The 72,089-nt window shown below is 38.3% G+C and overlaps 1 long non-coding RNA gene across 1 annotated transcript; it reads left to right on the forward strand.

Annotated features, from left to right (window-relative positions):
• Window positions 1-37,237: 37,237 nt before the first annotated feature.
• On the forward strand, window positions 37,238-56,939 carry LOC131510003 (uncharacterized). The gene is made up of 3 exons (XR_009260857.1): window positions 37,238-37,325; window positions 43,810-43,914; window positions 56,448-56,939. It is a non-coding gene; the product is annotated as an uncharacterized LOC131510003 (long non-coding RNA).
• Window positions 56,940-72,089: the final 15,150 nt, after the last annotated feature.

Genomic DNA, 72,089 nt, shown 5'->3' on the forward strand with positions numbered 1-72,089 from the left:
ACCCTGAGATCAAGAGCTGCATGCGTTTTCAACTGAGCCAGCCAGGTGCTCCAGTATACATAATCCTTACTATTTACTCTATGCTATTCAGCATGCCACAGAATTTCTGCAAGGTAACTCAATTAATCCTTATTAAAAAGAAAAAAAAAAAAAACATGAGGTAGATACTATTAGTATTCCCATTTTACAGACAAGGAAACTGTGACAGGCCATATAGCCAAAAAGTTCTTGGGCAAAGATAGAAATAGTAAGAAATACTCACTTCATTCTCTTACTCTTAATTCCCATATCTGAAACATGAAATTAATAACATAATCTCAGTAGGATCCTGGGTATTATGAGATCGACAAAATAAATCTATTATATCTGCAGTTTCAAGAAGCTTAAAGCCTAATTTTAGACAGAAGCTTTTCACATGCTAAAAAAATAGATAAAGATAAATTTCACTATAAAATAGAAAGTGAAGTAAAATGTGATTAGAAATCAAAAAGCATGGAAAAGACAAGAGGCACTGACTACTAATTTCCCCTCCTTGAGATATAAGGGCTCTTGAGTCCTATAGTAAAGGAATCTGAGCTTTGCTCCGTTTAGAATTTCCCCCAAGTAATTGATGGATGGGGTTGAGGTGAGGAGCTTTTCTGAATTCCATGTGGGGTAATGGACCCCTAGATAAGAGATAGGAAAACAACCTGCAATAATTAAGCTTCTATTCTTTTTGAAAATTATTTCTGAAGCTAGAAAGAAAGAAAGAAAGAAAGAAAGAAAGAAAGAAAGAAAGAAAAAGAAAGAAAGAAAGAAAGAAAGAAAGAAAGAAAGAAAGAAAGAAAGAAAAGTGGAGGGGGGACAGGGGCAGAGGGGGATGGAAAGGAGAAAGGAAAAAGGAAAAGAAAAGTAAAGAAAAGGGAAAAGAAAAGAAAGTGTGTTTCTGATAAAGTTCAGAAATTCTGATAAAGATCAGGAAGAGAGTGAGTTGACATGGGAGAAGAGATTTGAACTTGACTATGAAGAGTGTGTTTGGGACCAGTAAGGCAGAAAGGGCTGGTGGAGAGCATTCCAGTTATAAAAAAGCACAGATTTCCATTTCTATTTATTCCTTCGGAACATGGTTTGTTCCAACTGGTTGTGCCTTGCTAATGATGCCACATTGCACATGTCTTAATTAACAAGCATATAGAATAATTCCATCACTGCCTCCTGATGAGAGTCCAGAAAATAAGCCGAGGAGATTCAAGAGAGTAAAAGACATAGACTGCCATCTCCTAAACTGATGTTGTCAGCATGTGGCTGAGGGTGACAAAAAGTCATTATTCTCCTATTGCTGGGCTTCTGGGATCAATTAATTCAATATTTCACAGACCTCCTAGACTAGAGACAGGAGGTAAGCTGCAATTAATTATCTATTCTTTTCAAAGATCACTTCTAAAGCTCAATAGCTGAACTAAAAAAAATAAAAGGGAATTGTAATAAAAGAAAGGAAAGGTGCTTCTGATAAAGCTTATGATTGTAGTTAACTGGAAACTGGATCGACAGTAGAAAACTGAAGAGGAGGGCAAAACCTACTCAGAAAAATCAGCCCCCTGTTCCCTCAGCTCTGCATTAGGTGTCCAGGACCAGGATTTCCACTTGGTGCTAACACTAACTCACTGAAATTTTTGAAGGTATTGCACTGCTTCAGTTTGCTTAATTGCAAAGTGAATTCTGTGAGTGTGTTTCCAAACCCTCATGGATTGTTCTGAGGATAAAATGAGATCATGGCTATGGACTTTGAAAGCTTTGGTAGGCTGGTCATACTAATGCAAGAGATAAAAGAACAGCCTGGATATTTCAGGGTATACACTGGAAATGTGCTTTTTAACTAACATTTATTCCTTCAATTACCCTCTTATCATTTGGTTAGTGATTGTCTAGTTTATCCCTTATTTTGTCTATGTCTGTTCAAGCAAAATTAAGTGGAGCCACAGAGATACTCACTACTCAGATTTCTTTTTTCATTCATCACTTATATATAACACCCAGTGCTCATCACAACAGGTGCCCTCCTTAATGCCCATCATCTTCACCACCCCCATCAACCCTGTTTGTTCTCTGTATTTAAGAGTCTCATTGTTTGCCTTCCTCTCTGTTTTTATCTTATTTTTCCTCCCCTTCCCCTATGATCATCTGTTAAGTTGCTCAAGTTCCATATATGAGTGAAATAGTGGGTATCTGTCAATCTCTCAATGGCTTATTTCGCTTAATACCCTCCAATTCCACCCACATTGTTGCAAATGACAAGATTTCATTCTTTTTAATCACCAGCTACTCAGAGATTCTAAGTAGATTCCGGGTTGATAGGTTCGGCAGGCATTGTCAATTTATGGAGAATGTGGAAGCCACATGTAAGTGTAGCCTTCACCTGCTGTCTAATACGGGCACAAAATTGAGGTAGTAAAGGCCTACATGCCAGCTATACATAGCTGCTTTATCTCCATTAAGTAAGTCATACTATTCAGACAATTATATATTTCAAATTAATACCACTTAGGGAATTTGCTGTCTTCTATGAATTCTATCTCCCTTCACCTTCCACCTAAATTTGCAATAATTCTACTTCATGTCTTGTCTTACAAACCACACCAATCTCCTCTACTCTGCCTGTGCTCTGTACTCTCCTAACTGCCTGTGTTTGAGCTCTTCTTTCATTAATATTAACAATTAACATTTACTGAGTGGTTATCGTTTGCCAGGTTTTTTCATAATTGCTTTACATGTACTAACTCATTTAATTCTTATAAATGCAGAATTGACTCCCCATTTTACAAAGAGCTGAGGCTTACACATATTATACAACTTGCTGCAGGAAATACCACTAGTAAGTGTCAGTCCAGAATTCCCTTCCTGCCATGTCCAGTCGTCCAATCCTATTTAACTACCACTTGCTCAATAAAGCCTTTCTTGATGTTCCCAGTCCCAAGAATCCTTTCCTTCTGGTGACCGCTACAGCAATCTATCCGTTCTACTTCCTTGACACTTACCCCACTTAATCTTTAAATGCAGATTAGTTCGAGAATATTCACAAGTAGTGAACTATTCTAGGCACTGGGTATTCAAAGGTGAATAAGACATAGTGTCTGCCACTGAGTAACTTATAGTCAAATAGAATAGATATTCAAAAGATATAAGAATATGATATAGTATTTAATAATTCATACATACACACAATGCAGCTAAAATCCCTGGGAAGAACAGTTGGAAGAATAGGTCATCTGAGCTGAATATCGACCAAAAGGAAATATAGACAATTCCTAGGTTTCTGGCTGGAGCACTTGGGTCAAAGACGGTATCATTCACACATACATGGCATCCAGTAGGATAAGATAGGGCTGGGTTATAAGTTTATTTGGGGATGTGTTAGGTGTTTGGTATTTATGGGACATTTAAATGTGACCATCCATTTGAAATTTGGACATGGTCAGGTAAGAAGTCTAAGGAAGTTCTAGAGGTTTAAGAGTTAACATTTGAGGGACAGAAGTGGGTGGCTTCATCCAATCGCCAGCAGAAGGTAAAAGCAGTATTATTGATTTTTGTTTAACACATTTCTCCTTTTGTTGAGGATATAAACTCCATGACCTAACTCCTTCCACCAGGAGTTTCTTCTCTGCCTCCTCACAAGGGCTTGGCTGTTCCTCTGCTTTACGTGGATGTTGGGACTACAGGGTAAAATCAGTGAAGGATGGCAGTGAAACATTCACTTTTAAGGGTCAGGTAGAGGGAAGTGAACCCCTAAAGGACAGACAAGGCAGGGCCAGTGGAGGATGAAGTAAGCCAGAAGAGAGTGGTCATGGAAACAAAGGCAGAGAGCAACTCAAGAAGAAAAAAGTAGTCGATGAACTACTGTGAAATGGCAAGACTGGTAAGAGTTTACTACTGGATGTTGTGTGGGAATGCAGTAAGTGATGGAAATAGGAAGTAACAATAACAGTAAAAAGAATATAATAATAAATAAAAATAATAAAAATGTCAGAAATCATATTACAGAGTTCAAAGCATGATAGAGTTAAAATATTTATATTTCCCCCTTTTCTGATAATGTGGTAAGTTGCATTAACTGATTTTAAATTTTTAACCAATTTCACTGAAGTTTTTGGGATGTTTGTGCATGAGAGAGAGAGAGAGAGAGAGAGCGCATTTATAGACCGATTCTAAAATGTTATAGAAATTCAAAGATACAAGAAAACCAAAACTATTTAAAAAGAAGAACAAAGTTGGAAGACTTACTAAGTATCATGATTTATTACTAAGTAATAGTAATAATGATCATGCTATATCAGCATAAGGATAGAGATAAAGAGACCAATGTAATTAATAAAATGGAAGAAAAAGAGTTCAGAAACAGACCTTTTATACATATGATATATGTATAGATGATAGATGATATATGTATAGATGGTATATGTATAGATGATAGATGACAAAGAGGACAGATACTACAGTGAAGTAGGGAAACCAGGGTCTTTTCAGTAAATTATGCTAAATAAATTGGATATCCATATGGAAAAAGTATATCTCAAGTCCTATTTCATACTGTATGCAAAAATTAACCTAGGTAGAATGTTCACCTAAACAGAAAAAGTAAAACACTAAGTTTTTATGAGATCATAGGAAATTATCTTTATGATCTTGAGGCAGGTGGGGGTAAGAGTTCTTAAACAAGACTATTTCAGACTTTAAGAACTCCTCTCATCATAAAACGAAACAAAACACCATAGAAAGAGTGAAAAGTCCAACAGTGATGTGGGAGACTATGTCTGCAATACATTTATCTAACAAGAGCTCACAACCAGAATACATAAACTCCTAAACATCAATAGAAAAACAGAAAAATGGCCAAACAGATACTTCCCCAAAGAGGATATTCAAATGGATGAAAAGGAGCTCAAATCCATTATTAAAGAAATGTAAATTAATACTACAATGAGATACCAGAAAGGCTAAAATGAAAAACAAAACAAAGCAAAAAAAAAACAAAAAACAAAAATAGCAAGTATTGGCAGGGGTGTGCAACAGTAGCAACACTCATACAGTGTTCATCCAACATAACCACTTTGGTAATACATACATATATTTAAAGTATAAAGTACATATCCTACTATCCTCCTAAATACATGCTCTACAAAACACCTAACAATGTGCACCAAAGGACACGCGAGATTATTCACAGCAGCATGAATCTTAATAGCCAAAAGTGAAAACAACTCAAATGCCAAATGTCCATCAACAGTAGAATGGATAAACAAAGTATGCTGTATTCATACAATGGGTAATATCCAGAAATAAAAATGAACTATTACTATACCCAGGGATCAATCTCAAATACAATATCAAGCAAAAGAAGCTAGATATGAAAGAACACCTTCTGTGTATTTCCATTTTTTATAAAGTTCAAAAACAGGTAAAACTAAAACCTCATGAAAATTAAAATTGAAATATAGGGATAATGACTCAAATTGGGCTTGAAGTGGGTTTCTGCGAATATTCTGCATTCTGATCTGGTTGCTGGTTTCATGAGTGTATTCATGGTGTACAAATCATGATGATGTCTACTTTTGATCTATGCACTTTTCTGTATGTATATTTCTAATTAGTTAACAGAAAAAAAAAAATCTTGGATTTGATGAACTTGCCTAGGTAAAGGAGAGTGAAGACCTTGACAACCCACAATATTTATAGCCTAAGCAGAGAAGGAGACATTCAGTGAAAGGCATCAGGAAGAGACAAAGATCTACGATCCAGGTCTAATTCATTTTGGCTTTCAGCTACAGAACCCATAGCAGTGTCTTCATTCAATCATTCATGTACCAATTCAACAAACGCTTTGGAGCACTGACCCTGTGCCAATTACTGTGCCAAACTCTAGGCATAGAACAGTTACCAAAAGGAAGTAAATGCTTCTTTTAAGGAGGCATGTGCTTTGTACATTGTACATTAAATTATTTTGAGTGAACAAATTAGTGAATGAATACAAAGCAACATTTGAAGTTGGAAGTCCTGTTAATTGGTAAACTCCTCCTTTTGATTTACAAGCTATGGACATAACCACAGGCTCGCTGAAGCCAGATATAAATGTCTATGTTTCTGCACTGGAATTGGATTTTGTGATTCCTGATTCCCTTATAGGGTTATCAAATGCATGTTTACCCAATTTTTCAAATTCTATCTGGTTTTGTTCTTTATGGCATCTTCAAAATATAAAATATTAAATTTCTCTCTGAAATAAAGTAGAAAAAACAGAATTCAAACTAAATATTATATAGTAGCTCTCTGTATTCCTCTCTCCATAGAAAGCTCAATATCAAGATGAAAGTGAATGAAGTTGTGCTACATGAATACAAATATGGATAATTACAATAAAGTCTGAGACACCCATTTTTTTTACCAGTTATATTTTTACCTATTCATTTGACAAGAAAAACATTTCCCAAGCTTGTGATGACTTAAGAACTCCCTCAAAATGTTTTTCCAGAGTATTCAAGATAGAAATGTGTTAGCATTTGTGTTTGTGTGTTCATACAGGAACAGTAATCTACACAAGTCTTGCTCGGAGGATAAAGAAATACACAATGATGGTTCAGTAATTAGCATCTTCATTATGCTTTGTGCTTTACAAATTATCCTACCACCTTTAGAGCACATCCACCATGATTCTCTCCTTTTTTTCTTAATGTTTATTTATTTATTTTGAAAGGGAGAGTGTGTGTATGCAAACGAAAGAGCACGAGTGGGGGAGGGGCATAAATAGAGGGGGGGAGAGAGAGGATCCCAAGCAGGCTCTATCTCACAGGCTGTGAGATCATGACCTGATCCAAAATCAAGAGTCAGATGCTTAACCAAATGAGCCACTCAGGTGCGCCTCTTTCATTTCTTACATGATGCCATGAGAATGGTTTTTTATCTGTATTTTACACGCACACAAACACAGCACACAAAGGCCCACCATTGAGACACGTGCGGTACCTAGCCCCAGGTTGCTTAAGTGTCACAAACACCACTAGAATCCACAATTTTCAGTCTCTAACTCCAGAGTTTTTTCTACTTACCCCATATAGTACAAAATCTGTCTCAGGTTGGATTTTCTGGAAAGCAAATTCTGAAACAATGAAACGTGCAGTATATTTATTGAGGGAGTACCCTTGCAATTAACACTTGTGAAAGCGAAGGGAAGAAAACAGGTTTCCACAGAGAGAGAAAATGAGCTTGGCCAGCCCACAGGGGAGTCAGGAAATAAAATGGCCCGCATTCTTCCAAAATGGCCAGGCTTTTATATCCCCAGCCTCAGTCATTGGATGTGAGCCACCTAGGAAGGTGGGCCACCTGGGAAGACCATGAGATTGGATGGGGTGACTCTCTACAGCTGATGCAATCCTTGAAGTTGCTGCCAGCTAAAGGCTGTTTACTGACAAGCATTTTTGGCAGCCTGGGTGAACAGCTTCCTTGAAGGGAAAACTGAATAGCACATTTTTCTTTTGTCACCAATCTTACCAATGATCGCTTAAGTCAATCAATATTTTTCTGGTCGTCCTAACTTTCCAACAAGGATATCCTGTTGCTTCCTAAATACTATGGAACTTGTTTGTGGGAACATGTCTCTGGACCACAAATTAACATGGAAATACGGACCTATGGTTATCATTTTTACTCTTCCTTTTAAGCCAAAAGTAGCCAGAGATAGAAAAACTCTCATTTTAATACACAGAAAGTGACCCTTTCTCAATCATACATGGGACAGGCTTCCTGGCTTTTTTTATATTTTGTTAGACAGTGAGTAAGTGTAATGGACATTCAAATATGAAGGCATTTTGGAGAACTTATATCCATGATCATACGACAGAGTAATCTCCCTTAAATTAACTGTGGTACATGTAGTAGTTAGTCTCAATTAATGTCATCGCCCCAAAACCTTATTATAGTTTCAACCTGTAGTACCTCTGTATCCAGCATGCTTTATACATTTCCCTGTGGAGAGGAATAACTTTGTTTTGTCTTAAACGTGTCTGTAACTTCTGCCAGAAAACACTGGCTGCCATCATGATTATCAGCCTCGTCATTATAACAACAGTTATTAAAGTTTTCTATTTTCTAAGACTTCACATGTTTACCTCATCCAGCTTTCACAACAATATTACCACTAAATAAATAGGGTAGAAAGACAACATATATTAGAATGGTCTAGAACCTTTGGAAGTATGGTAGGGGCAACGAGAAGATCTTGACTCACCCCAGGATAGACATTAGTCACACCCTCCCACCCCAACCTGACCATAGAGTTTTTGCTGTGCTTGGGTAAAAACTGCTTAGCGCATGTTACTTAACATCATGTTATTGGTTGGTTGGTAATACAGAAAACATCAACTCTAATAAGTATGTTTAAAAAGAATTTTTAATATGCCATCGGAGAGAAACTGGAAAACAAGAAACAGCAAATCACCTGCTTTTAGAGAAAGGAAAAGATCTTGAGTGATAAAGGTGATAAAGTAGAAAGTGAAACCATAACCTACTGGTGAAATAAAACCATTCAACCAGAAGTGAGCACTAGCACATAGGAAAGCTCCCTCAAATAGTGGTATTTGGTGGAATACTGGTTAGTGTTCTTAAAGAGTGAGACATTTATCTATTAGCTGATTCCTTTACCGCTATTTGGGGCACTGACTTTTCAAAAGTACCTGTGAATTCTAAATATCTACCTTGTTTCTTTTCTCTAAGCATCTGGGTAACTGAATTTACCCAATACCAAATTTACCCAATTTAACCCAATACCAAAGAGGTATTATTGGCAATAAAACTGCTCTATTCTGGAACGTTTTCTTATTCCTTGTTTTGGGGTTCTGCTTGGCAGAAAACCATTGCTACTTTAATAGGAAAATAAGGAACTCTGCACAAAACTCGGAAATAATTTTCATAAGTAATACAGAGGAAAAAAATGGAAAGGGAGCTAACATTAATGGAGGACCTTGAATGTGCCAGGCACTAGGGCAGTTCTTGGCATACATTGCCAGTTATAAAATCTCTGTGAAGAATGCACTGTCATTCCTAGTTTCAAACAAAGGTGCTGGGCTTCAAAGAAGTTGAATGCTACATTAATGACTGAGTGAATAGGAAGTAGGCACTTCCCTAATCCTCTCTCAAAACGCACGTCTAATGGCTGGGCCCCAAATTCTTCTGATCCCCAAACCAGGATCTTCTTGATGCTCTACATATCTGAGGAAGCAAAGACACTGAACCCAAATTTCTTCATCTTTTCCCCCACATTTCTCAGTCTCTCAAACAAATTCCACATCATCAAAGGTCCCTTCTGTTCTCAAAGCACAGTGTCCATAAATCTCCATTTTTCTTCAACTATTACTTCAATGAGTTGCTTGACATTTCCATTATCTCAAAGGTCTCTTCCAGCTATAAAGTAAGGAATAATAACCCCAAGACTATACACTTTCATTAGTAATTTCGTGTCAGAATATATATATATATATATATATATATATATATATATATATATATATGTATATATGTATATATACACATACACATATATAAACAAATATATATCTTCTCCTTGGAAAAGTCTAAGCCATTTTTTCTTAAAGTATTGCTTCTGTTCATTCTTTCTCCCCTCTTCTTCTGGGGCCCCAATTCTACTTATGTTAAGTCTTTTCACTGTGTCTCCATATCCCTTATGTTGTTGTGTTTTGTTTTGTTTTTTGCACTGGCATCCTTTTGTCTGTGTTTCAGGCTAGGTATTTTCTTCTTTCTTGCGCTTCTCTACACTGCTAAATATACAGATAAACTTATCCCCTGAGATACTAATTTGAAATATTGTTGTTTCCATTTATTCTTTTTTGGAGATGTTTATTCCTTTTGTAAATATCAGTTTTCTATGGAAATTTCCCATCTTGTCATTTAATATCTTGAGCATATTAGAGTTATTTGAAATTCATCATTCTTAATATCTGAATTTCTTGTGGTCCTGTTATGTTCTCATAGTCCTTGGTCAATATTTATCTTTTCGACACCCAGTGATTTTTTTTTTATTTGATTGCTACTGCTTTAGTAGCTCTCCAATATCTTTAAGCAGAATTTTTGGGTATAACTTTTCCATTATTCTTAGTGGAAATGTTCATTTCAAACAAGAACACTGCTGGAAGTAGAAATCTCCACATAGAAATCTGAATCTATTTTATACTGGAGGAATAAATCAGTATAACACAGTAGGTGAAAGCTCACACTCCAGAGTCTGATTGCCCCAGGTTTGCATCTGAGTGGCACCATTTATTAACTGTCACTGAGCAAGTAAGTTGGACTTTTTGAGCCATTTTATCTAACTATAAAATGGGAAAATTGAGGCACCTTTCTCAAATGATTATTATGGGGATGAAATGGGACAGTACCCATATAATGTTCAAACTAGTGAATAGCATACAGTTAGTGCTCAATAAATATAAGTTGTTATCACAACCACTTAAATACTACTAATTACTGCCAACATTTCTACCACTTTTACTACCATGAAAAACATAAAAATTCAAGTATATTTACATGCTTCATTTGTATGCTACAGGAACTCTGTAAGATATATAATATGATACTGACTTATACCCATTTTCAATCTCAGAGAGAGTGAGCTTCAGACCATCGAAGTGATTAGTAAAGAGATTACACAACTAAGAAGTAGCCAATCTGACAGTCACACACTGGTTCCTCTGAACCCAAATTTTGAGTTGTTTTTATAAAATCATTTATAGGGTCTCCTGGTGGCTCAATTGGTTGAGTGTCCAACTCTTGATTTCAGCTCAGGTCATGATCTCCTGGTTCCTGACTTTTGATTTCGGCTCAGGTCATGATCTCCTGGTTCATGAATCAAGCCCTGTGTCAGGTTCTGCTTTGTCAGTGCAGAGCCTGCTTGGGATTCTTTCTGCCCCTTTTCTGCGTGTGCTCTCTCTCTCTCTCTCAAAAAATAAATATATATTTTTTTAATAATGAAACAAAATCATTTATAGGACAGTTATAATGTTTAGGGTCTGTCTGGCTAAATGTCCTAGTTTAAGGGACACATATATTTAAATTCAAGACTTAAAGTTTATCTAATCTTGTACCATAATTTTATACATGGGGAAACCAAGTCTCAGAGGGGAAAGGTTTTGGTCTAGTTCATACAGCTAGAAATGGGCAGAGCTGTAGAAAGAACAAAATCCCAGGTTTTTCTCTACTTCAATTCACTCTTTCTGTGTCAAAAATATTTGCCTAGCAATAGCTGTGATTTTGACCCTGAAACATCATTAATAATAGCAATACATTCTCCCTCTCCACAAAGTAGCCAAGTAACAGACAGATGATCTTATTCCTACTGCTAATGCCCCATTATTGTATTATACCACCATTAGCATTGTGTCATAAAATTTAAAAATTTAAGGTAGCATCATCTGCTCAGCCAGAAGGTAAAACCAAGATGGATGTTTATGATGTGTTCAATTTCATTACTGTCTTATTGTGTATGGTTTGGTTTTGTAAATCAATTCAGTAATACCAGTTTCTCATTAGTCTTAGAGGTGTGGTTTTTTTTCCCCAAGTCCATGGAGTATGCAGTAACTATCCATGGAGGAAATAACAACATCAACCTTTTTTAGAAATACCTACTGATTTACAACAATATGTATGGACCTAATGGGTATTATGCTAAGTGAAATAAGTCGGACAGAGAAAGCCAAATACAAGATGATTTCATTTATAGATGGAATCTAAAAAAAAACAAAAAAAAAAAAACAAGAAAATGAAACAGAAACAGATCCATAGATAGAACAAACTAGTGGTTGCCAGAGGGGAAGGGGGAGGGAATGGGTGAAATAGGTTAAGGGGATTAACAGGTACATATTTCCAGTTATAAAATAAATAAGTCACATAGATGTAATGCACAACTTAGGGAATATAGTCAATAATATTGTAATAACTTTGTATGATGACAGATGGTAACTAGACCTATTGCGATCATTTCATAATGTATAAAAATATTATAAATTTTAATGTATAATTATAATATAGAAAAATAATGTAAAAATAACATGTACAGCCTGTATTCTTATATAAAATATATGAATGCATTTTTTAGAATGTATAAAAAATATTTAGTCTTCAATGATTTCTGTCTTGATTCTGCTGCCATCTTACACTTTTTTAAACAATTTCCTTTACTCCCTCTTTTTCCTCTCCTAATCGAGCACATCTTTCTAAGTGTACACACCTGTGGAGTGAATCATGTTAACGAATTCCAACTAAATAGTCCCTTTTCTTCCCAACAGCATTCTTTCCCCAAGTTCAACCTGCAACTTAGTGTGTGAATGAACCAAGGCCACCCTGACCTTTGATTTGTCACCTCTCCTACCTTCAACATTCTTCACGGCTTTAATCCATAGACTATAAATTTAGGAAAGACTATTTTTGGTGCCTCGTATCTTCTCTCTGTTCTCTTCCACTTCCAGTCCCTACCTTACTTTTTAATACTTTCTCCAAGAATTTCAACACTGTTGTAATCATCACATCCAACATCACGTAGGGAAGAGACCGGATCAACCAGCTCACCCTAAATTGAAGATGTGAAGTGTTTCTTTGAAGTAAGATTTGGATTTGCCAAGAGAACCAGAGACTGAAAAGCTTATACCCCAAGACTGAGTAACTGACTTTTTTTGGGTAGAGGTAGGTATTTCAGATAGATGAAATCTGAAATACCTTCTTAGTTTTCCTCAAATCACATTTAATTTGCCTCCACAAAAGTGTGACTAATGTCATATCAAAGAGGAAAGTTTCTATTTTATCAGTTGCAGAAACAGTAAGCCCACTACGTACCCTAGCCCTAAATATTCTGTGGAAAGAATACATTTCCTTTATCTGGGGAGAAATACACTTGGTCCCAAAGGGCACAAATTTCTCAAGGTAAAAACTAACAAAGGATGAACTCAGGAACTGGAAATAAAAGCTAGGTTATTATCTGTAAGACCTCTTAAAAATAAAAATAACAGCTTTTTTGAGATTTAATTCACATACTATACAGTTTACCCATTTAAAATGTATACTCCGATGGCTTTTAGCATATTCACCAGGTTATGCAATCATCATCCTAATCTTATTGGAACATTTTCATCAACCCATAAATATTGTACCCATTAGTAGTCACTCCCCAATTCACAATCCATGAAAAATTAGCTTCTGATGGCAGTTCTAGAGGCGATCCCTGTATGTGTCATATTTGTCGACTTACTTTAAAGGTCCAAAAGCCTGAGAAAGAACTCTTGCAAGTGCTCCGACAATGGCAATCTTGGCCTACCACAGGGCTGTATTGAACACTTGTAGTTGAAACTACAGGCACATCAAATTACCTGCTAGGCGGCATGTGGTCATTCAGTGTGGCTCTCCAAGTCCAGAGAGCAGCTCAGTGTCAAAGCTCAGCCTAGAACCCAAGTGTTTCTGATTCCAGTCCTGAGGCTTTTTCCACTATCATACTGACTTCTTTGGGATAAACTCCAAAAGGTGCTGGAAATAGTTTCTACCCCAGATTCAACATCAAATTCCTCTTGAACATCCTGAACAATGCCTAATATTTCTTTCCCAGAAAACCTCACTTTTGCACATGTAGAAAAGAGGCAGAAATGCACAACAGAGTACAATAAATTACATCCTGGGCCTCCATAGAAAAGTGGAAGGCTTGTGTCCAAGAGGGATAAAGGAACAACTAGAAATCCTGGGGAGGCCCAAACCTCATTTGTGACTTCCCACATTGAGTGAGATCGGCACCTGAGGCAGGTGTGAGCTGAATTATTTCCAGGAGTAATTGCTCTGGGCTTCAGTGACAGTTTTCAGTGCTACAGTGACTTCAACCTGGTAGAAAAAAACAGTCCTTATTGGTCTTTCTTGCTAAAAATTGCTGAGTCAGCTCTCAAATTCTGTCAGTCTGAGACCAACATAGCATAATTTGAAGAGTATAGAAGTAAAAGTTTAGGTCATAGGGCACTGTTAGAGAAAAGTGATGGACCTACAAAGGGAAGTAGGGCAGATGTGCCTTTTCTGTTGTAATAACAGGAAGCTCTGTGGTGACTTTTGCATTTAAAAAAAGTCTGTTTTGTCCAATTCCTTGAAAATATCTCACCTGAGGCAGAGAGTATAGCAGAAAAGGCATAATCATGGGTATATGAAACAACAAACAAAAATCTGTTCCAACCATCGTGACCTTGGAAAAACAATTTCTTCTATATAAGTTAATTTACTCTTCTGATTATATTACGCATTATATAACTGTTTTGAACAGGAGATGGTAAGAGGTATGTAGAGTTGTGTAACAGTACCTAGAACATAGCAAATAGCTATTATTATGAATACTATTCAACTCCCTCCTTCCCTCCACAATTTATCCTCATGTTCTCTCCCCACAATCTTATTGCCAAGGATACTGAAAACTTAGTTTGAGTCAATGACATAGTGATTAAAAGGGAGCTAATATTTACTCCTCCCAATGACATTTAAAAACATCTAAGGGCATTGAAAGATATAATGAAGCTTTTATCCAATGGTAGAATTCTGGCAATAAGTCAATCACTGGAGAAGGTATTTCGGGATGTGTGATGGCCCTTGAAATTACTATACCAAAGAGAATACCTCTTTATTTGATGTGTAAGAGGTACATCAAAGACACATGGTAAAAATGTTTGTTATAGACATCAGCTGTCATGTGGGATACCTCATAATAGGCTTTCATAATGACAGAGTTCTGACCATATCCATGTTGGTCAGGAGTTTTCAGCAGACTCTGGGTAAGTTGTTTAACTTTGTGAGCTTCTGTCTCTCTGTCTGTCACATGGGTTTAACTGGCTCTTTCCCCGAATAAAGGGGGATGTGCAATTCTCTGTCGAGTTCTGGGTGGGAAGACGGGGATTACAGGATGTAGGAGATGGAGTAAAAGAAGAACAGAAAGATATCCAGGGGTGAAGTTGGGATCAGGAAAAATAAACAGTGCTACCACAGAAGGTCTAGAGAAATTCTCAAAGGCTGAAGTGCATTTGATGGGCTCAGGAGGCACTTCCTATATATGGAAAATAAACTGTTATGGACACTAAAGTAACTGTCACAAGAACTCCATCTTGCCTGATCATCTCACAGAGTTGTTCTGCAATCCAAATAAAATAATCTGCATGATGACAATTTGAATGTCAGAAGTATTATTATTGCAACTTTATGATAAAATTGACTTTTTATACCAGAGAAAAAATATGTCCTGACCATTAAAGGATAAATTAGATTTCACAGCTAGTTCAGAATTTAAAGTTAACATAAAGACAAACAAATAAGTTATTATATGGTTACCGGTCAGCAATATGGGCATAGGGAAAGAACACTGTAGTTACAGGTAAGAGTCAGATATTGCAGTTCTGGCCGTGCACTTAGCAACTATGTGACCTCAGGCAAGAAGTGTAACCTTAGTTGCATCATCTGAGGAAAAAATAGGGATAATTATGCCTGTCTTAGTGCATTAATGGATTTTTGTTAGGATATAGAGATTGCAACATGAAAGCACTTCGTAAATGGAAATGTGATACAAAAATTGTAATAATAGGTAAAACTTAACCTTTTCTGAATTTCACCAGCATTAAACTCACCAGAAATTCTTGCCATGGCATTATACATCTTTCTGATAAATCTGTCCCATGGCCACCCCTAAACAGTTAAACACGCAAACATGCACACACACAGAGAGATTTCAAGCTGTCTTTATAAAGTCAGATGTGTCCTCAGAGAACAAGTGGATGAAACACACAAGTGGGCTGGACCTCACCCATTAGAACCATTTCTATGAAATATATACAAGGAGCTTTGTTATCCTCCTGGAAATTAATAGGTTCCTTTGAGCAGAACTGGGATGGGGTACTTTGCCCCCCAGTCAGCAGCAGCCTGACTGGATGACTTCACCTCCTAAGGCTATAATTGCACTGAGAGCAACTCGCATCAAGCCAGTTTCAGAAGGATTGCTTCTTTCTCTATTATCTTTTTTCTTCTTAAGAACAGGCTCTCCTCAGCTGACATTCTGCAGTAGGAGGAAGACAAGTGACATCCAAGGGCTCATAGCCAAGTGTTTGATTGGAACATTGATACTGAATGTGTCTTCTCAGAGCTGCTGGAGCCCAAATTACCCACGCCCCCACCCTTTTGGCATATGGGCATTTTGCAGTGAAAACCAAGTTGGCATCTGGGCTCATCCTTAATGATCTATCTTATAGCAACATTTAGGGCTGTATTTAAATGTCCCAGATATATTAATAATAAAAAAAATGCAGTAAAATTAAACACCAAGTTAAATCAGGTTTTATTTAATTGTTTTTATTAATATGGATAAATTTAGAGTCAGGCAGAAAATACAGGCACTTGGTCCTTTACTGGATTAGGGCTTAATTTTATTTTTATTTTCATTGTGTGTTTTTTAATTTGCACAATTAATGCATGCAAGAGTATAAAACTCAGATAATATAAAAAACAAAGGAAAGGAGGAAGCTTTACTTACTATACTGCTATTTGAGATATAAGAAAACATTTTTTTACAAGAAACATGAATAAACTTACATAAGAAATTACAATTGAAGTTAGAAGCAAAAAATGAAATATAATCAGACTTACAACCAGACAGGGAAAGAACATTCCTTAGTAAATCAGCTCAATTTCAGTACTCTCACTAATTAGTGTAAAGAGAGCTTTCAACAAAATTACTAATTAGATTTTTATGAACAATTAGTAATAGGTAAAGTAGAAAAGTACAAAAGGTATAACCGAATAGAGTTAAAGAGAGGTCTATTATTTTTGCCAGGCATCTACATTAAATGTGTAGATGTAAACTATGATTGGGACGCCTGGGTTGCTCAGTCAGTTAAGCATCTGACTTCGTTTCAGGTTATGATCTCACAGTTTGTGGGTTTGAGCCCCACGTCAGGCTCTGTGCTGACAGCTCAGAGCCTGGAGCCTGCTTCAGAATCTGTGTCTCCCTCTCTCTCTGTCCCTCCCCTGCTCATTCTCTCTCTCTCTCTCTCTCTCTCTCTCTCTCTCCCTCAATAATAAACATTAAAAAAAAAAACTAAAAAAAGTAAACTATGATATTTCCTATTAGATCTATCCAATGTTCATTGCATCATTAGTAAAGTTCATTTCATTTAGGTGTTTATATATACATATTTTATCTTTAGTTTAAATATTAGAAACGTGGGGCGCCTGGGTGGCGCAGTCGGTTAAGCGTCCGACTTCAGCCAGGTCACGATCTCGCGGTCCGTGAGTTCGAGCCCCGCATCAGGCTCTGGGCTGATGGCTCGGAGCCTGGAGCCTGTTTCCGATTCTGTGTCTCCCTCTCTCTCTGCCCCTCCCCCGTTCATGCTCTGTCTCTGTCTGTCCCAAAAATAAATAAAAAACGTTAAAAAAAAATATTAGAAACGTTTTTTTCTTGCAGTATCAGTGTTCAATAAATCGCAGAAAGAATGCCTCTTTTTATTCTTTTTTATTTTTGAGGGGTAGGTTGGCAGGGGATATCAATCACCTTTGCAAACCTAGCCTCAAAATCCATGTTCAAGGTGAATGGTCTATGTGTTCATCCACCTTTATGAACTGATTGATCTGTTATAAATCTATTTTTTTTTCCTACCTGAGACTGATCAGATTTTTACTCCGTTTACATGTCAGGTTTAGACGTACTTTCCTTGTCTTCATTTATATTCTGAAACAAGGATGACAATTAATAAGATCTCTTTGCTCTTTTTAAATTATTGAATGAATTTGACATATATCATTGTGTAAGTTTAAGATGTACATTGTGTGACTTTGATACATTTATATACTATAATATGATGGCCACTTATTATCAGATTGCATATTTATAGTACAATATTGTCTTATTCACTACACTGTGATTAGATACACTGTGATTAGATTACTAATTGTTGCAGGTTGTTCTCTTAAACAACGTCAATTTTTTCCCTTCACTTGCATCCCTTCATAACCACCATTTTACTCTCTATTTTTTACAAGTTTGACTTTTTAAGATTCTACATACAAATGATATCATACAGTATTTGTCTTTCTCTGTCTGAGTTATATCACTTAGCATAATGTGTTTGAGGTATACCCATGGCAGGATATCTTCCTTTCTCGTGGTGGAATAATATTCTATTATGCATACAGATCACATATTTTTTGTCCATTCATCCATTGATGAACATTTCGGTTGTTTCCATGGCTTGCCTATTGTGAACATGCTGCAATAAACATGGGAGGGTATATATCGCTTCAAATTCCTGTTTTCATTTCCTTTCCTTTCACTCTCATTTCCAGAAATGGAATTGATGGATCATACAACAAATCAATTCGTATCTTTTTTTGGAAACTCGATATTGTCTTCCATAAGGGTTGGATCAATTTACATTGCCACCAACACTGTCTTTTCACCACATCCTCCCAGCACCTGCTGTCTTTTGTCTAGTTGATGATAGCCATTCAAACAGGTATGAGGTGATATCTCTATGTGGTTTGAATTTGCATTCCTTTGATGTTTAGTAATGTTGAACTTCTTTTCATGTGTTTGTTGCTGTCTGGTTTCAAACTATACTGCAAAGACATAGTTATGAAAATAGTACCATATGGGCACAAAAAATATATATACATAGACCAATGAAGCAGAATAGAGAGCCCAGAAATAAAACCTAGCAGATACAGTAAACTAATACGTGACAAGAAAGCCAAGAATACACAATGGGGATGGGGTGCCTGGGTGGCTCAACGGATCAAGTGTCGCACTTCAGTTCAGTTCATGATCTCACAGTTCATAGGTTTGAGCCCTGCATGGGGCTTTGTGCTAACAGCTCAGAGCCTGGAGCCTGCTTTGAATTCTGTCCTCTCTCTCTGCACTTCCCCTGCTCATGCTCTGTCTCTCAAAAGTAAATAAACATTAAAAAAAAAAAAAGAATACACAATAGGGAAAGGACAGTCTCTTCAACAAATTGTGCTGGGAACACTGGAGAAATATATGCATAACAATTAAATTATACTTCTAGCTTAACACTATTCACAAAAAATAACTCAAAATGCATCAAAGACTTAAACATAAGACCTGACACCATAAAACTCCTAGAAGAAAGCATACAAAAGAAGATCCTCAATATTGGTCTTGGCAACATTTTTTTTAATGACACCAAGAAATATAAACAAGAAAAGTAAACATCAGCAAATGGGACTACATCAAACTCAAAAGCTTCTGCACAGCAAAAGAAATAATTAGCAAAATGAAAAGGTAATGGAAGAATTTTGTAAACCATATTTCATATAAGGGTAATATCCAAAAAAAGAATTTCCTTGTTTTTACCTAAACCACTTAGCTCAGGATTCAAGGTAGAAGTTCAGTTCCATGGATAGCACCCCAAACAAGGGATGTTGTTAACCCTATAAAGTAAAGAATGATCCACATTCTCAAGGACCTTACAATAAAGTCCTATAAAGTAGAATGATCCACATTCTCAAGGACCTTATAATATTCTTTCAGAGAACACAATGAATCATGAAAAAATAAGAAAAAGAAGAAAGAAAGAAAGAAAGAAAGAAAGAAAGAGAAAATCGACCTATAATTATAATTTTATAAAATAAAAGGGGACACAGGGGAATTGATAATAATCCAATTACTTGGGTCTTATTCAAGCTACTTCCTCTCCCTGAGCAGCAGTTCTCCCATTTTTACATAAAGAAATTAGATTACACCAAAGATTTCCAGGTTGTTATATTCTCAATCTAGTGAAATTTTAAAAATCAAATTTTGATGACCAAGATAGGATTCTTAGCCTTCAGTTTTGACAAGTAAGGGAATTGAAAATAATTTTTACCTATCAGCATTGTTTCCTTAAAAAAAAAGACATTTTAACACCAAAAAAAAAAAAAAACACCCCACAATCACAGAATAAAGAACAGCACTTACCAAAGTAGGAAACTGGATTTATTTATTCAAAAGACATGTATTGAATGCTTGTTGTGTGCTATGCTGTTCTTGGTGGTAAGGTAATACCATGGTGAGGAAGCAGACAAGTCTTAATGGAGATCCCATGCAGGAGACTAGGGAGTGGCAACTTTTGCAATCTACCCATTGTACTGATTTATTTAGTCATTTAACCAGGAACTAATGGAAACATCATGCAAACACTCATTCTTGGACCAGAATTTGGAAAACACTGCTCCAGAAAATCAATAGTTCCAAGATCTTATGGTTAATAAGGTCCAGAGTCTCTATCATAAATAATTAGAACAGGGAGTTACTAATGTTGGTTAGAAAAATTTTAACCCAATAAAAGAATCTAAGAGAACATGGAAAGCATCTTATTGTATTTTGATTTTAGGTTGGTGGGAAATGAGGTAATTAAGAAATCTTCAATTTTCCTTGGGATTCATTATTTCCCACTCACTGTCCAAAACAGTAATACACTTAAGATATCATTATTATCACCATTATGCTCATTATATTGCCCTCTCTGGTAATGCAGAATGGGGGATCACATCCAAACTTCCATAGGATACTGATAGAAAGGGATGACATAGTATTTCCAGGAGATCAGAGAAAATTTAATGTTCTTAATTTGGGTACTTTCTTTGTCTTAGAAGTTGTGATTATAAAACCACTGGAGGGGCACCTGGGTGATTCAGTTGGTTGAGGTTCTGACTCTTAATTTCAGCTCAGGTCATGGTCCCAGGGTTGTGGGATTGAATTCCTCATTGGGCTCCGCACTTAGCACAGAGCCTGCTAAAGATTCTCTCTCTCTTTCCTGTTGCCCCTCTACCCTGCTCACACTCTCTATCTTAAAATAAAAATAGATAGATGGATGGATAGGTGATAGAAAGATAGGTAGGTAGGTAGATAGATGATAGAAGAAAGAAAGAAAGAAAGAAAGAAAGAAAGAAAGAAAGAAAGAAAGAAAGAGAGAGAGAGAGAGAGAGAGAGAGAGAGAGAAAGAAAGAAAGAAAGAAAGAAAGAAAGAAAGAAAGAAAGAAAGAAAGAAAGAAAGAAAGAAAGAAAGAAAGAAAGAAAGAAAGAAAGAAAGAAAAAATAATGACACTGGAACTAGCTTGTCCAGGTTTTCTCCAGATTTAAACAAGATAAGTGAATATACAGATTGCAATCATTGGCTGAACAATGTTGTCATTTGTCCATGTGATGAAAGCCCTGAGAAGTTCATTTTGAGGATTCCTGATAGTTATTTACAATGAAGAAGAGGGAGCCAATGATCTTCCATGACTTTTACAGAATCATTCCCTTACCAATGAGATAGACAAGATGGAGTTCTTGTCACTTCTCCTAAAGTTTTGGCTGAATCAGACTAACATACAGGATAAACTGCTTGAAGATAAATTAAAATGAGTATAACTGGAGAAGACACTCAAGCCTACTGAGTTGACAAGGATGGGGGGGAGGAAATGGAAGTGGACTTGTAGCATAAGTCGGTATAGATGGGGCACAAATCATGTCAGCACTGAGTCATGAGAGGGATGACTAAAAGACACCCAGTTGTCATGGAGAAGCACAAAGAGAATGAGAAAGTAATAATGATGCTTAAGTACAAGAATATCATAACTAGGAAAACCATTGCATTGACTCAAGGAACATGAAGACCTTTGTTCTGCTTATGATTCTATTGATAATTCACGGTATGACACTGGAAAAATCACCTGCTTTCTTTCTGATTCAGTTTATCTCTGCTGTATGCACTGGGTAAGTTAAGTTATCCTGTTCTGTGGGATATATCTGTATGCACTCAGGAAGCAATACAGTTGATGGTTGAAAGTAAAGATAACTGTAGTCAAACAGACCAGGGTTCAAATCATGGACCTACGACTCACCAGCCACATAGCTAAGTCATGCTATTTACTTTCTGCCTAATTATCTTAACTGGCAAAATGGGAAAAAGAACAATATAAACATCATATGGTTTTGTGAGGATTAAAAAAATATCCCTGTAAAGCTCTTAGTTTAATATCAGACACACAATACTATTATTACTGTGGCCACTGCACACTGGACTTTTTGGATCATATCCTCACCTGGCAGAAGCTACAGCAAAGATTAAGTATCTCCAGGCCCTTTTGCTTATCATGTGCCTACACAATATAACAAACCTACTAGCCTGAAGGAAGGAAGTGAACTCTCAGAGTTATCATCAGATATGAAAAATAGCGGCCAGTGCATTTTCCCTTATGCTTGTTGTTACATACATCAAAAACTGTGTGTGTGTGTGTGTGTGTGTGTCCACCCACAAACTAGAAATCACACTCAGTTTGCTACCTAGTTTTTATTCCCCTGTGCTCCCAGGCTTCAACCTGGTTGAAGCAAAAGAGATGTTAAATGCCACAGGGCTAGGGAAAACAGACAAAGACAACTTCTGTTTCTCTTGAGTAGTAATCCTTTCTGGCAGAAATGTGAGTCAGTTCAAATGTCTTTCCTCTGGAAAGACAGGTCTGTTTTCACCATACTGAGTATTGCATTAAATTTTCACAAAGTATAAGAAATTTAATTTAACAAATATTTATAGCATACCAATCATAATTCAGGCACAGTGTTTGCACTGTGCAAGGAACAGGAGTTTATGAGATAAATAAGACATTTGCCCCTGTTCTCACTTCCCCTTACTACTCTCTACTTAAACAAACATGCGTGCACACATGCACATGCACGTATATTTAGAGAATTGAAAAAGTATAACATATGAAGTGGTTCTTCAAGTCCCCCCACCCCCACCAGCAGTATCAGCATCACCTAGGAATCTTTTAGAAATGCAAATATCAAGGACCTATTCCTGATCTTTAGAATCAAAAACTATGGGGGTAGTTCCCAGAAATCACTGTTTTAACAAGCCCTCTTGGGGATTCTGATGCACACTCAAGTTTGAGAAAACTTCTCAAGTAGAACTTTACATTGAGCATCTCTTGCAAGAGAAAAGGCATCAAATCACAAAGGACGAGAACAAGAGAAGAAAGGAATAGATAAAAAAAAATACCCCAAAACACCCAATTAACTAAATGGCAATAAATACATACCCATCAATAATTACTTTAAAAATAAATGGACTAAATGTTCCAATCAAAAGACATAGGGTAGATGAATGGATAAAAATATAAGACCCATCTATATGTTGCCTACAAGAGACTTACTTCATATCTAAAGACACACTTCAGATCTTAAGATAAACACAGACTAAAAGTGAAGAGATGGAAAAAGATATTCCATTCACATATTTACAAGTGTTATATCTTATTGTTGGACTGATTCTGATCCCTTTATCTTTATGTAATGACCTTTGTCTCTTATTACAACTTTTATTTTATCTGATATAATTATTGCTACCCCAACTTTCTTTTTGTTTCCATTTTATATATGCTTGTGTATCCTTAACTAATTATTGTAGATATAGTCAATTTTACAATTTTTTGCAACCTTCATACTAGCTTTCTAGTTGGTTGATCCATTATGTTTACTATACGTTTGCCTTCACCAGTGAGATTTTTTTCGTGTGTGTGTGTGTGTGTGTGTGTGCCTTCTCTTTGCTACTTAAAGAAATGCCTTTAATATTTCCTGTAAAACCATTTTAGTGGTGATGAACTCCTTTAGCTTTTGCTTATCTGGGAAACCTTATCTCTTCTTCAATTTGAAGGATAATGTTAGCAAATAGAGTACTGTTTTGTAAAAAACATTTTTTTTTTCCTTTCAGCACTTTGAATATGTTATGTCACTCCCTTCTGGCTTACAAATTTTCTGCTGAAAAATCAACTGATAGCCATATGGACATTTCTTCAGACGTAACCTTTTTTCTTGGTGCTTTTAAGATTCTTTATCTTTTTTATATTTTAATTTTAATGTGTCTTGGTGTAGATTTCTTTGGGTTCATTGATTAGGACTTCCTGTGCTTCATAACTGTATGTCTGTAAACTTCCAGGTTAAGAGAGTTTTTAGCTATTATATCTTCAAATAACTTTTCTGCCCTTTCTCTCTCTCTTTGCCATCAGAGATCCCCTATAATGTGAATGTTGGTATACTTGATGTTGTCCCACAGGACCCTTAAGCTATTCTCATTTTTAAACAATTCTTTTTCTTTTTTTTTTCTTTTTTCTTGCTCTTCTGTGAGTTTGAGTGATTTCCACTACCCTGTCTTCCAGATCACTAATCCATCCTTCTGTATCATCTAGTCTGCTATTTATTTCTTCTAGTGCATTTTCCATTTCTATTATTGTATTCTTCAGCTCTGATTGGGACTTTCTCTTTTTTTAAGTTTATTTATTTTGAGAGAGAGAGAGAGAAAGAGAGAGCATGAGCAGAGGAGGGGCAGAGAGAGAGAGAGTGAGAGAGAGAGAATCCCAAGCAGGTGGCAGGTGCAATGCCAGCACAGAGCCTGACATGGGGTGCGAACTCACAAACCCATGAGATCATGACCAGAGTCAGAATCCAGAGCTGGATGCTTAACCCACTAAGCCACCCAGGTGCCTCTGATTGGTACTTTCTTATATTTTCTATGTCTTTGTTATCTCTTTTCTGTTTTTTATGTTTTCTATTTCTGTTGTGTTCTTCCATTCTTCTCTTGACTTCAGTAAGCCTCTCTATGACCATTACTTTGAATTCTCTATTGAGTAGATTGCTTATCTTCATTTTGTTTAACTCTTTTTCTGAGGACTTGTCTTGTTCTTTCATTTAGAACATATTCTCCTATCTCCTCATTTTGCCTAACTCTCTGTGTTTGTTTCCATGTATTAGGTAGTTCAGCTACATATCCAACCCTTGAAGGAATGACCTTATATTGGAGTTGTGCTCAGGGCCCAGAAGCACAGTTCTCCCACCCACCAGGTCTAGGTGTTCCAAGGGAGTCCCTTATGTGGGCTGTATGCACCATCCAATTGTGGTGGGGCTGTGACTACTGCAGGCACACTGGTGTGTAGGGTTATAATCTTCTCAGCTGTGAGTACCAGCCAAGGCACATGGGGTGCAGAGTTCTCATCAGGACAAGCTCCCTGGTTGTTAGCAGTCTAGAGGGAAGATTCCCAAAATGGATCCCACCAGTGCCTGGCTCAGTAGGATGAGATAGCAAAAATGGCTGCTGCCAGTGTGTCAGTCTCCAGGGATAGTCCCAGCTATGTCCCACCTCTCCAGCAGGCACTCCAAGTTTAGTAAGTGTATCTCCTTCACCTATGGTCTCTGTGTTCTTTGATTTTGTTTTTGTACTGGTTTCTGAGTTGAGTGAGTCTCTATGTTAGCCTTTTAAGAGCAGGTTTTACTTTCCCTACAGTTCTACAGTTTTCCTGGACATATTCTTTATTGGTTTTCAAAGTCAGTTGCTTTAGGGATTCATCTCTCCTGTGCAGAATCTAAGGATTGGGGTGTCTGATGTGAAGCTCAAATCTCTCACTCCTCAGAGAAAAGTCCATACCTCTGAGATCCTTTGCTACTATAGAACTCCATGCCTGAGGTGTGGCTTTTTTTTTCTTAACAAGGATTTTATCTTTGCCTCTTCTACCTATCTCATTGCTGTCCCTTGTTGTGGTGTCTCTGTACATCCGGTTTCTAGATCCCCTTCAGAAGGAATTATTCCATACGTACTTGTAGATTTGTTGTGTCCAGGAGAGAGGGTAAACTCAGGATCTTCCTATGTTGCCATCTTGAACCTTCTCCCACTACTTCTTCCACTCTTGATATATCCTTCCATGCAGAGAGAATTTTAATATGTATGATACTCCTAGACGTTTCTTCTCATTTAATGGGTGCGCCAAGAGTAAATGGAGTGACTTATATAACAGGTAATTTGAGAAAAGAAGTTATGCATGGTCCTTTCAACTGTTCCCTTTTTTTCTCTCATAAGTGCAGTGCCCACAGGAAGTAGGTATTCATTCTCTTCCAATCTTACATTCCACGATTCGAATCATGGGATATAGTTAGGAAGTTCATGGGCTCTTAAGCTAAGATATATCTTCCATTCTAATCTTAACAAATGTGTGACTGTTTACTTCCATTTGCCTTACTTTTTGTCTTCTGACTGTCAGAATCCAGGAAGGAAAGAGGGGTCCTATTTATTAGACTCTTTTGAAGACTCTAAAACACGATGTGTCAAAAGTCAAAAAAAGAAAAAAAAATGGGTTTGCCCTTTGCCCCAGGTATTCTCTTCTACCTATACTAAGAAAACAATCAATAATGTGGTCACAAATTTTGATAAAAAGTGTCCATCACTGGGGCGCCTGGGTGGCGCAGCCGGTTAAGCGTCCGACTTCAGCCAGGTCACGATCTCGCGGTCCGTGAGTTCGAGCCCCGCGTCAGGCTCTGGGCTGATGGCTCGGAGCCTGGAGCCTGTTTCCGATTCTGTGTCTCCCTCTCTCTCTGACCCTCCCCCGTTCATGCTCTGTCTCTCTCTGTCCCAAAAATAAATAAAAAACGTTGAAAAAAAATTTAAAAAAAAAAAAGGAAAAAAAAAAGTGTCCATCACTGTTTAAAAATGTAAGTATTATTTTAAAGTTAAATATCCAATAAGTGGAGATTATGCTATCTCAAATGTAATAAAACGGGGTACAACTCCAAATCATTTTTTTTTCAAATAAAACTGATGACACTGGAAAATTCTTATGGAACAGTGTTTAGTGAAAGAAGACATCACTCAAATACTATAAATACACACACACACACACACACACACACACACACACATGTTAAAAAAGATCCTAAATCTAAATGTTAATCTTCTAGGAAAAAAACTAACTTTATTTCTCTTTCCCAAAAGGGAAAATCTGTAAGAGATGACTATCGTGGCCATGTAGACAGTATCTCATGCTTAAAGTGATTGGAAAATGGCATTATATTGAGGGGATGGTGTCAGGAAGGGTTGAATTAATCTCCTGGTTCTACTGTCTACCTATTATGCTTACTGTGTCCTTTCCTTGGCCTCAGCTTCTGCATCTGTAAAAACAACCATCTGGAATCAATGATCTCCAAGACCCCTTCTTACTCCAACATATTAGGATTCCATGATTTCATCACTAAAAATTTTATGTTGAGTAGCTGAGTCATTCTAGCCAATTAAGCTAGAAGGCTGATAATTCTTCAATGAATAGGAGGAGTTAATTTACCTAGTTAGGTCACTATAACGCTCAAACACATTTAATGGTGCAGTGGTACAGTAATACTTCTAAACATTTTCCGAGTTACTCAGACAATCTACAGAAATCATCTAGACTTCCATACTTACAATTTCCTTTTTCTGTTGATCTCTTTTTTGCTTGTTTGTTTTTTAACTCCTCCTTCTGAAAATGGAGAAAGGAAAATATGTTGGTCTTAAAAAAAATTATCATTTGAAAGCCTCAATGACTGTCAAAAAAAAGGTCTCATCAAATATTTGTTCCTGCGATACAAAGGCACTTAAAAACCCATGAAAAAAAAGCACATAAAGAGAGAAAATTGGTATCATTTTATATTTGTTTTTAAAATGGGGGAAATAATTATTCCTATTCAGTTGCTCATTGTAGTGCCATCATCCTTAATTTTTTATTGTTTCTTCTTCTGACATAACTCAGCAAAATGATTTAGTGTGTTTCTCTCTCTCTCTCTCTCTGCCTGATAATTTCATAAGCTCTAGTTGTTTCTGAAGGATAATGATTCAACTCAGGTTTGGTGCCTGCTGGATCCTGTCTCCCTGAAATTGGACATTAATGATAACCTCAGCCCATACCTTCCAGATAAAAGAGGGACTTTGAAAAAATAGAAACAGCATGACTCTTTATTTTTCCAGAGGTGAAGTCTCATATTTCACCTTTTTTTAATTAAGCAATAAGTTAGATGTCAAGAGCAATTACAGCCTTGAAGGTCAAAGCTTGCTTAATTAAAAAATTGGAAGGGCCTCTCCTTGTTCAACTATTTTGAAAGCACTAGAGACCTTTCACATCCACCTGAAGAGTCAAAGGAAGTCAAGGCCAAATAGGCTAATACTTTGCCTTGGAATTCAGATTCTTGTTGCCTCCTGATGGGCTGCATTGGCCTCCACAAAAGCCTATAAATCTGATACACAAATTGAAGTATGGCATTATGACCCAAATCCGCAAATAGGTAATATTCTAAGAGTGCCATTGAGTGGCAGAGAATTTTAGCATTTATTAGGCTTTAGCAGATGGGAAGCAAATGTTCCAAATACTAGATCTTCAATGGGTCCTTTTTCCTCAGTATATCTTCATTTCTTCAGGTGTGACCCTAGAAATGCCATTATTAGAATCCTTTGTGGGGTTTGATACAATGTAGTTTCTATGACCTTACCCCAAGTAATGAATCAGAATCTCTAGGAATGGGTTCCTGGAATCTGCATTTTTTAGGTCCTCTAGCTGATTCTTATGCACACTAAAATTTGAGAAGCTATAAATCTGGTCCATTTTCCTCATTTTATCAATGAGAAACTAAGATTCAGAGAAGAGAAGCATCTCTGCTAATCACTTTAGAGATAGAATTACAATCTATGTCCTATCATTTCACATTCAGATCCTTTTCCACAACCAACCAGATTACCTAGATAAACCCATGTGACCAGTTTTTCCTAAAGTTAGTATAATATATACTATGCACACTTTCCCCAAAGGATTCTTCAAACAATTCGTCATAATGACTAATAATATTCCTATATTCAGTTTAAAAGGTATGAGCCATCTTATAACATAATAACATAATCCTGAATGCCATTCCTCCCAACCCATTCTTAATTCTTTTGCATATTCTTGCAATTATATTTCTATCATTAACATTTGATGATGCATTGGATTTTAGCAATCTGAGATATTCCTGAATTTAGAGGTCATTCTCTAAACATGCCTACAATGATGCTCCTTTTGTAATTCAATCCATGCTCTCCAAACAACACAAACACCAAGATGTAACTGATCTTATAAACCCATGCAACATAGAACTGCAGAAAGAGTATAGATCTAAGAGTCAGAATATTTGGTTTCAAATACTTTTTCAGTCACAAATTAACTGTAGACTGGTTATTTCCCTCTGGACCTATTTATTCATTTGTGAAAAGAGGGGACAGTTCTTTAAAATAGGCCCTTCAAGGGGCGCCTGGGTGGCGCAGTCGGTTAAGCGTCCGACTTCAGCCAGGTCACGATCTCGCGGTCTGTGAGTTCGAGCCCCGCGTCAGGCTCTGGGCTGATGGCTCGGAGCCTGGAGCCTGTTTCCGATTCTGTGTCTCCCTCTCTCTCTGCCCCTCCCCCGTTCATGCTCTGTCTCTCTCTGTCCCAAAAGTAAAAAAAATTAAAAAAAAAAAAAGTTGAAAAAAAAAAATTAAAAAATAAAATAAAATAAAATAAAATAGGCCCTTCAAGAATTTACCTAAGGGATACAAGAGTGCTGATGCATAGAGGCATTTGTACCCCAATGTTTATAGCAGCACTTTCAACATAGCCAATTATGGAAAGAGCCTAAATATCCATCGACTGATGAACGGATAAAGATGTGGTTCATATGTACAATGGAATACTCCTTGGCAATGAGAAAGAATGAAATCTGACCATTTGTAGCAACATGGATGGAACTGGAGAGTGTAATGCTAAGTGAAATAAATGAGGCAGAGAAAGACAGATACTATATGTTTTCACTCATATGTGGATCCTGAGAAACTTAACAAAAGACCATGGGGGAGGGGGAGGAGAGGGGGGAAAGTTACAGAGAGGGAAGGAGGCAAACCATAAGAGACTCTTAAATACTGAGAACAAACTGAGGGTTTATGGGGAGTGAGGGAGAGGGGCAAGTGGGTGATGGGCATTGAGGAGGGCACCTGTAGGGATGAGCACTGGGTGTTGTATGGAAACCAATTTGACAATAAATTATAATTAAAAAAAATAGTCCCCTTCAATTGCTTTAAGTCTGTGAAGAAAAGCAGGAAAACTAGGACCCTGTGCTGTCACTAACTCACATTGTTCTTGAGGAATGTGAACAATCAGGAGATGCCAATATCTCTAATTATATCAAGATGCCAAAGTAACAATGGTCAGTGTGTACTATTATTTAGCTGGGGAGGAGCTCCAGGAACTGTTGAGTTCCCTGTGGTTAAAGAGGAAGAAATGAATGAGCTCCTGCCAGAGGTGTTAATGAGGTCCCAGCATTTATGTGAGAGGGCAGAAGAGATTTCAGGGAAAAAATATCTCTAGAGGATTTAGTAAACCTATGGTTTTTCTGCAAAGGCTAAGGAGGCTAGGATGGAAGTTTTCTCGAAGAAGCAGAGTAGAAATTTGAAGTCCAGAAAGTTCAGCTTCAAACAAGCTGTGGCTAAACAATTCAAGCTAATTAAAGCTTTCTCAAATGAATAGGGAAGAAATGCATGTGTGAATTTGGTTTCTCTTCAATGATTCCACAGTTAAAAAAAAAAAGCTAATAGAAATGTGCCCTGAGCATCTAATTACCAGTAGGAGCTTCTGAAATAGCAAGAACATGTGTAGACCTGCCAACAAGAAAGTTGGACTTGAATTTTACCTGTCATATGTTAGTAGTGTGCTTATATATGAGCAGTATGTAAGTTACATGATGCTTCTAAGTCTCCCTTCCTTTCTCATTGACTGGGATTAATAATGCCTTCAGTGCCTCTCTCAAGTGGTGGAAGAGAGACAAAAGTCAATAAGAGATGGTATGATACAAGCATATTAAACTTTTTTATTCAAGTGCAAGGATAAGTAATATGGCATTACCGAAATAAACCAAACTTGGTCATGATTATGATATGTGTGCGTGTGTGTGTGTGTGTATTTATCATGATAGTATTTAATTTAGAGGATATATATATATATATATGTATATATATATATATATACTTCAGTGAAATTGATCTACAACTTTTATTCTTCATTAATTCCTTGTTTACTTAATAAAATATGTTGAGGAGTGTATCCTTTTCTCTGTTCATTCAAAGAATTTATTAAAGATTAAAGTTACTTTTCCCTTAAAATGTTTGAAAAAATTCTCCAATAAAGCCATTTGAGCTTGGAGTTTACTTGTAGGAAGATTTTTAATTAAATATTTTATTACCTTAATTAGTATAAGATTATTCAGTTTTCTTTTTTTCTTCTGGGTCAATTTCGAAAGATTTTTTTTTTAATTTATTGGTATAAAATGGTTTATTGCTAACTCCTTACTTTTTTATACATTGACAGGATTGAAAATGATGTTATATCTTCATAATTACTAGTTATTTGATTCTTATGTCTTTTTGATCAGTCTCAGCGGTGGTTAATCAACTTAAGTGTTTCAAAGAATCAGTATTTGTCTTCGTAGATTCTATTGAATATGTGCAGTCTTTTAAATTAATTTCTGTTATCCTCTTTCCTTTCCTTGTACTTGCTTTGCTATTCTTTTTTCTAACTTCATTATGTAGATACTTAGCTTATTCCTTTCATGCTTTCTTAATTTCTACTATATAAACATAGAACTGTGAATTTCCCTCTGATCATTGTTTATTGTGATTTTTGATGTGCAGTATTTTTCTTCTTGTTTGGTTAAAATATATTCCATGGGGCGCCTGGGTGGCTTGGTCGGTTAAGCGTCCGACTTCGGCTCAGGTCATGATCTCACTGTCCATGGGTTCGAGCCCCGCGTCGGGCTCTGTGCTGACAGCTCAGAGCCTGGAGCCTGTTTCAGATTCTGTTTCTCCCTCTCTCTCTGCCCCTCCCCTGTTCATGCTCTGTCTCTCTCTGTCTCAAAATAAATAAACGTTTAAAAAATGTATAAATATATATATATATATATATATATATATATATATATATTCCAATATTCACTGTGATATTTTATTTAACCAACAATCTGCTTAAAAGTTTATTTCTTAATATTCAAATATATGAGTTATTATTAGAATAATTGCTTTGGGGTCATAGATAATGCTTTATATGATTTCAAGCATTTGGAATTTATCCAAACTTACTTTATGACTCAATATATGATGAATTTTTATAAATAATCTACATGTGCTTGAAAAATAATACATATTCTGCAGTTTTTTGACTTAATGTTCTACTTACGTCCCCTAGGTTCACTTATTTAATGATATTGTTCAAATTTTCTAGATCTTTACTGACCTTTTGATTATTCTATCAGTTACAGAGAGGCATGTATTTTAAACTGTTCTTTTAGTTTTATAAATTTACTCTTATATTTATATTTTTACTTGATATTTTTTCAGAATGTGTTATTATGTGTGTAGAAATTTAGAATTATTATATGTTCCTGATGAATTAAATCTTTTAGCTTTGTGAAATTACTTTATCTCTAGTAAATCTTTTTGCCTTAAGGTCAATTATTTCTGTTATTAATATAGCCTCACTAGCATTCCTTTGGTGAGTGTTTACATGCAATATATTTTCTTTTCCTTTTAATTTTAAGCTTTCTATACCTTTATGTGTAGAATATGTCTATTCCATTTTAAAATCCATTTAAAATCCATTCCATTTTATTTTTTTTTCAACGTTTTTTTTTTATTTATTTTTGGGACAGAGAGAGACAGAGCATGAACGGGGGAGGGGCAGAGAGAGAGGGAGACACAGAATCGGAAACAGGCTCCAGGCTCCGAGCCATCAGCCCAGAGCCTGACGCGGGGCTCGAACTCACGGACCGCGAGATCGTGACCTGGCTGAAGTCGGACGCCCAACCGACTGCGCCACCCAGGCGCCCCTAAAATCCATTCCATTTTAAAATCTTGGGATTTGGGGGAGGTTTTTTTTTGTTAGTTTGTTTATTCAAAGATGTATGTGTATATACTATACTCCTACATGTTTTTTGTTTACTCAAATATATATATGATGCATATTATATATTTATTATACAAATATATATGCATTTGTGTGTATAAATATATATGTATGTGTATATATATGTTTATATATATATAAATTGTTTATATATATAGTTCTATGTTTCTTTTGCTTTGTTTTGGATTTGTTAAGGAATTTTTTATATCTAATTTTTCCTCTGTTAGTTGAGATTTACACACATAATTTCTACTCTTGGGTGGTTCCATAGAAATTACCTTGCTTTTTGTTCTTCTGGTCAAGAAAAAGACTTCAGCAAATCTTGGTTTCATTTACCTCCTTCATTACTTTTTTTAAAATCATTTTTTTAAGTTCATCTTTTTATTTTGAGAGAGAGAGAGAGAGAGAGAGAGGAAGAGGAATCCCAAGCAGGCTCCACATCATCCATACAGAGCCTGATACCAGGCTTGAACTCACGAACTGCAAAATCGTGACCTGAGCCGAGATCTAGAGTCAGACACTTAATTGACAGAGACTCAGGTGCCCCTACCTCCTTCATTACTGATATAATACTGCCTTTAGATAATTTAATTGTCTCTGTATTTTTATATCTTTGAGATATTGTCATTGTTTATGCAGTCAATATTCAAATAGATTTACCTACAGGTCCACAAGCTTTCACCCAAACTCATGGGCTTCAGAATTCCAGTTATTTTGGATTTTGACAAGTAATACACTACAAAACCTTGTATTACTTATCACCTCCATTGGGATCTGATCAGTACTTCATAACTGTGCACATTAATATCTTTACAGATAGCTATTAACTATTTAAGTGGGATAAAGACTATAAGGAGCCTCAAGTTATCAGGTCAGGTGAACCACCAGTTAAGTTCAGATCAGGTCTTGCTGACTTCAGAGGTTTTGGGATTTGGAATTGTAGATGAGAGATTGGGGGCACACCTTATGCAGTGTCTGCTTTTAGGAGCTCAACAAATGCTGTTGCTGACCTAAATTGTCAGCAGTGAGATTTTTACATAACATTTTTGGCCAGATGGTGGGATTTGGGGGTACTGTGACTTTAACACTGCAAGTCTACCTGTCTAGCTGACAGATATTCCTGCACCCAGTATATTCATGCTGGAAAAATTGTAACAATGAGATTGTGGAGTTGCTTAACATCACATATAGCAGGTTCAGAGCAGGAAAGACCTCTGAACTCAAAGTCTCAGACTTCCTATATTCTTATTTTCAACATATTTTGACTCCTAGGAAGGGAAGAAAACATCACAGCTGGATGAAAACATCACATTCAAACCAAACAATGAAGGGCAAATGGCAGTCAAGGAACAAAGAAAAGCTTCCTCACAAATGAGTGATGTGGATAGAGATCTTGAAAAGACCATTTGAGGGGAGTGGGAATCAATGTCTACCTCTCCTGAATGGAGATGTAAATAATCTGTTTCAGCTGGAAGGTTTCACAGCCTCATAGATTTTATGCAGAAATAAATTATTTTCAACATGGACCCAACATTTATTACACTAATTATACCATTATTCACATTCTTCTCCTAGAATGATCCAACATGCATGCGTTTTAAAATATGGATTTACAGAACTTCTTCTAATAAATCTCTCTTTTTAAAAAACCATTAGTATATTTTTTTTTCTTAGTGATTTCAAGTTCCCAAGCAAGTTAAAGAGAAACAAGCAAGTTCCCTCTCAAGTTAAAGAGAAAGGGGCTGAAGAGTTAAATCTATCCTTGATAAACCGTCTATACTCACATCACCAAACGATCCTAGAAGTTAAAAGTGAATACAGTTTTTAAGACAATTTCAAGGGGATTTAGAGAAATTGCTGCCTTATATAGGAGTTCATTCACTATATGCGAATGCTTAAGCTACTAGGAGTCATTAGAAGCAGAGGATTGAAAAATGGGAAAGCAATGCTGAAGCAAAACATCAAAGAATAAAATCATCCAGGGCTTCAGGGCGCCTGGGTGGCTCAGTAGGTTAAGTGTCCGACTTCAGCTCAGGTCATAATCTCATGAGTCCGTGAATCCAAGCCCCGTGTCAGGTTCTGTGCTGACAGCTCAGAGCCTGGAGCCTGCTTCGGATTCTGTGTCCCCCTCTCTCTCTGCCCCTCCCCCACTCACACTCTGTCTCTATCAAAAAATGAATAAACGTTAATTTTTTTTTTTTTTTAAATCGCCCAGTGCTTCAACTGGTGCAAGGAAATGACTGCTTTCATACACTGTTGGTAGAAGAAGGGATTGTTATAATCTTCTAGACAATTAATCTGGCCATATCAGTATGATTAAAAATACAGCTTGACACAGAAATGCCACTTTTAGGAAATCTATCCTCTAAAAACAAAAGCATCACTATGTGAGGATCTTCATGCATACATAGTGTTTATTCTTTCAATGAGTACCTACTCTGTGACAATAATGAAAGACAGAGTAGTGCCATGGTCTTACAAAGTGTACATTCTAAGGGACCGAGATAGATGATAAATATGTATGGGAAAATATCAGGTATACGTATCAATGTTATGTAGAGTCTCTAAATGGAGCAGTGTATCTACTTATCACTTTAAAGTGGGAGATGAAGAAAGGGCCCTCTGATCAGGTGACATTTACTGAGAAAGGGCCAACAAGAATCTAACCTTGGAAAAACTGCAGTGATTTTTATATGTGCAAAAGTTTGATAACCATCTGATTTTCAGCAACAAAGGAATGGTTAATTACATTATGACATGTTGCACAGCTCTTAAAGTAATGTCCAATTAGCGTCTCAAACTTAACTGCTGGAAGCTGAGCTATCCCAGACTGAGTGGCAGGGCCCGGGCTGTGGACCGATTGGTGACTGCAGGGCAGCCTACCGACAGTGAAACTTCTTGTCCTCCCGCTTTAAGGTCATTTGGCCTTATTAAAGTACCTGGGGTATTGTCTGTTGGGGAATTGCCCGCAACAGGCCCCCTGAGAAAAGAACCATAAGGAAAGAAAATAAAGTTCCACAAGAAATTGTGCAGCCCCACATTTAGCCCTTGCTATCCCCTATGGAGACTCCTCTACTTACAGGAAGGATAGCCTCATACGTTTGCCAGCAAAGAGGGCCTGTAAAGGAGAGACATATGGATTTGAAAGCCCCACACTGGCAACTAAGGATTGTATCTCTGGGCACAGATGACTTCAACCCGTAGACCTGCCTGGTCCCCCCAGAGGCATTCCAGATGATGACTGAACCTAGTCGGTTAAGGTACAGAATGGTTCATTAGTTCCTAGGTGCATTGTCTCTCTGAGAATGTATGAGGCATGGGTTTCTAAGGCTTTTTCGGCCCCTTCCTGGCACCTCGGACCAAGGCAAACACATTGTTCTTCCAGCCTCATGTGGTTAGGAGGTCATGTCCCTGTAACTGTTCCACTTGAGGTGTTGAGAAATGGAGGGCCTTTCACGAGAACAGCAAAGCAAATGCTCTGTAGATTATAGATAAATGCAGATACATAATGGAATAATGTAAGAAATTAATCTATAATCAAAGGGTATGCGGGAAAGTTAGGGGAAAATCACCATGCTATTTCTTTTTTTTTTTTTTTTTTTTTTTTTTTTTTAAATTTTTTTTTTTAACGTTTATTTATTTTTGAGACAGAGAGAGACACAGCATGAACGGGGGAGGGGCAGAGTGAGAGGGAGACAGAATTGGAAGCAAGCTCTAGGCTCTGAGCCATCAGCCCAGAGCCCGACGCGGGGCTCGAACTCGCAGACCTGCAAGATCGTGACCTGAGCCGAAGTCGGACGCCTAACCGACTGAGCCACCCAGGCGCCCCACACCATGCTATTTCTTAAAGTTTTTTTATACATAGGAACATTTTCAAAATTAGGTAATGTTAGAAAAACATAGATGACGTATGCTACAAGGAAATCACTAGCATATATAATGCCACGTTTACTACAATAAATCGGCCAGTTCAACACACTGTTGTTGTCTGTGTCCATTTTTATTTTTTGTTTTTATTTTAGTTTTTTTAGTTTTAGTTTTTTATTTTAGTTTTTTATTTTCTAGGTTTTTATTTTAGTTGTGTTTTATTTTCACCGACACCGTTCTTCCTTCGGGAACCACTGGTTGCTGGAGCTGGTCTCTGGCACTTAACCATGCCTCAAAATTTAACTTCTGATCTCTCTCTCTTGAAAATGCCTATTCATTTCACAGTCTGTCTCATCTGAGTTTATGGTAACTCTTCTTCCAGTTTTTACGATAATAGCCTCGCTATCATCCCTGGCTCTGCCTTTTGGGTTACACCCCTATTTTGTCCCTCAGCAAATCTGGGGACTCGACCTTGAAAATATATCCAAAATTCCATCCATATACTCCATTCATGCTACACTCACTTCCTCCATCTTGCTCTATCATTTTTCTCCTAGATTACTCCAATGGTCTTCCAACTGGGCTCCCTCCTTGTACTTCAGTCTATTCTCAGCCCAGCAGCCGAGGTGATCCTGTTAAAGGTAAATCAGAATGTTATTCCCTGGATCAAAACCAGTTTCTTTCAGAGTAAAATTCAAAGTCCTTAGTAAAACCTTTAAGGCCCTACAGGAACTGATCCCTACCATTGCTCTCACCTCATCCCCTTTTACTCTGTCCCTCAGTCACTCTACCCCCAAAGACCTAGGCCCCCAGCTACTCCTTGAACACACAAGGACACTCCTACCCCAGGGATTTGGTATTTAATCTTCCCTTTCCCCCAATACAACTAATTGTTCGTATTAAAGCTCTGATTACAGTGAGTAAAATACAACCCTTTAATGCTTCTAATCCCTCTTTCCTACTTACTTTTTCTTTAATGTGTTTCACTATCTAATAATACCATGGATTTTACCCAGTTATATTGTGTAGTATCTCTCTCCATCATTAGAATATAAGCCCCATGATGACTGGGGTTTTGTTTTACTCACTCTGTAACCCCAATGCTTAGAACTGTGCTTGATGCATGATAAATACTCCATAAGCATTTGTTCAATCCACAAATAAATATATTTTTAAAAGATACTCAGGGGGTACCTGGGGGGCTCAGTCAGTTGAATGTCCGACTCTGGCTCAGGTCATGATCTCACAGTTTGTGAGTTTGAGCCCCGTGTCAGGCTCTGTGCTGACAGTTCAGAGCCTGTAGCCTGCTTGGGATTCTGTGTCTCCATCTTTCTCTCTGCCCCTCCCCCACTTGCGCACTGTCTCCCCCGCACCCCCTCAAAAATAAACATTAAAAAATTTTTTTATTAAAAAAAAAACTACTCACATGGGGTTCCCCGGGTGGCTCAGTGGGTTAGGTGTCTGATTCTTGATTTCAGCTCAGGTTATCATCTCACAGTTCGTGGGAACACGTCCGGTGTCAGGCTCCGCACTGACAGTGAGGAGCCTGCTTGGGATTCTCTATCTCTCCCTCTCTCTCTGCCCCTCTCCTGCTCACACTCTCTCTCTCAAAATAAATAAAGAAACTTAAAAATGATTTAAAAAAAGATGCAAAAGTAAATTGACATATGTGTACATATTTATGAGTTTATAAAACGGTGTGGGAGTATACAAACCAGAAAGTTCATATTGATTCCCTCAAGAAAGTAGAAGCAGAGGCAATGAGGCAGATTATTAAGTTCTTTCCTTAGGCGTCTCTGAATTGGCTTCTTATTATAGGGGTTATATTTGTGAATTTTTTGAGAAAAACATTATAATTTAATTTTAAATAAGTACATTGATGTTAGCCCAAAAATGTACTTAAAACCCTCAAATCCAAAGATTAATCCATTTCTCCCTTTCATCATTAGTGTCAGTATTTTAATTGGAAACACATAAATATTCAGGCATGGTAGCTGTTTATACAATAAAAGATCCAAGAGTTTCAGTAGTTTCTGAGCTTCCCAGAAATAGAAGCCATTCCAGGCTTCCTCCCTAAAAGCATAACCCCCTGCATCATGACCCAGAATAACCTAACTGAACCTTTAGCAAATCAATCCTCATTCAGAAATATTTTTTTTCATATTCTGATTATTTCTGGCATTAAAGAATAGTTTAAGAAGGCTGAAAAACAGCATGTGAAGTGACTATTCATTTTTTTTTCAAGTGAAGCAGTGTGCAGAAACATAAACAAAATACAGCTAAAGGAGATGTGGGGATGAAAAACAGCCTCTTTGACTTTCCCAGGTAGCTTCTGAGATAGCTAAATGGAAGTCTTAGGGGTCCTTGCACTTAGATATTTATGAACCATGATGTGGGCAGGGTGAAGAGTAGAGCAGTCTGTTAACTTTCAAATAAAGTTGAAGGAATGTTTGAAAGAAATGAGACAAGATAACTGTTCTCAATTATTTTAAGAAGCAAGTTGACTTTTCTGTGAAGCTCCAGAGAACGTCAATAAGTTTAGTGAAAAGGAGGTTTAAGAAGACAACTTGTTGATACTAGGAAAAAATAAACTGTCTGGAAATTATAGTTGGCCCACGGTGGAATGAACTGCCAAGTGCGATAGCAAACCTCCTGTCTACTAGAGGAATGGGAACAGAGACAGAACCTGGCTAACCAACAAAGTGTGATAGATGGCATTACTTACCAAGTGGGAGATTAGATCATTACAATTCCTACCAATTCTCAGGTTCTAGGGGTCCATGTGTTAGGACTCTTGGTTATAAGTGACAGAAACTCTCCTTTTGCTTAAGCTTGCACAATTGAAATGCCAGATTGGATCCTAGCTTAAAATGTGGCTCAATTCAAGGGTTTAAGGTTTTGCATCTCTTCTCCCTCCTTCTTGAATCTATTTTTGTCTTCTTTTTTGGCTTAATTTTTCATGCAGAATCATTTCACATGACAACAAAGGCTCTCAGCAATCCCAGGCTTAAACTATCCTTATACCTCGAAATCTTCAAGAAAGGAAAGAAAGGCACTCTTCTCAATGGAGAAGTCTAGGGAAAAACTCTGTCACATCTATGGTTACATGCCTGCCCCTGAAACAATCTCAGCATCCAGGCAGGTAAGGCACACTGATTGGCCAGCCTGGGTCACAAGCCTGCTGAAGAGGAAGAATTTCCACTCCCCTTCAAGGTCCTTCTAGCCAGACTCAGAATCAAATTGACACGAGACATATTAATGGGAGAAAATCAAATTTAATTTTGTACATATGGGAAATCCACACAGACATGCAATTCCAAGGACAGTCAGGCAAAAATGACGAATACATGACGTCCAGAACTAAGGGGAAGGGCGGGTAGGAATCTAAGACTTCAAAGAGAAGAAATGCAATTCACAGGAAGATAAAAAAAAGAGTAAATGTTTGGTAAACAAATGTTCACTGGGCCCCTCAGAAACAATGGGACAAAGAGAACTTGATCACATAGGTCTTACTTGTGTTCTCTCTGTCTACTATACCTAGTTCATTTCTTAACATAGTGATCTATGGTGATAGTTCTCTTCCGGGAGCAGATCTTCTATCTAAATTCTTTTTAGGTAGTTGAGGGGAAAGGTAAAGAGTTTTTCTTGAATGTACAGGGTTGTGATTGCTTTGTAATTCAAAATACTCTTCATGCCAAAATGGCCCGTCTTGGGGCAGCCTGCCGTTGGCCCCTACAAGCCCATCCCAGTCCCAGGCAAGCAGGACCACGTGAATGACAATTCCACCAGGTGGGGGTGGACTATTTCCCTAAAGGAAAAATTTTCTCAGCAGAAAAATAACAGATGTCTATTATATTCTGAGAAAAGCACATAAAACTAAAAGATTTGATTGTTACATACATCTGACCATTCCGGTGAACTCAAAAGGAGAGACAAAGGTTAACAGCCCTACTTTTGCAGATTACAAACAAGAAGGCGTTGAGTCCCTTCACATGTTTTGGCTTAGATAGAGCTTTCCAGAATTAACGAAGAAAATCATGCTGTTTTCACCGTTGCATTGCAATGGGATGGTACTAGGGTAAGAAGATGTGTGCTGTCACCAAATATGTTTCTATAACAGATGGGAATTGCTTTTTCTTGAAATAGCTACTGATGTAGGGATGTTAAGATTAGCTAGGGCAATGGCTTTCCTTTTGTAGGAATTTGTATTATGATAATCAACCAACCAGAAGGAACTGTTAGTCATCCTTTCCCTGTTTAGAGGCAAAGCTTTGCAAATGAAAGAGAACAATATACATGTAGGATATACGTATGTGTATGTGTGTGTGTGTATTTCTCCTCTTCTATATATATGCAGACATTTATAGACTGTACACAAAATGAGTCCACGTATTTCTGACAAAAAGGCAGAATAGCATAATGTGTACGAGCAAGGTTTGGGAACCATTCTGCCTGATTTCAGATCCTGATTCCTTCACTTACTAGTTTGGGAACCTTAGGCAAAATACTTAATCTTTCCATGTCTTATTTTTTCTCGTCTTTTACTAATAATAGCAACAATCCCAAAGAATGAATGCATTAAATGAGCAGACAAGGGAAAAGCACTTAGAAGGCTGACTGTGGCATCACAAGTGCCCAATGAAGTTTGTTATCCTTAATTATTACTGTCACCAACCTTGTATGTGGTATGTGTAATGTTAAGGCCTCAGTTTCCACTCTCCAACAGCTATGTGAGGGTTCCCAGGAGTAATAGTATAGAATTTCTATAGAATTCTAGCATGATATTTTATTCTCTGTATGGGGGCATTTTTAATCTTGTGATTTTACTCACAAATGTGTCAAACAGCAGTTGAAACAACATTCCTGGTATTCAGAACCAAGAAAACCCAAACAAGTGAAGCTAATAGACAAAGAAATTGACCTAATAATGAATCATTTATGTTAAAAATCTCACATATACAATAGTTTTGAACCAAAGTAATTCTATAAATATTATCTTTTTAAAGAGGAAAGGGGTAAAACCAGAAATTTGGCATTTAATTTCTTGAATTATATCCTTATTAAACAGTGCCCATGACATGAATGATACAAACATACAAAGAGGGAGATAGGCAAAAAATGAAAACCAATTTTGCAAAATTGCTTAGTAAGGTAAATTCATCATCACTCATTAATGGTTAATTGGTCTGAAAATAGGCACAAACTTATTCTGGTCCCAACTACTTTACAGAGAATTAATTTAAAAATGGAAGATGATGGTTTCCAGAAGTTAAATTTCTCTGTATGTCACCAAGTTTGCTCCTAACTTTCTTCCCGTAAAGATGATTTGCTGGATATGAATGGAAACTTTCCCTTTTGGAATCCCCCATATGTCACTGTATAAATTGGATTCAGAGAAAGTAATTTGGTTGCTGCAAATAGGATTTCAGTAGCACAGGTAGGCTAGGCAGTAGGACAAGGCAATTCTAAGAAACCAAAACCCAGCTTCAGGAAACTAGCCCTTTAAGGGAAGATGGGGGAAAAAACCTGGCAAATATTTAACTCAAAGCCATGTTATCCCCATATAAAATAATGTACTTCATGGATTCCCAAGAAATGCCAGTTTCTCTTCAGTGGTTGCTGATGGCTTTTTAGATGTTATGATGTCACATAATAGATTTTAATCACTATGCTCGAGAAAAGGAGGACTATGTAGGAAAAAACGAACCAAGGATGGATACACCCAATGTAGAGACAGCCTCACCTGCTGATAGCCTGAACAAATGATAAAAACTTATTCTGATGAGATTTCTTGCCTGCATCTGGATTTAGAATTAACAGCAAGATAAAGCTGGAAAGAATTTTAGAGGACATCTTGTCCAATCCTTCATTTCTTGAGTGAATCTCCATTATGATATTCCTCAAAAGTAGACTTTTATCTTGAACACAATACACCCAGTGTTATTTTCCAGAAAGACAAAATCCATTAAACATAATGCAGTGTGGACTCTGAGAAAGTTCTTTTTTAAACTGAATATAAGTTGATCTCCTGGGAACTTCCATGCATTGATCCTAGATTGATCTCTTTAAAATTCCCCATAATTACTAAAATACATTTATTCAACAATTCAGCAACTATTTCTTGAGCCTCTCTGTCACAGGTGAGACACTTTTCTAAAAGCTGAATAGAAGATACAACATGAAAATATAGTTCTTGCCCTAAAGCTGCTTATAGAAATATAAAAGTGATGTAATTAGTTTTAGCACAGATCAGTTTCTGGGTCCAAGGTACAAGGAGATGCAAGCAAGATTTCATTATCTCAGTGGAGAAAGGCATCACTTCTTTGTAGGGGCTACAGAGAAGGCTCCTGAAAGACAAGGGAACAGGGAAGTGATATCACAGAGGGACTCAAGAGCATGAGCAAGGGTAAAGGTGAGAAGTTTGGGATTTTAATGCCTCCTGGATTTCTATCTTATACATGAAGATGGAGAGACTTGAACATGTTCTGTCACTGCATATGTGCAGTTTGTGACATTTGGACATGTGATAAATTATCATTTTATAAACCTGAAATGGATGGAGTTTAACTTGGCCACTTCCCTGCATGTGATCGTCAAGAGATTCTCATCTAAATAACCAAATGATAGTTTCTACGTTTTCTACAGGTATGGTGCAGTGTGTGTGTGTGTGTGTATGCGTGTGTGTGTGCGGGTGTGTGTGGTGTGAGGAACTGCTAAATTTTTCTCACCTTGTCAGTCATCTCTGGATGAACTGTAATGTCTCCTGGAGGGGAACCAGGTGGGAAAGCCACAGATGGATAGAGCAAGGGATATTTTATCCTCAATGAATACAGAGACTAGCTGGCCCAAGAATAATTCCAGGTGGCAGAAATGTAATGGTACCCACTTCAGGGGAATTAGGCAAGGTTCCAGCAGGGAGCCAAGTTTTCTTCAGATTCCACCAGGAATCAGCCCTTTAGAGGACTAGAGGCTTGTATTTTAAACATGACAACTGTTATGCCTCTTGTATTTTCTGTAATTATTGCCTTTTTGTTCACTGAGTATTAAAGTTCTTTTTGAAAATGTCAGCCTGTCTCAACTGAGCAAAGAAAAACATGAAAAGTTATTTCAATTCATGTTTTGCAGCTTTAAAGGAGGTATGGGTTCCCTGGGGCCTGATGTAGTGGAGGCCACAATAATCTAATGGAGAAGAAGCCCCAGAGGAAAGAGAAATTTACAAGAAAAAAAAAGGTGGGTGGCCTCTTAACTAGCCATTCTCCTTTATAAAAATATTGTTCTGGACTTTTATTTTCATATTCCTATATCATAAGAGATTTATGTGTGTGTGTGTGTGTGTGTATAATATGCTTATATATAATATGCTTATATATAATATACTTATATATAATATGCTTATATATAATATGCTTATATATAATATGCTTATATATATAAATAAAACAAATATATATGTATATTTTATTTTTATTTAAGTTTATTTATTTTGAGAGAGAAAGAGAGAAAGTACAGCAGGGGAGGGCCAGGGAAAGAGGGAGAGAGAGAGAGAATCCCAAGCAGGCTCCATACTGACAGCCTAGAGCCTGATGCAGGGCTCAAACTCAGGAACCGTGAGATCATGACCTAAGCTGAGATGAAGAGTCAGACGCTTAAGCGACTGAGGCATCCAGGTGCCCCTATTGCATATATTTTTTTAAATGTTTTCAAAATTCAACTTTTTTATTCTGGAAAACTGCCTGTGCATTGTAGAGGAGAATAGAAAATGCAGGTAAGCATAAAGCAGAAAATTAAAATGATCCATAATTCTATCATCAGAACATTGGTACTGTTCTGGTGTTTCATTCTACATTTCTTTAACTTATAAATGTATATACATTTCTGGCACAAAAGTAGAATGAAATGGAATTTAGGATTTTGATTTTTTACATGTATTGTGTTGTATCCCTTTTTCTGTTGTTTATAAATTGTCCTACAGCAATCTTTTTAGTGGTGGCACAGCATTGCACAATGCATTTAAATCACACCTCACTTGTTAGGCATTTGACTTTGTTCCATTTTTACACATTTAATATGACATTACAATAACTAGATTTCATTTTCAGCTGAAAACAAGGGAGGGGTGGCAGAAGGGCATTTTTATAACCTAAACCTTTTCTACTTATCTAAACTTTTTATTGCAGCTTCTGATTCTATTTCAAGCATACTTTAGGGCATGAATGGGCAAACTTTTTCTATAAAGGATCACACAACAAACATTTTTGCCTTTGTGAACCATTTAGTCTCTATTGCAACTTCTCACTTCTCCTGTTGTAATACAAACACAGAAGCAGGGGCGCCTGGGTGGCTCAGTAGGTCAAGCATCTGACTTCAGCTCAGGTCATGATCTTAGGGTTTGTGGGTTCAAGCCTCACGTCGGGCTCTGTGCTGACAGCTCAGAGCCTGGAACCTGCTCCAGATTCTCTGTCTCCCTCTCTCTCTGCCCTTCCTCTGCTTGTGCTCTGTCTCTCTCTCAAAAATAAACATTAAAAAAAATTTTAATAAAAAAACCCACAAAAGCAGTCATAGATAATATATTAATGAATGGGCTTAAAGGTGTTTCAATAAATCTTTATTTACACAAGCTGGCAGAAGGCTGGATTTGGTCTATGGACCGTGTTCTGCTGACCTCTGCCTTGATGTTCAGAGTCTTATGGCCATGCCTTATTTGATCTATCCTGTCATTTTATAAGCTGAATATATACCAATGTTCTTCTAGGCTTGGGGGATATAAAGGTGAAGTAGACACAGACTCTGTCCTTGTGGAACTTAATATTCTGTAACATTGATTTCAAAGCAAAATTCAAATAGGCATGTGTGCAGTCAGTTGTTTGGGATAAACATGTAGGTCTGTCCCAATTGCTAGGACCACAGAAACATGATGGTCATGCCCACTAACACTTCCCACTACCTCAGTCATGCAAACCATACCTGTGAACCCTAAAATGCAACAATGTTTTCTTTTCCTAAAAGAAAACAGAGTAAATGAGAAGAAAATGGAAGCTACAAAATGCTAGCACATTTCTTGCAATATACCAACTTTGTGACTTTAAACAATATCCTTAACTTCTCTAATCCTCAGTTTCCTCACCTATAAAATAGGGATAATAATGGGATTGTGAAGATTGAGGTCACATGTGTGAAATGTCTGGCCCACTACATGGAATAAGTGTGTAATAAATGACATCTAGTTTTACTGATATGCCCTTACATAGACAGTTGTTCATAAAATTAGGTAATATTCTTCACTGATTTGTTCATTAAACATTTTTTATTACAATATATAGAAAGAGCATCTCTGTCTAGGACAAGTGACAACAAAGTAAAGAAAGAAAAATGTAAAAATTAGGCACCAGAAATGAAATCTGTAGATCTGAAGTCATTTATAAAAATGGACTGCTTTAGGAGGCATCACAATCCCAGACTTTAGCCTCTACTACAAAGCTGTAATCATCAAGACAGCATGGTATTGGCATAAAAACAGACACATAGACCAATGGAATAGAATAGAAACCCCAGAACTAGACCCACAAACATATGGCCAACTCATCTTTGACAAAGCAGGAAAGAACATCCAATGGAAAAAAGACAGTCTCTTTAACAAATGGTGCTGGGAGAACTGGACAGCAACATGCAGAAGGTTGAAACTAGACCACTTTCTCACACCATTCACAAAAATAAACTCAAAATGGATAAAGGACCTGAATGTGAGACAGGAAACCATCAAAACCTTAGAGGAGAAAGCAGGAAAAGACCTCTCTGACCTCAGCCGTAGCAATCTCTTACTCGGCACATCCCCAAAGTCAAGGGAATTAAAAGCAAAAGTGAATTACTGGGACCTTATGAAGATAAAAAGCTTCTGCACAGCAAAGGAAACAACCAACAAAACTAAAAGGCAACCAACGGAATGGGAAAAGATATTTGCAAATGACACATCGGACAAAGGGCTAGTATCCAAAATCTATAAAGAGCTCATCAAACTCCACACCCGAAAAACAAATAACCCAGTGAAGAAATGGGCAGAAAACATGAATAGACACTTCTCTAAAGAAGACATCCGGATGGCCAACAGGCACATGAAAAGATGTTCAACGTCGCTCCTTATCAGGGAAATACAAATCAAAACCACACTCAGATATCACCTCACGCCAGTCAGAGTGGCCAAAATGAAGAAATCAGGAGACTATAGATGCTGGAGAGGATGTGGAGAAACAGGAACCCTCTTGCACTGTTGGTGGGAATGCAAATTGGTGCAGCCGCTCTGGAAAGCAGTGTGGAGGTTCCTCAGAAAATTAAAAATAGACCTACCCTATGACCCAGCAATAGCACTGCTAGGAATTTATCCAAGGGATACAGGAGTACTGATGCATAGGGGCACTTGTACCCCAATGTTTATAGCAGCACTCTCAACAATAGTCAAACTATGGAAAGAGCCTAAATGTCCATCAACTGATGAATGGATAAAGAACTTGTGGTTTATATACACAATGGAATACTACGTGGCAATGAGAAAAAATGAAATATGGCCTTTTGTAGCAACGTGGATGGAACTGGAGAGTGTGATGCTAAGTGAAATAAGCCATACAGAGAAAGACAGATACCATATGGTTTCACTCTTATGTGGATCCTGAGAAACGTAACAGAAACCCATGGGGGAGGGGAAGGGAAAAAAAAAAAAAAAAAGAGGTTAGAGTGGGAGAGAGCCAAAGCATAAGAGACTGTTAAAAACTGAGAACAAACTGAGGGTTGATGGGGGGTGGGAGGGAGGGCAGGGTGGGTGATGGGTATTGAGGAGGGCACCTTTTGGGATGAGCACTGGGTGTTGTATGGAAACCAATTTGACAGTAAATTTCATATATTAAAAAATAAAAAAAAATAATAAAATAAAAAAATAAAAAAAAAACAAAAAAAATTTAAAAAAATAAAAAAATAAAAAATAAAAAAATAAAAATGGACTGCTTTATCCTTTACACAGTTAAAGGTATTTCGTACATACTGTGCCTGACCCAGTTCATGTACCTCCACAGACCTCAGTCCCTCCTGGCTGCCAGGCTCTGTCCTAGGAGCAGCAGTAACACCAGGTCCCATGTCCATTGTCATAAAGCCCTGGCCACATCCACCACCGCCTCATCTTGTATGGCCTCCCTTGGGGGTGGGAGTCATGGGGCTCCTGCACCAGGTTACCTGCTCTCAACCTTGGCAAATGAGGACTCTGCTTCAGAAGCAGCCACAAGGAGCAGGTGACACAACTCAACAGCAGAGGGTTAAAGAATTAAGTACAGAATTAACTTCTTAACAGCTTTTACCAGTGAGAAACAGGGGACCCAGGGGGAACGAGCAGACACATTGCCTTCTTCGTCCATCTTAGAGGTTTCCGGGTTTTCAAACCCACACCCAATAAATGTCAGCACACAAACTGTGCCTCAGGCTCTATTGCCTGGGGAGCCAGGCTGACACCCACAGCATCTCATTGAATCACCATGATAATCTAAACAGCAATCCTATGACGGAGATGATATTTCTCTTTTATGAATGAGGAAATGGAGTCCTTCCTCTGGAGGTGGAACGGTTCCTACAGGTCAGTCACAGCTAGACCTGGCCAACTTGACTCAATGAATTTCCGTGACACTGAGCTACTTTCAACATCATGTGCTTCCAGTTAGGCTTTATAAGCCTTCAGAGTTAAAAAGGAAGTCACTCCTTTTCTTCTCCCAACCTCCTTCAATGCCAACAAGGGCCCAGGGCCTGGGTTTATTAGAAAAACTCAGTGTTCCACCTGCTTTAGAGAAAAATTTCAGGTCAATCTATCTCCTGTGTGTTTCCTTTATTACTTCCACTAAACACTTCACTTCTGACACTTCTGCTCACCAAATGTGTGGGGAGATTTCCCCAAGACAACAAGCAAGGGTCCTACATCACTGGGTATCCTGCAGTTTAATTCAATTCTGACACTGTTTACCTGGAATTAGCAACAGATCACAGGTTAAGGGCTCAGTCCCAGAAGACTGCCTCCCACCACAGCCCAGTACCCCTTCTGACACCAGTCACAAGGCCAGGTTATCACCTGTGCTTCTGATCAAAGGATCCCAGAACCCCCTGTTTGAGTCTGATTAATTTGCTACAGTGGCTCACAATATTCAGAGAAACACTTACATTTACCAGTTCATTAAAGGATATTATAAAGGATGTGAATGAAGAGTCAGACCAAGAAATACATAGGGTTTGGTTCAGGAGGCTTCCTAGCACAGGAACCTCCTTCCCATGCAGTTGGAGTGCACCACCCTCTGGGTGTGGAAGTGTTTGCTAACCCTTTGAACCCTGTCCTTTTGGGTTTTTATGAAGACTTCATTGATTAAATCATTGGCCATTTGCAATTGAACTGGATCTTCAGCACCACCGCCTCCCCCTCCAGAGTTGTGTGTAGGGGGTGATGGACTGAGAGTTCCAATTCTCTAAACACCTGATTGGCTCCCATGGCAACCAGCCCCATCCATAAGTTACCTAAGGGCTTTTCAAAAGTCACCTCATTAACATAACAAAGACAACTTTATTGCTGTCATCACAAGAAATCCCAGGCTGTGAGCCAGTAACTGTGGAAAAAGACCAAATACATATTGGAAATACATTTTGGTCATCGAAATGACCAAATATGTATTTCCTATGAATCACAATATTGTATTGGGGCTGCTCATTCAGAATCCACTGAGAAGAAAGGACTTGGCCTCCGAGCCTGTGTGGTTCCATCTGATGTCAGCCTGCCTCTGACCCAGGAACCTACCCCATCCTTCCAGAGACATGGCTTCATTGTCATCCAGAGCTTACTAGGGGATAACTCCACACCCTGTTTGAGGACTAGGGTGCAGTAAAAGACTACTGAGTTTTTTATGAATTCTAATACCTACTAGGTGGGTGACTACTCAAGCCTAAGTTTCTTTTTCTATAAAATGAGGATAATCACATGATAGACACTGCCAGTGCCATGCCCAGCCCATGTGCCCCCAGCTCTCCCAGACAGGTCCTGAAGACTCCCATGGCTCTCTGCATTTCTGCCTGGTGGGGTTCTCTGGGAAGCAGCAAGCTAGTGCAGGGCATACTGAATGTGCCAGAGAGTTCATGACTGGAGGACCTCAACCAATGAGGGACAGGAGTTTGTGGGTGAATGCCTCAGCTTCCTTGTGCCCTGCATAGGCCAATTCTGAGATGTGTTCTACACAGTCTCTTAGAAAATCCCCAGCAAGACTGAGCCCCACTTACCCACACAGGTCACCCACTTATTTACAAACCCCCTTCTAGCCTCCTCCCTTCCTTATGTCCCTTTCCCACATCCTCACTGTGTTACCTGGGATGGATTTCCAAATACAGTCTTTTGCATCAAAACCTTTGCCTCAGGTCCTATTGGGCAAGCACTCTAGCTTGCCTATCTCAGGGGACAGTTAAAATAATAAAAAGGAAAGCCAAAGGGCTCCATTGCTAAATTCCAGGAGAATCAGGACTGTTTTGTTCACTACTGAATACCTAGTACTGAGCACAGTATCTGGCAAGTAGTAGATTTTGAATGCGTATTTACTAAACGAATGCATTATTTAATTGATTAATCTGAAATCACCTACTGACGCTCATGAAGAATTTACACTATTTGACAAATTTAAGACGCTCAATAGATGTCACGGGTTCATTCCTTCTCTTCTGTCCACTGTTTTCTCTTCTGGGTCTGTTCCTTGAGGTTTTGGAAAGGTTGAACAGGACCTAGGGTTCTTGGGGGCATTTCTTGCTGTATACCCACCTCTCTTTCACTACAATCCCAACCTCTAAAAAGTTTTAAAATTATGCGTCACTGTCTATTACTTTTCTGCTTTGAATTGCTGTGCTGTCTGTACTCACCTTATAATGTAATATCATCAATTAACAGCTACAGCAAAAAGCAGTTACATTTGGTGCAAATCAATGCCTTACAGACTCTCCATGATTTAAAAAAAAAAAAATTCCATCATAGACTCCTGAGTCTTTTCCACCAGTTTCCCCCAAAATGTACAGGAAAGTAGGCGACTTGTTACATGCCAGGGAAGAAGAAAGAAAGAAAGAAGAAAGAAAGAAAGAAAGAAAGAAAGAAAGAAAGAAAGAAAGAAAGAAAGAAAGAAAGAAAGAAAGAAAGAAAGAAAGAAAGAAAGAATCTATATCAAGTATTTGGAAGAAATGTGAAGTTTAATGAACTATTTTATTAGACTTGGCTTTCCAGTAAAGTCTAAAGGTGGTCACAATATAGCTGGGATAAGTGTTCTATGGTTTGTTAAAGGACAAGACTACCTTGCAGAATTCATACCTGCCATCCCCCAGTCTTAGGCAGTGCTTCCAATAATAATAATAATGATAATGATAATAATAATAATAATAATAATAATAATAATAATAAACCAGTGAAACAAATAAAACCCTTCCCAGAAAGCTGGAGTGCTTATAGATCATTGTGTCAGAAGATGTCTTCCATCTGAAAATCTAGAGGAAGGGGACCCTGCATCTAGCCCTCTCAGTTTACAGAGAGACAGAGACACAGAGAGGATTGCCACCCACTCAAGACCAAAGAGCACATCAGTGGCAGAACAAAGCCCAGCTCCTCAGTCTTCTGATTCTTCCTGATGCTTCTCCATCACATGCTACCTCCTTAGCTCCTGACAACAGGGCAAAAATAGTTACATGAGAAATATGTGTGTGGGCATGTATGTAAGTGAATGTTCATGGTTTATTTTTTCAGGGTTTCTGTCAATTTATGCCAGGTTTCCAAGGATATTATGTTCGTAAGAGAACAGCTACACATTTTCCCTAAACTAAAATCTCTCTTAATCATGTGTGCCTCATCTGTTTTCCTGGTTTTACAGTTTAGGGATCATGAATATACTGAATCTAGAGCTTCTACTGGTTCTTTTTCTGGGTCTGAGTTTTCCTAACAATAAGGTGAGGAAATTGAACAACTGTAGTCACTAGTGTATCTTTTAAATGGAAAATTCTGTGATCCCAGTAGCTTTGATGGCAGCTATGTAGCATCATAGGCTTTTCTTATCCACTGCTGTTCCCCGGTGTCTATCATACTTCACCATACCATTTCTTCTTCCCCTAAAATACGCACAAGAGTTGGAAAACCTTTGCTGGGGGAGATGAAAGGGTAGATGGGAGAATGGAGGACTGAAAGAATCTACCTTGAGAAGTGAACTTCTTATACTGAAATTATTTGTGATTATAAATAACACTGACACAGTCCAACAAGAATCTCAATAATTTACACATGTGAAACCTAGAATTTTAGACCCACAAGTGTTAAGTTATTCATTATATTAATCTGCACATTCATTTATTCATTAATTTATATTCCACATATTTAGTTACACTCCCTTTCATCCACTCATTCATTATTTATCTAATCAATGCATTCAGTTAACGTTTATTGAGCACTATCCCTTCACCAAATTAACTTACTTCTTAAATTATTCACATTCTAAATTAGAACAAAAAAAGAACAATGAAAACATAAATTTATCAGAAAAGAAAAAATAAATAAATCTGATTTCATGGTCTTCACATCAGTCCTTCATATATCAATAAACCAACATATATCAATTAAGCTACTAATCAATGTCTCTCATCATTACTTATAATAAAACATTATATATATTCTATATATAGAGAGAATATATATGGGATATATATATATATATATATATATATATATATATATATATATAATATATATATATATAAAACATTCAACAAATATAGGCGTTCTGGACCAGAACCAAGGATAGGGAAGAAAATTTTTGGTCAAGTTGAGCTTTTTAATAGAAGTGTTGAATGTTGAGTGAATTCCTTTTAGAGATATTCAAGCTTAGACTGGATGAACAACCACAAGGGGATCTAGATGAATCGTCTTAGGAGTGTTAAAGCCGGTAATGACTTTCCGAGGCTAATAGAATAAGTTGACGTTTTCTTAAGAAAAATCTGTACACGCATACAAAAACAATTCTGCCTAAAATTTCAGAGTCCATGCTTCCCTGGATTCTATCCATTAATCCTAAATTAAGCTCACCCACTCTGGAAAGATTCCAACATTTGAGAAGAAGATGGAATAGTTGACCTTTAAGATCCCAGAGCTGTGAGAGTTCATATTTCACGATGCCATATATCTTCTATCTAAAATACATCTTCTATCTAAAATGAGCTTTGTTATTTTCTTCACCCCCATATTAATGCTTCTAAAATTGAGATGAGCTTAGTAATCAATATGTACATTTAATTCAGTAGGACTTTTGTTTGTTTTCTGAAGAGCTTTTACTAAATCAATGGTACAATCTCCTAATCAATAGCAACTTTGAAGTAAGACACAGTACATTATTTATTGGATGATGTGTTTGGCATCGCTAAAAATAAAATTAAAAACGTCTCTGCCTTCAAAGAGTTGGCAATCAAAACTCTAGACCAATGTTTGTGAAATAGACTAATACCTAAATAATAGACTGATAGACTAAATAGCTAGTAATCAATCATTTGTGAGAGGGGCATTTTTCAGAAGTGGACTACTTTCAGAAGTACCAGGCAGAGAAAATAATTAAAAGGTCTTGAGATGGACCAAGGATTATGAATTGAATCTATGAAAGGGTTTGGGTGCAAGGGGTGGACTTAAACATTCTAAAATATTCGGCCCAGTGGTGTGGTTGCATGTGGGAAACAAAATAGTATTTAAATCTGCCAGCAATTTATTTTAGCTGTTGGAGATAAGTTATTAAAATTATCATTGAAGTTATAAATATGATTGAATGGGGAAGGATGTAAAAAATCTGTTCTCTATTCTGGAATGAACCTAGAAATTGTTCTTCATGCAGGTATGCCCTTTGTTTTGAGAGAATAGTTTGATAAGTCTTTTAGTTATAGATATTTCAGGCAAGTAACTACCCATTTTTCTCAGAAAATCCTGAAACAGTGACATATTCCAAATGCTTCAAGCCAAGCATTTTGTTTCTGAATATAAAAAATTTATCATTCACGGGGGTTACAGTTGCCTCCTTGCAATGTTTATTATATTTTTGCCGAGTGCCACATTCTTCAATTCCCATTACAGGGTAGGACATCCAAGTCTAGAATCAGAGTGGAGAATACTGGGTTGGGGTCTATAATCTATAGGGTTAACTGGCCCCTGCAACATGACTGCAGACCAGGCTCATAAGAAAGAGATGAACACTGAGAGACCTTCTGTGGGGGTCAGAGTAATTACATTTTTACAGCAGTTATTCCCAATATTCAGTTTTACTACTCCTCCATATCTGTATTATAACTCTCTCTAATCCCCAGTTTCTCATAAAGTTTTGTCAGTGCTACAATCTGATATTAGCTTTTCCTAACTAAGAGGGGGACCTGTATCCTTGCCTGGGTCAAAGTAGATCACAGTGTAGCATGGTACAAAGAAATGTTTTCAAGCTGCAAGAGGGGACCGATGGAGAAGTTCAGGGCAGTAATCCATAAGCAGCAACCAATGCAAGTGTGCAAACAGCCAAAAGAGACCCAGAAATGCATTGAGAGAGATCTGGACTTCCTGCACTCAAAATTAGGGTTTACTCTATTTTATTCAACTGCTAAAGGGAAATACAACTCCTTGGAGACTTCTGGCTTGAAGACAATAAATGTGTTTGTGGGGTTTTTTGGGGGTTTTTTTGGTTTTTGTTTTTTTTTTTTTTTTGAGCCAGGGTCCTTAAGTTTTCTTCAGTGGCCTCAGAATATTATGAACGATTAAATTAGGTGTTGAAGGGGCACAAGAATTTCAAGCAACACAAGAAGAGATTTTATAGTAAAATAAGATTTTCTGTAAATACACATTTAAAATATACTGAGGAAAACATTTTGGAAAGGCCAGCTACGTGTTTCATAATGGATTAGATGTAATTAGACTTTAAGACATACTATATTATGCTCCTTGGATATCATTGGCTTTTGGTTCTAATGTTCTCCCAGCAAGTCAACAGATAATGGAGCTGCCCTAGGGAGTCTATTCTTTGAGGAAGGTTGCAAAGCCCTAGGCACCTGGCTAATGACGAGCCATTTATTATTTTTGACTTCTGCACCATTAAAACAGGCTAAGCATTAAAAATGGAATTTATCCCATGAAGGTAATCAGAGATCTATATACAAAAGTAAATGAACAAAGATGTTTATCTCAGGTAACTGTAAAAAACTGAAATGAACCTAGAACCTAATAATCCAACGTATTAGATTTTTTCACTAAGTTACAGTGCATCCATTTCATGAAATATAATACAGTCATCAAAAAATATGTTGCATTAAAATGTTAATAGTGACTACCATTAATAATAATGCTGATGACAGTTCTGGATGGTTTGGATTCCCTTTTCTTTTTTCTTACCTGTTTCTGCACTGTGTAGAATGGTCATGATGTTTAATTTCTGCAGTAAGCAAAACAATAAAATTTGTTAAAACTGGGGTAGAAAAGAATAATCCCGGGAAAGCCATTCTATATTGCTAAATACAAAAGGAAGCTAGAAAAGAGTAGATGGAGAACAACAAAATCTAAAATGTAGTTATATACAGAAAAAATATTTAAAGATAATGTAGTTAAATATCGATAGGAAATTCTAATTGTTATATTATTATTCTACTGTTGTTAAAATGTTCAAGCTTTCTCCACTGAGCATAAATTAATTTTTTTAAGTTATTAAAAATTAAGGGGTATTAAATTTCACCCTCAGGTGAAAGGTGGCTTTTCCTTAGCCGTTACAACTCTATTACCCAGAGAAGCCCACTTTCTCCTCTTCATTGTGAGAGACTAACCATTTTGTAAGGTGACTCAAGACGTCACTGAGGGTATCAGGTGGGGGTACCATGTAGAAGAAAGATGGTACACTCCAATGGGCAGGCTGAAGGGAATTTAATAAAGTACTTTCTACCACATTGACAGTAAGGTTTAAGAAAACCAACAGGACTTGGGGTGCCTGGGTGGCTCAGTCGGTTGAGCTTCTGACTTTGGCTCAGGTCATGATCTCACGGTCTGTGAGTTCGAGCCTGGCGTGGGGCTCTGTGCTGACAGCTCAGAGCCTGGAGCCTGCTTCGGATTCTGTGTCTCCTTCTGTCTCTCTGCCCCTCCCCCACTCATGCTCTGTCTCTATCTCAAAAATAAATGAACATAAAAACATTAAAAAGAAAGAAAGAAAACCAACAGGACATAGCGCATGTAGTAGCCAAGACTAATAACAACAGGGAAGCTTACAGAGAGATCCAGGGTTTGTGGGACCTGAAATTTATTTACTCATTCACTTTATGAACTTTGATGAGATGAATACAAAGTTGCAAGTACAAATCAATGATGTAAACGAATGTTTTCAAATGAAAAAAAAATACAATAATTTACAAGCTTAAACAAAGCTGACAACCTCTACAAACACCTGGAAAGTAGCAGAGTTATATCAATTAATTGCCTGATGAAATGCTATAATCTTCCCCTACATTTTTGGCTGCATATTCTTTGATTTCTTTGTCTAATGACAACAGTTTGGTTCATAAGTTGTTATTGGTAATAACACATAAATTGTCATGATTTAAATCCAAACTGAGAAAGCCTGTAAGTCCCTTTTTCTTATTTACTTCCGTTTCAAAAATTGTTTTAGGTAATGTCATGCGAATGTTTGGAATTATTCTGAAATTATTAGGGGAAAATGTCTGTCAAGTTTCTTTTACAGGTGCCCTCTATGAAGTGGAAGAGTTTTCCACCCACCAGCATTGAGTCTCTATATTTCAACTTCCCCTCCAGGACCTAGTCACTTCTGCATCAGGCTTTGCAGGATACATCACAATTCAACTTCTGACCATGTGTTTACTTATGGTGATACCAGATGAACAATGGATTATAGGAGAATTTCTGGAAGCCATTTCTTTACCATGTTAACTGCCCATAACTATTCACAGAAGTGACATAAAAATGATACCCCACTAAATTCAAACTAAATGTATACCTCAGGTCCCCATAGTCAGACCCTGCCTGTTCCCAGGGTCACTCCACATCACCTGATGCAAAGAGAATTGCAACACAAGGAAGGTAGAGTAGGAAGAGGAGGCAGGATTATTCTGCTTTGAACTAACTGTATCTGTTGAATTAACTGTATCTGTTTTCTATTGCTGTAAAATAAATGACCACAAATTTAGCAGCTTAAAACAATGCCCATTTAGGGCCGCCTGGGTGTCTCAATTGGTTAAGCATCTGACTCTTGATTTTGGCTCAGATCATGATGTCATGGTTTGTGGGATTGAGCCCTGCATCGGGCTCTGTGGCTGACAGCTTGAAATTCTCTGTGCCCCTCCATCTCTCCCTCTCTCTGTCTCTCTCTTTCAAAATAAATAAATAAACTTAAAAAAATACTCACTTATTAGCCCACAGGTCTGTAACTCAAAAGTTCTCTGGATTCTCTGTTCAGAGTATCACAAGGCTGAAGTCAAGGTGTTGGGGGGAGTCCTAACCTGGAGGCTCTGGGGAGAAATCTGTTTCCAAGTTCATGAAGGTTGTGAACAGGATTTAGTACCTTGCAGCAACAGGACCCAGGTCCTTGTTTCCTTGATGACTGTCAGCTGGAGGCCTTCATCACTTCCTTAAAGTTGCCTGCAGTCCTTCTCATGGGATCTCCTCAATCTTCAAGCCAGAGTGGTGCATTGAATCCTGCTCCTGGATTAAATTTTCCAGGCTTCCTTTTCTGCCATCCATTGGAGAAAACTCAACAATTCGAAGGGCTCATGTGTTTAGATCACAACCACCCAGAAAAGTTCCTTAGCTTAACATCAACAGTGCCATATAATATGGCAATAATGGGAGCCATATCTCGTATTCACAGGCCCCAAAGATTAGGACATGCAATCTTAGGATAACTTTCAAAATTCTGACTACAAGATCTTATTTTAACAAGGTATCCAAAAATACATGACCACATTGATACCTTGTTTGGGTTCCTCTCCAGGTGTGGAAAAGCAAGTGAGGGCCACTAAGGCTCAATGCTGAGTACAACTCTGAGCTTTCTACCCATTCAGGGATAAGGAGAAGGAGTGGTCACTGGAACCCAGAGAATATGCCTATATGAAGCAGTGATTTAGTGGAGGAATGCAGCCAATCTACAGTGACTTGGCATGAAGGAGGCCCTGAGATTCGAATAAGTATCCTAATCTCACTCTGCTAGAATCTACTATTGGTTCCTTTCATTTGCCAAATCCACTGAAAATCATAAAACAAAAATGTTCATGGATGCAGTCCATGAATCTCAGGCTCCCTGGGCACACAGGAAGGTGGAAAAGTCAGAAAACAGATCTGGAGGGCAAAATGAAGACATCCAGTCCACTGATGGATCTCTTTTCTCTAGTTCTTTAGTGCTTATTGACTGATGCTGTGGTGTTGGCATTCACTTGTACCCTTCCTTCTAGTACTTGAATTACTGTGTAGGTGGATAGTGACATCCCCGCCTCTAGGTGGTAAATTACATAAGAGAAGAAGACATAACTTTTACTTTACTTCCACAAACCACAACACAAAGAACAATATTTAGTTGGGCCCCTTAACAGAAGGGTCTATGTGAGCTAATCATTAAATTCTTTACCGCCAGCATGGTTTGTGGCACATAGTTAAGGAAACGATTTATCATCCAAACTGGGACACTTCTGAGAGTAGAAATGAATGCTATTTATAATTATACTGGGTCAAAAAAGATTAGCTGGGCGTGTCCCAGACAAGGTAGGATGTATGGTTGCCAAACACATAATGGATGCTTGTTAAACACATGGATTAGTAAGTGAATGAAAGGGTGAATGAAAAGTATTCCTAGAATATTGCATTAGCTCCCTCATGTCACCTTGCTCTGTGCAATCCACTTATGTTTCTATATGCTACTCTCTTGACTTTATTATTGTCTATTTATCTATATCTCTGACCTCTATCTGGATATCTAGACTGGAATTTCTCAAGGGCGAAAATATCTTCATACCCAGCATGTCTACAACTGAGGGAACTACTTTCTACTCGCTTACACTGTTTCCTGTCTTTCCTCTCTGTAAATAACTCCATCAACTCTCAGTCCCCAAAGTGATATTGCACACCCTGCTACCTTACCCCAGCAACTCCCATTTAGTCTGTTGTCAGATTTTCTAAATTTTTTCTCCTCTATGCCATTTCTATCAATTCTTTCCACATCACTGTTACTACCCTGCCCAGGCCTATATCAGATTGCTGTTGTGCTACTAAATGCTTGCTTACTTACTACTATTATTGTGCTACTTGCTACTGGACTGCCACTTTTTCAGGCTAATTGTGACTCCATCTCTAGAATTATCTTCCCATGGTACAAATGGGATTATATCACAAAGCGTTGTTTGATGGATGGAATACTTGTAAAATAGAATCAAGCCTCCTTGAATTGACATTCAAGGACTCCCATAATCTGGCTCAATCCTTCCTTGCTAGCCTCATCCAGCACTACTCTCCCCCAGATATCCTATGTCACCAGACTTTGCCTAATGTACATTCATACTTTGGGGCATCTATAACCATAAAGCACCATAATTTACTTTTTAATGGTGTGTTGGTACTGATTTGTGTGTTTGCTAATTTCCATTGTGTAAATACTCTCACTATGGCCAATTTCCAGTTACCAACTGTGTGTCACTGAATGCAGAGTTGGGAAGGGATGTTCACATTCTGCTGCCATGAGCCAGCTTCAACACATCACTACTCCTTTTTTCCACTTGTAGAAATCCTACACATCCTTCAAGGGTCATCTTATGGAAGATCTCTATGACTTTACCCTCGATTCCCAACTCTGGCCTCCTTGACTCAACTTGGACCCATTGATGGGACATTTTTCATTCTACCGTAAATCCTGGAAAGTAAATTGGCTGACAGTAAATCTCACCTAGAATGCATGAGTGAGTCCCTCACTGATACATTGTATTTTGTATTTCTCTAGTCAATCATCTTCATAAGCAGTACCTGTGCCTTAGATTCAGCACAATTTATCAATTTTGTATGGTTATACTTCCGTTACTCCATAAAAATCCTCAAGACACAACATCAATAGCATTTATTTCTTTCATTCAGTGTATAAGAGCCAAGGGGCCATGAGATATCATGATGCTAAAGAACTATGCTTTCAGAACTATGGGATCCTACTGATTCAGTAACTTGGAATCACAGGGGTGGGCAAAATGATCTCAAACCCATCTCATGAAAATAAATTTCCCTTTGGCCATACCTTTCCTGATATCAAGAGGCATCTGTGACGTAGACATGTGTATCCCTTTTGCTCCCATGATAGCTGAGCATAATTAGGTAATCTTTATGATTAAGATGAGGCAGGGAAACTGAAGGACTCCATAAAAATCTGCTTTCTGCTCCTTTTCCTCCTTCTATTCTTGCTAGGATCTGCACCCCCACCCTACTTTATACATGCCTTGTAATGCAAATAGCATATGTCCTCCTTGTAAAGGACGGGTTAATGGCTTCTCTAAAATAGATAACACCTAAGGAAGGATGAGGTGAGAATCACCAGAGGAAGCTACCATGTGCATATTCCAGACCACTGGTGCTAGCCATCTTGGCTCCAAGACCCCTGGCTTCAGGGAATGAGTGACTTATGACAGACACCTGGATCCTGTGCTTGTACTGACCAGTTCTTCCTGGATGCCTGGGAGGACACATGCTCCAGTCCATAATAAACAAACAAACAAGCAAACAATAAGTAAATAATAAAACCCCCAGACCCCAGACAGAGATGAGACTCGTGCTCCTTCTCCTTTCCAAGTCTCCCAGATGTTCCGTCTGTATCTTTCTATATTTCTTCAAGAGACTCTGCTTTTGACTCCTGCTGGCTCACATCTGATTTCCATCCTGCATGAAGCCAAGGACCCTCTTTGCTGGTCCTGCAGGACCCCCTCTGGGTCCTCTGACCCAGTCTCCCTGCACCAACGGTACAGGTGCTCTCTGCAGTTTTTATAATTATTTCCTCCTCAATCTCCTTTTTATCCTTCTGGCTGTCTTTAGCTGGGTGAGATAACCTTGTTTTGTCCACATAACTATTCCCTTTCTCCTTTTAGTGGCTCCTTTAAAATCAAATTTCCCAAACTGAGCTATCAGACCTCATCATAAAGCCTCCCTCTTCACTCAGTGAGTTATATGTATATAGGATGGTCATCTTAATCCCCTTGAGAGAAGCAGGACACATGGAGAGAAAAATCTCTTGTTGAATCAAATAATGGTTCAAGCGGGGATAAAATAGAGATCTGGTTGTTGTTGTTGTTGTTGTTGTTGTTGTTGTTGTTGTTGTTGTTGTTGTTTTAATTCAGTATTTTCCTGCCTTTACACCATTCTAAGCTAGTTGAAGGATAAGCTAGCTGCAGGTTGTCCTGATACAGTGAACAGACAGAAGGGCATCTTCCTATAAAATTCCTGATGAAGGTTTATTTTCATGTGCCTGGAATGTTCTCCATATACCAGTAGCCCTGCTATTGAACTGTTGTCAAAAAATAAATGGCTCCAAATCACAATTGCTTTGAAACCAAAATCATTTTTGGCAGACACCCTCCAACACCTCGCAGCACTGAGCTGGCTCCTTGCTAACAACTTCAAAAGCAGATCGATTCATTTGATTACTTTATTACATCTCACTGGTTTCTCTCTGAGAGTTCACCATGGTGTCCTAAGTTTCAAAGTTCGGTGTTATTAAAATGTGCTGTGGAGGTATTTTTAAATGGTCGTGTTGGGTGATAGGAAAAATCTCCTGGGAAAATATTCCAGGTCAGCGGAAGGAAGGAAGGAAGGAAGGAAGGAAGGAAGGAAGGAAGGGGGAAAGGGAGGGAGGGGAGAAAGGACCGGGTGAAGTGTGGAGAGGGAGGGAGGGAGGGAAGGAAGGAAGGAGGAAGGGAGGAAAAAATAAATAAAAATAGTAACAAAGATGAAAGAATAACAGAAGACACTGTGTACACACCTGTCTCCTTATTAGATTTGGAGATTGTGTCTCATTCATTATAAGGCTGGGCACACAGTAGATGCTTAATAGTATTGCTAATACACTCTTTTAACCATCTCCCTCCCCCCAATCTTTTCTACCACGGTTTGCTCCAGGCAGAAGGATTAGCCTTTGGATATACATACACTTCAGTGAGTCCTCAGGGCTCTGACACTGACCAAGCCATTATTGCTTGATTCTATTAAAGCAAGAAAGCAATTTGCATTTGTTAAATGTTTCCCAGGTCCAAGGAATTTCTCTGTATCTCTTATATGGCACATCAAATAATCTCCAAAACCACCTTTTAAAGCATCCTTATCTCTCACAGATGAGACACCTAATATCAAAGCAGTTCAGAAAGTTTCCAAAAGTCACATTGGTAAGCAGTGAAATCAGAATTCCAACTCATAACTATCTAAGCCCTACACACTATTTTGCAGGTAATACTTTAATGTCTTACAACGTACAGTGTTTGATATTTAGCGAAAATAAAATTCTGAAGCATTAACTTGCTGGCATCTTGGAACTACCCTCTGAGTCTGGAAGAGTGAAGAAGGGCAAACCGAAGCCAGGATAAAGTACCTACTGTAAGGTCAGTTCAGTTCATACTGGATCAGGGCATTAACCAAGCTCTTCAGGAGACTGGACAATTAGTGCTAAGGAATGTAGGGTTCAGTGTCAGACATAGCTGGTTGGGGGCCCTTCACCACCAATTTCTTCATTCAGTAAATATTTACACAACTCCTATGTGCTGGTCCTGGTCTGAGTGCTGGAAACTGTGAACAAAACTGAGAAGGCCCTGCTTTAGGGGAGGCTACACTCTATTTGGGGAAGACAAAGGATGGATGGATGGATGGATGGATGATACTTAGATAAGATTATATTAGGTCATTTCAAATAGTGACAGAAAGACTAAAGCAAAGTCATGTGACAGAATAAAGGGCAAGGTGACCTTGAATAATGTGATCAAGCAGGGTCTCCAAGAGGAGGTGACCGCTGAGCTGACTCTTTCACAATGGAAGCAGCCAGTCACACAAAGACTTGAAGGAAGAGGGGATCAAACAGAAGGAACAGCATGTGCAAAGGTTTTGAAGGAGGAATGAACTTCAGTGTCTGAGGAATAGCCCCTTACTGGTTGATTTCCCTTGGGCAAGTTATCACGTTTCTCTGGGCTGCATTTTCCTCATTGCTGGAAATGACAACAAGACTTCCTTTACAGGACCTGGTAAATGACAAGCCCTCGGTAAATGCTGAATAAATGACATTGATTCCTTTCTTTGTTCATTTCACACATTGCTCAGCATCATGTCTAAATAGGCCATCTGGGCAATTTTCCATTCCCAGGGTTATCTGTCCCTTCTACCAATTAAAAAAAAAAAAACAAATAGACAAAAAAAATCCAAGTTGTGTTTACTTGAGTGCTTTATCCAGGTGCAAAGTCAAGCTCAGCCAGGGCATCTGGGCTTGCTTCTCTGTCCTTGATCTGACAGTCTGGATTTGCTCTCAGAATATTTGCTGTCTTAACATGCCTCTCTCCAGATGCAGGGCATTAATTCTGAATCAGCTCCCCCTACTTTCCTGTCAGAGGTTGTCATTTGCAGAGCGGATGATGGAAGGACTGAGTGATAGATGGCAGTCCCTTCAGAGCCTGTCAGCTTCATTCTCAAAGCAGGCACTGAAAAATGCAAGGCTGGTGCCAAGCCACAGGGCTCAGGGAGGGAGAATCAGCGCCTTTCCCAAGGCTGAGATAATGAGAATCCGCTGGTCAGTATCACATTGCAGTCTAAGTAGGACACAGTAATCCTGATTACAATGTTAATAACAATACACTGTATCCCTGAGCACTTACTCAACAGCCCTGGCACATCATTAAAACTTTTTTTCTCCATCCATTCAGTAGATAATTTACTAAACACCCAGTGTGTGCCAACAATCCTACAAGGTTCCCAGATTGGAGAAATGAATGAAACAAAGTCCTTACCTTGATGAGACTAACATTTAAAAGAGGGACATGAACACTAAATAATCAAATAATATGCTATGCCAGGTTGTAAAGGCTTAGAAGGAAAAGAAACAGGGAAAGTGATTAGGAGGTACAGAAACAGGAGAGGCAAGTTTAGATTGGTGGGTGGTGAGGGAAAGCATCCAAGAAGGGGACCCCCTAGGCAGAGACCTGAGCACAGTGAGGGTCCAGCCACAGAAGCGCCTGCAGTAAAGTTCCAGAGAGGGCTGAGAGGAGCCAAGGGCCATGTAGAAGGGGAAAGGAGGGATGATGTGCTACTCAAAATTAGTAGAGCCTCAGTCATCTCCTACTTGGGTCTCCTACCTGGAGAGCATCCCTGCCCTATGACAGGTTTCTCAACTTCAGCACTACTGACATTTAGGGTGGGATAAGTCTTTGTAGTGGGAGGATGGGGGGCGGGTGGTTGTCCTATGTGTTGTAAGGTGTTTGACAGCATCTCTGATCTCCACCCATTAGATGCCAGTAGCACCTGCCCCCTTGTAACAATCAAGGTCCCCTTTCCCTTGGTTTCCCGCATCATTTCTCTGATTCTTTTCAGGTGCTCTTAGCTATAGGTCAGGTACTTCAGATCAAACTTGGAGTTATGCAGAGACTCCCTGATACTAGGGATCCCAGTCGTACATCCATTTTAGAATGTGCATAGAGGAGAATGTGCAAGAATCTAATGGAGCTAATTAAGGTTTCAAGTTCCCTCTCTTGTATGGTCCCATTCCATAGTTCCATCCCTAATCTCCTGCTCATAATTCTGTACCTATTTTCATAAAATGAATCCCCCAAATATATAAGCTGAAGACCCCATAAAACATTCATCTCTGGATAGTCATGTGAGCATAATTCACACAGTTTACAAACGAGACCATTGCTGTGGTGAGTGTCTGCATTTCTCCTCCCTCTCCTGTCACTCAACCCTTACTGCCTTGCTCTAAATTCCTGGAATATGCCTTTTTTTTTTTTTTAAGTTGAGGTTGGGGGGGGGGGCGGAGAAGTTTGTCTTCTCCATTAGAATATGTTTTATAAAAGAAGAGACATATCTGTCTTATTCTTCTTTGTATCAAGTGCATTGCATGAAACAGGGAGAGTGTTTAACAGTTAATTAGTATTGAAGGCATAAAACAAGAAAACCTAACATGCATTGAGGAATTGCCAATCCCAGGTTTTCACAGTGTGGTCTTCACAGCCTCAGCAGCATCTGGGAACTAATTAGAAAAGTGCAAATTCTCAGGCCTCACCCCGGATTTACCATATCAAAAACTAATGGGGATGTGCCCATTAGTGAGTTTTCACAAGCCCTCTGGGTGAGTCAGAAATAACTTGACAGATAATAGTAGAAATATGTACAATGTTACCTGATAGAATTTGCCAAGAGAAATTCCCTAAGGTGGAGCATTATTACTCTGCCCATTTTATAGATTTGAAGAGTAAGAGTCAGAAACATTATTTCACCCAAGGTCCATACAGGAAGCAAGTGGAAAAGCAGAAATTTCAATGCTGGAATGTCTGACTTCAACATCCACCTCCTTTCCCTTGTAACACAATTATTCTTGTGGGAAGGTTCCAAAATAATTGATGTCAAATCCCTTTGGAGAACAAATAAAAGCCCTATACAACTGTGAAACGGTGTTATTACCAACAAAAGTAATAACCATCATCATAAGGAACACTTCTTGGCATATTTCTGTTGTGTGCAGTCCTGAGGACAGCGACATCCTGTTACGGCTTTTCCGAGACACAGAAGGGTTAATGAACCTCCCAGAAGCCCTGACTTCCTCCCAGTGAGTCACTGGGCACAGAGGAGACCAGGTACGTGGGTGTATTAACACACACAGCACAGCAGGCTTGCGTGCACGTGCGCATCCCTAGTGGGAGTGAAATGAAAATAGAACTGGAAAGCAAAACCCCTTCGTTTGCTGCCTGTCTCTCCCTGTCACCTGTCATAAATCTTCGAGACCAGCGTTCTGTGGGCAAATGAGATTCTCCCAACCCATGGCATGTGGCTTTTGGAACACCGGTCTAATGTCTAGCAGCGCACTTTCTGTGAATGCTTTGTGTTGTGTATGGATATTAGTTAGCATCAGCCACCCGAGCCTGTGATGGAGAAAGACAAATACAAAGAAAAGCAGAAAAAAGTAAGATAACTGGCTATTTATATCTGCTCTGTCGGAAGTGGTGACAGGTATAATTACTGAGTAGAAATTACAGGGCTCATTCCAGTGGCGTTCCCCCCGCTGTTTTCGGGAAGATAAAAGATTGAAAGTGTTCCTGACATCTCTTCAAAGAGAGGATGCTCTGGCATTCACTTCCAGTTACTTTGAGATTGATTAAAAGCAATTTCCTGTTGTTCATAGTTGAACCAAGGGGGCTTTCCTGGTCCCCTAGATTCAGTGAAACCTTTTCGAAGGGACAGCGTCTTTTTGAGCACTCGCGTCTTCCCATCGGCTCCCTGCCCCAGGTCCAGGTCCTAAGCTCCAGGGTCCTTTCCCTCCAAAGAAAAACAAGCTGCTAAATTAATGCACATAAAAATGTCACTGATTTAACAGACCCTAATCCCAGGGGTATTTGCAGTAAAAGCACATAAGGTAAAATCGTGTGGTATTAGAACTAGAAGGGGCCTAAAAATCCTCTACCTCCGTGATTTCCAAACAGAACCAATTATCAGGGGTCCCTTTGGATAAATAAGTTTCCCCAGAGCTACTCAGGCCTGAGGACCCAGACTCTCTAGGAGCCAGACACAGGAACTTGTCATGTAATAAAGTTCCCAGGTCATTTTGGTTTACAGAGCTTTAAGAACCACTGATCTGCCCCAAACATCTTATTTTTTAGGGGTAGGATATGAATGGAAAAGGGGAGACGGGTAAGGCACTTGGCTAAAAATTTTAAAACCTCAGCAATGAAGATAAATAACATTTTAATGCAATATTTTTTAGAATTGAAAGTAATGCCAATACTCCATGGTAAACAAAAAATTAGTTTTAAATGAAGACAGGATCAATACTATTGATTTATCCTTTGTGCTCAGGCTTTAGAATATGGCTTAGCATGAGCCGTTTTTGAACACATTATTTTAGAATACCATTCATCTTGATTGCTGAGTTTTTTGGTACCACTTTAAATTTTACACCCAAAGGGAATGCCTTGCTCACCTCACCCTATATTTTGGCAAATATCGAAATGTGATGGCTGTGAATATGTATATACAATGTACAGAAGTCAGTTTTTTGGCCAATGATGGTTTCTGTGTATACATTTTTTTTTTTTGCTTCCTCTTTTTTTTTTTTTCTTAATCAAATTATCTATCAGCATTTTAAAGTAGGGAGATTTACGGGCACCTGGGTGGCTCAGTCAGTTAAGCATCGGACTCTTGGTTTCAGCTCAGGTCATGATGTCCCGGTTCCATGAGTTTGAGCCCCACATCAGGCTCTGTGCTGACAGTGCAGAGCCTGCTTGGGATTCCTTCTCTCTTCCTCTCTCTCTGCTCTCCCCCTGCTCACCTGTCTCTCTCTCAAAAATAAATTAATTAATTTTTTAAAAAGTAGGGAGATTTAACATTTTTTAAAAATTACATTTTATTGTGAAAAATCAGGTTGTTGTTGTGTTGTTGATGTTTTTTTCTAGACCCATATATCCTCATGACATCTATTGGCGAGAAGTGGTTGCTGCCCCCTTTCAGACCAAGCAAGGACCATTTGTCATAGTCAACACCACGTGCCCTGACTACTCTCTGTGGACATTTGATTTTTGTGATCCCAGATAAAGCAGAAGACCACATAAAGAAACAGGGGCAAGACACTGTGTAACCCAGCTTATTCCTTTCTTCAGCAGATACAGATAGTTATATCGTGCTTCAACATGGCAGAAACTAGCCAGGCAAGGTCTCTCTGAATGGCACCATAACTGCTACCTGGTTCATTTATCTCTGCTCTTAGCCCCACTGGCAAGCTCAATCTTGCCCCAGGCTCTGGGACCAATATTTTCAAGTGGGGAAATTAAAGACATAGAAGTAAGACAGATGTGTGGTTGATTCTGCTTTACATTGGTTTCTTTCTTTAAACGACTTTGACCTAAAACTTTCCCACTCAGCCTTTTCATTTTCTGGCAGAGAAGGCTCAGTTTTGACCCTTTTCCGGGACTCTGGGGTCCTTGCCCTTCCTCCTATGGCAGAGACCTCAGTATTCCAGGCACTGGGTATTCCTGTCATTGTGGAGATGGCAGATTTGGCCTGGGCCCTCCAGGCTGTTGACAAACATTTATGGAGTGCTTTTGGTGTGCAAGACTCTGGTGCCACAAAAATTTACAGTACAGGCAGAATTACTCTCCTCATGGAACTTTTAATCCGGTAGGGGCCACAACAAGTACACAGGCCCCTCACTGTAGTGACGCTCACCGCATTTTCCAACAAATTATCTTACTAATTTCCTCAAAGTTACAACACTCAAATGCTTAAAGAAGCATGGCATTGCAAAAATGAATGAAGGAGACTCAGAAAATGAAAGGATGTATTAGGCACCATGAAGAAATAGAGAGTACTGTCCCTATTTGATGGTATTCAAATTCATCCTTTCTTAAAATTTTTTTCTTACATTTATTTAGTTTTGAGAAACAGAGTGAGACAAAGCGTGAGCGGGGGAGGGGCAGAGAGAGAAGGAGACAGAATCTGAAGCAGGCTCCAGGCTCTGAGCAAGCGGTCAGCACGGAGCCTGATGCGGGGCTCGAACCCACAAACTGTGATATCATGACCTGAGCCGAAGTCGGACACTCAACCAACTGAGCCACCCAGATGCCCCTCAAATTCATACTTTTTAAAAGTTTATTTTTGAGAGAAAGAGAGAGAGGGGGAGGAGCAGAGAGAGAGGGAGATAGTCCCAAGCAGGCTGCCCGCTGTCAGCACAGAAGCCCACTCAGGGCTCAAACTCACGAACCTCGTGAGCTGAAATCAAGAGTCAGATGCTTAAACACCTGAACCACCCATGCACTCCCTCAAATTCATATTAAAAAATAATGTATGGAGGCCAACCAAAAGACATTTGCTGACAGAATTTTGCTTCTGGATCAACCTGCCTAGAGGCTCACCACACTCCTTCCTGCAGCTTTGCAGTCCTTCTCTGACTCTTGTCTGCTGGTTCTGCTGGTCTCTAGCAGAATTACCTACCGAGTCCAAGCGAATTACCTATCCCAGCTCCATCCAGACAGCCCTAGATGTGGCTGTAGTCCATGTCTCCAAGCTAACCAACACCAACCCCATTCACCTGTCCGTGTCCTTAAACTATTCTTGTGTCGTGGATCCCTGTGGCAAGATAATGAAGTCTATGGGCTCATTCTCAGAATGTTTTTAAGGCCTAAATTAAAATGCATATGATTACACTGGAAATCAGATATATTGAAAAATAGATTTAAAATATTAAGGATGATACATTTGAAAATAAGAATATATGTGCTCCTACGCTGATGCTTTAAATGACAAGATATGGCAGGATGTCTATAAGTACCATAATTTCAAAGTAGCAAGGAGAAAATATATTGAGATATAGTAACTACAATAAGATATGAAAAATATCTATGGTTTCTATTGGTGACAAAGTCTCAGGTGCTGCCAATACTATTATGGTCTGTTGTGTATATTTGCAATGAAGGAAATCTCATTTACAATAGGGCTTAGTGAAAATAAAGCTGCAGTATTTTTGCATCGCAAGTACAAAGTGCATCGCAAGGCTCTGTCGGCCTTCAGGGTACATCTAATGTCAGGAACACTGAAAATGCTAACTTCTTTTTTCATTGAATTAGACTAGAAGTGCCCAATGGGATGTTAAATCAGGTAGCCACAGCATTCCCATACACTGCTGGTAGGGGTGTAAATTCGTATGACTTGATCATTAGGCTATGTGTTTCAAAAGTCTTGGAAAAGTCAAAATTCCTTTTGACCCTGCAATTCCGCTTCTCAAATGTATCCTAAGGAACTAATGTGACGTGTGTGCAAAGCTTTAAGCACGAGGATATTCATGCCCGGCTGTGTAAGAAATAATACACATCCAATAGAAAATGATGCAGAACCGTGATTACTGACATGAAAAGATGACAAATAACAAGTAAAAGCAGGATGGGCATAAAAAAATTGCATATGCACGTATTTGCACAGAAAAAAGCTTGGAAGGATATACACAAATTCTCTCCGTGGTGATTTCTGGTGATTTAACATTGATTTTGCATGCTCTTATCCTTCTTTTTACCCCCTGACAATGTATTGTAGGATAATGTATTATTTGTGTAAATAAACAGAAAAAAAAAGGAAAGGGACAGAAATGTTGCCATATAGAGAACTTATTTATTCTGTTTGGGAAGATATTTCCTGGGGATATTTCTGTGTTTACATATTCTTACTCATTCAAAGCCAGGTGACAATCATTATTGTAGATCCTAAGAATGCAAAATTGAACAAGGCAAACTAGGTGCCTTATCTTATGGAACTTACTTTCTAGTACAGAAAGCAGTAAATTATCCAACCAACAAATGCATAAACAACAATGTATTGGGCAGAGATAAATGCTTTGAAAAAAAAAAGGAAAAAAAAAACAGATGGAGGAAATAAGGAATAGATGGGGTGGCAAGGGAGGCTTCCTAGGTTGAGGGTCAGTCCTTTCCATGCCGATAACATTTAAGTGGAAAGACAGCACGAAGCAGCTGTCTATAGATCTGGACTGGGGAAGAGCATTCAATCTATACACAGGGAAAATCTGAGGTTTTAGGGCCTGGAGTGTGTGACAACAAGAAACATGAGTGTGTCTGGGATATAGTGGGAAGGGCAAAAAGTAGCACTGGACAACAGTGGATAAGTACTCAAGGGCCAAATCGTTTGGGGCCTTGAGACCATGGTAAAGTGTTTGAATGTTATTCTAAGCGCATGTTCCAAATCACTGAACTTTAGTGGTTTAGTGGCTTGTTACGAAATATTGTAGGAATACTAATACAAGGAGCAATGGGAAGGCACTGAAGGCCGTTAAACAGAGGGTTGGCAATATGGATTTATATTTTAAAAATTATTTTGGGGGCTCCTGAGTGACTCATTCATTTAAGCATCTGACTCCTGATTTTGGCTCAGGTCATGATCCCACGCTTCGTGGGATCGAGCCCCGCAGTAGGCTCTGCGCTGACAGCACAGGGGCTGCTTGGGATTCTTTCCCTCCCTCTCTCTCTGCCTTTCCCCAGCTCGCTCTCTCCCCACCCCCTCTCAAAATAAATAAATAAACATTTAAAAATATTTTGCCTGTTGTGTGTATAGTGGATTAAAGAGGCAAGGGTAGAAATAAAGAGACCAACTGGGAACCTAATATATTTATTTTGGTGAGAGATGATGATGGTACCATTTATCGCAATGGCAATGACCAGGATAGGAACAATGGGTGTTTTAGACCTGGGAAGTGGTGTTCCACATGTAGGGAGACCACCATCTAGAGCATTGTTTTAGCCGTATTGTTTGCTTTCATTTAAAATATGATTTCTCTGAGAGTTCAGACATTTCTTTCACAGCTTCCTAATCCCATACTCTTGGTATCCCCCTTCTGAGCATGAGTTCCCAGTAACCTTGTTAGAAAACAGTGGAACTGAGGAAAGAGAACGCCATTACTGTGGTCTGAGAAGTGAGAAGGCACATGCACCTTGGAACTCTTAGTTATTACTCCAACCTCCCATACAACAAAGCAACTTTTCCCAAAATACCACCCACAGAGCACAATTTCTGCAAGGCATGAAGAACATCCTCTGAAAACAGCAAGGCTTTCTTCCTTTCGTCACAGAGCATCCCACAATCCTAGCATTCTGCACGATGTACAGTGGGAAATGTAAACCACAAGATTTTCCTTATTACCCACCACACTCCATGAAACTGAGTCAGTCAGTGAAATCAGCTCTTGTTCACAGTCTGTCACTACTGGTTTGAAGACCTACCTAACCTTACGAGAGAGCCTACTCTTGGAAATCTCTAGTTGCAAGTCCCTTCCCCTGGAACTGAGATAACCTCCTTGATGTTTTCACTCACTGACAGTGGTGCTTTCCATGGATGTATAGAGAACTAAGCTCCTTCATTATCCACAGGAGATGCCTCTACATTTGAATGTTGTCTTGGGTCTACCCTTCTTCCAAAGCCTCCTCTGCTGGGAGCTGAATATTGGTATTTCATTCCATCATTTCTCCATATCCAACCTCTGACTGGTCTGCAACATAGCTCACACCTCTTTCATTGTCATGTCATTGTTTACGTGCCCCAGTCCCCAAATATCACAAGAATAGCTATTATGAGGTATACCTTCTTCTACACTCTACCATGTCTAGAACAA

Source organism: Neofelis nebulosa, chromosome 1, assembly GCF_028018385.1.
Source record: "Neofelis nebulosa isolate mNeoNeb1 chromosome 1, mNeoNeb1.pri, whole genome shotgun sequence".
Classification (NCBI taxonomy): domain Eukaryota; kingdom Metazoa; phylum Chordata; class Mammalia; order Carnivora; family Felidae; genus Neofelis; species Neofelis nebulosa.